Raw genomic sequence first — 69,758 nt, forward strand, 5'->3', positions numbered from 1 at the left:
TGCCACCGATGAGGAAGAGGACAGCGAGCCGGGCTGCTCAGGCTCTTGTCCCTCGCTGTCCCCGCGGAAAGGGCCGGGAGCTGCTGGCACTTGGCAGCCCGGAGCAGGTTTAATGGTGGAAGTGCTCGGGTATCCTCTCCGACCCTGATCCTGCACATGTGTTCAACTCCCATTTGCTCCCCAAGTGCTTGGGGGGGGGGGGGGGCGTGTGTGCTTTGGGTTTTATCCCAAAGTGGGGCTTTACCTGGCAAGCCGGGAAACGTGGGGGGCTCCCAGTGGGTGCCCACTGCCCTCGCTGGAGGGACGGGCACATCCTTGCGCACCCACCCCAGCCCCGCCAGGCTCTATGAGGGCTTTTTCCCACCCCCCAACACGGTGCTGAGCTGAACCCCCAGCTGCAAACTCCCATTTTCAAAGCAGTTCAGCCTCTGCCCGCCTTCCCCCCCCCCACCTCAGCGCAGCCCTCGGTGTCCCTGGGTGCCAGGGCAGGGAGCTGGCGCCTGCCCCGGCGCCGCTCGGTTTATTCCTGCCTTTGCTGGAAGAGGATATTTTATTTATCTCCTTGGTGACTTTATCTGGACTTAATGTTCTACAGGTGCCACTTTTATGCCTTCTCCCCCCTTTTCCCTTAACCTTCTTTGTGTAATCACTGTGCCCAAATTAAATATTTACTGTTTTCTCTGTACTGGTGAGCCTCCCAGTTCCCTTCTGCTTTCAATTAAAGATTTACTAGGTGGGCATCAGCACTTCTGCAAGGCCGACGAACCAGCTCCCCCCCCTCCCCCCCCCCGTCAGGTTTTTAAGTAAGTGCTTCGTTATCGCAGTTCAGCAGAGCACACCCTAAATTAGAGCTAAAAACCACAGCAGCAGGCACACACTTACCCTGCAACGCCCGGCTTGGGCTGCGCGAGGCCGAGCCCAAAGGCAGGACGGGAGAATCCCTGTCTCCGGAGGGGTCTTTGGCTTCCCCCAGAGTGCTGGGGGGACTGCGGGGGGGGACACTGGGGACAAGCCCATGGCAGGGACACGGCGATGCTGGGCCGGGCACCGCTCCCACCGCAGCTCTACTGAGACAGACGACAATGTTCTGCCAGGCAGAGCCGATGCCCATCCTCAGGCCACATCAAGAGAGGGCAGTTTCCTGCAAAATAGGCAGAAACGGGGTCCTTTCTCATCACCCTGCTGTAATATTTATAATTAACCAACTTTTTAGATCAATATTTTATTGGGAAGGTTGCTGGGGTAATTCACGCTTCGAGCATCTTCCCTCCACGCGAGTGAAGCCCGGGCTATTAGGAATAATGAACTTTTTGCTGGTTACCTTTAGCGAACTAATAAATCTTTAATGCTGGCTGGAAATTTAATAACGGAAATTTAGTCCGTGACCTCAAAACTTACAGAAAAAGGTGAGGGAAGTGGACGGGGAACAGAGTGGCAGGCGGGAGCTCGGTGGCACAGCGGGTGAACGAAGCCGAACCCGGGTGGCTTTGGCTGGAGGGATGCTGGAGGGATGCTGGAGGGATGCTGGAGGGATGCTGGAGGGATGCTGGGAAAGGAGCCGGAGAACCCACAGCCCCCCACACGCCCCGTGCTCAGCACCACCACTGTCACTGAATTAATTCAGCAAAGAGCGAGAAAACAGCAGGGTCTCCAGGCGAGCTGCTGAGCCCGGGGTCAAGAGACACCGTCAGCTCCTGCCCCTTCCTCAGCGGCCACAGTACACGCTGCTTTTTATTTCCAGGTAGGAGAGAAAGCGCTTTTACCCCCTAATTCCGCCCCCCACACCACCCCGGGCTTTTTGGGAAGGCCCAGGGGCTCAGCATCACCAGGCTCCCCCCCCCAAATCAGCCAGTTCCCCCCCCCCCCGCCCCAAGCAGCTGTCGGGGACCTGCATTATTTATCTGCTCAGTAACATTTACTGGGATCTAGTGTTTAATAACTGTCACTCCAATATATCTTCTCTTAATCCCCTCAGATCTGTCGCTGTGGCAATTTTAAATATTTATCAGCGCAGTTTGTGTGTTCACCGTTAAGGTTGCAATTTTCTTGTAATTAAAGATTTACAAGACACTGCTCGAGACTTAGGGAGGATTGGCAGAGATCAAAGCGGTTTGGCATTCGCACTAGAAATCCCCAGCTCGCCGGAGGATTTCCCCAGGACCCCCAGACGCGGGCAATGGTGCCGAACCCCCCCCTTTATATTTAGTTATTTTTGCTGTTGCTTTTAAGCATTTTTTTCTGGCTCTTGTTGCAGAGGTGGGATTTTTTTTTTTTCCCCGCTCCGCGTCTCCCCGTATCTGCTGAGTCCCCGCCAAAACCTTGTATTCCTCAGGGCCTCATCCAGCCTGGGCAGAGCTCCCGGCCACAAGTTGCCTCGAGAAGGTCCCTGCTCGCCCCACAACAGCCCCACGGGTCCCTGCACTCGCTGCCCGCCCCCACGGAGCTGGGCTCTGGCTTGTTATTCCCTATTAATATTCACTCCCCATCAGCGCCAGCCCTGCCTGCCTTTCCCTTCTCCCAGCTCTCTTCCCATTTAGCCACATGCAAATCCAAAAAGCAATTCCTCCCCTTCCCCCCCAACCCCGGCTAATTAAGATTGAATCCGGCTGCAGGATGACGCGGGGGCAGTGAGGGTACCAGGGGGGTGGATGCCGGGATGGGAGCAGGGGGCTCTGTCCCTCTCCCTGGGGTGGCCACAGCCTCCCGTGCCCTCGCTCACTGTGGGGTCGGACCCCAAACATGCTAAAATGGCACCCAGGAGGACACCAGTTGCTTAATGAATGATTTAAGCCTGTCTGGCATCGGCAGCATGAGCAGAGCCGGTGGCCAGCAGCGAGCACCCGTCTCTCACCGGGACCTGCAGCACCCATTGGCAGCACCAACGTCTCCTGTGACGCTCCTCCGGAGACCCCCTGCACCACGGGGCAAATCCAAGCCACGGCCTCATCCGCGACAGCATCCCCTGCAGATGGCTCGGCCATTCGGGAGAGGAGCCAGCCCTGGGAAGGGTCCTGGGTTTCCCAAAATACTGCCCAAGGGAGCGGGAGAGCCGGGAGGAGGCAGCCAGGGCCGGGAAAGCAGCTAATCGCAAAGCAGCCCCTGGCGAGGCCGGTGCTTTTCAAGCCTCAGCCAGCTCCAACCTGACCTCCTGCCACCTCTCCTGCCCCGCTGCTTTCCATCAGCCTGATTTTAGCCTCAATTGCCTACTTGAAGGCAGCTGAAGCCATTTACTCGGGCCGGCCGGGCTGCTCTAGCAGGGGGCAGGAGCTGCTTCAGCTCTGAAAGGCTGGGAAAGGCGACGGGAAATCAATGAGCTGCAATCATTCCTCCTGCCGTCGCCTCTTCTTCCTTTCCTGGGCGACTTCTGGATGGAAGGGCCAAAGCACTGCTTGTCTCCTGACCCCAGCGTGTGCTCAGAGGGGGAAAAGGGACCGAGGACCATAAGTCACTAAGCCTCTCCCTGCCTCAGTTTCCCCACTGTGTGAGAGCGCAGAAGCGTTGGGAAGGAGAGCTGGGTGCCGTGGAGACTGACAGGTAGATTTTCCTAAAGGCTTTGAAAGCTGCACCTGCTTCATCATAATGGCATCATGCATATGGATAACAGCGCTGACATTTCCCGGGGAGGTCGGGTGATTTAATTTAAATCATTTTTGAGGAAGTGCTGGAGAGAGGCGGAGAGGCCTGCTTTGATTCTCTAACGAACTAATAAATACGTGCCCGTCACAGGCGAGCCTGGGAGCCTTCGGGGCGGGCGGGGGGCGCAGGCAGCCCTGGGAGCCCGGCGACGGGCGCTGAGAACGGGGCACCTCCACCGCCGGGCCCTCGGCAGGGACAGGGGCTCCGCGCAAGAAGGACACAGCAATGGAGCCGCTCCAAAAATCGGTTTTATTAGGTGCTTAAAATAGAGCCTGGCACGCAGTGTTCTCGGCTGGCTTTGTCGAGAGAAGCTCGGTTGCACGAGAGACCCACGATGCTGTTTGCGCTGAGAAAGAGGAGGAGGAGGAGGGGTGGAGGGCAGAAGAAGCAGAAATGAGGACTTTCACTGCTATCCTCAAAGTGAAGGTAATATATAAAAAAAAAAAAAAAGAGAAATTAAACCTTGAGGAGCAGCTAAGGAGGAGTGTTTTATGGGAGAGAAACCAGTGCCTGGGGGTGACACCTGATGGGACAGGCTGGAGGAGAAGCGTTTCCCAAACAAGCCTGGATGGACAGATGGATGGAAGGAGGAGGAGGAGGAGGACCAGGAGGTGACGGAGGCCACCCCCACTCGCCTCCCTCGCCCTGTTGGGCCCCCGGCACCCCTGGGCTGGGCTGGCAGCGGCCAGGTGGGGTGTCAGGTGTCGGTGACAGTCTCCTGGGCTCGAGAAATCTGGGAGCCTCTTCACTAGAGCATCTCTTGGAGAGCCGCATCCCTGCGGGGGGGCTCGGAAACGGAGCCTGCTGTCCCCTGCTACCCGTAAAACTGCTTCAGTGGTGAACTACTACTGCTGATTGTAAAAAAACAGAGCGACGTCTTGTTTCTGATTTGAGTTGCCCTGGCTCTCGCCGTGCCTTTGGGGGGCAGATTAAAGAGCCCTCTAGCCGAGAGCATCCTGGGTCAGACGCCACTTTCCCCCTTTTCCGAAGCATCTCTTGTTCCTGCCGCATCCTCGCTCTCCGGGCTGGCAGAGGAGCCCCTGCAGAGCGAATCCACCTCGGCGCCCAGGGAGCTGCTCCCTCTTGAAGGCAACTCGAGATGCAATTAGCTTCTGCTGTGCCTAAAAAGCCTCATTCCCCCTGCCTGACACCCCAAAATAACCCTCTTGCGCCTCCCAAAGCCCCCCCAGGTGCAGAATCCAGCCTCCAGGCGGAGGGACGAGCCTTAAGTCCCGATGGCCAGCCCTGTAAAACTTCGCAGCCGCTATAATTCACCCGGCGAGGTTCATTTTTGGCCGGATCCCTCCCGATGAGGAGCGTGAGCATCGCTCCCCTGCGCGGGGGGCTCGGTGCCGTGGGGCTGGAGGCTGCGCGATGAGGGTGAAACATGCTGTGGGGCTGGTACCGAGGTGCTGGGCTCTCCCCCAGCGAGGGCTGGGCTTTAATTCAGCCGCCTGCCTTGGACACGCTCGGTCGTGGCCTCTGTAGGAGAAAGAGTCTTGAGCAGATGGGACCTCGTGCCCCTGGATGACAAGGGACAACGCCGGCGAGGCTCTGCCCACGGCTGCTCCAGCTCCACGTGCCCCATCCAGGCTCGGGCACGGGGGACAGGCACCGGTTTCCGGAGCCTTTCCTCCAGCACCGTGCCGGGGAAAAGCTGGTTGGTGCTTTAAAAATAAATAACAACAATAATAAATAGCGTATGAGGCGCCTACGGTGCTCTCAGCCGATGTCCTCGGAGGAAGGGAGGGGATGGAAGCGGTTCACAGCGAAGCTGCTGGTTTGGGGCATTTTGGGGAGGGGGGTGATTTGCCCCCCCACTCCCCCAACCCCCCCGTGGGGAGCCTGGGCTGGCTGAGTGTCACCCACCCGGGGACACTCGGGGCCAGGGACCCGCTGGGCAACGAGTCCTTCAGCGGCGGGTGCCCCGCTAGATGCACGGCATCGAGCTCCCTGGGTTGCTCCGGTTTCCAAGGAAATCAAATCCATTGCAGGTATCCTGCATTTCAATCCCTGGCTTGCAGGCATCGCTTTTAGAGGAGAGCCCACGACTCAGGCAGCAGCTGAACCTTCCCCTCCCGGCCCAGCGTGGCGGCGGCAGCCGCGATAACCCTGATCGAAGAGGCTTTTTTCCTCTTACACCTACAAAATTACAGCCTTTAAGGGGCTCGGCCCTTGCTTTGCGCGGGAACCGATAGTATTTTTGGCAGGGAGCGGGACGGCGGAGGGGACGGGAGGCGCCGGCGCTCAGCCCCTGCGTCGCGGGGACGAGCAGGATTAAATCAGGGACGCGTTTACACCGGGGAAATTCCTCAGCAACTATTTCCAACGTGTTCCAGCACCAATTTCGCTGAACCACAGGGAATACATTCCGCGTTTAAGTGTCCCCCGCTGGACAAAAGGCTGTTTCAGGCCCTGAGTCTGCAAACTGTGATGGTCGCACACCTGAGCAGAGCTGAATATTCAAAGGGCATCCCGACTCTCATTCAGCAAAGTATTAAAGCCTCAGGGACCCCCCCGGGGACCTCGCTGAGTCCTGAACACATGCTGAAGCGCTTTGGTGAGCGGAACGGGGAGCGGGGAGAGCCGTTACCCTCCGAAATAATTCCCCCGGCGAAGTCGCGGGAGCCGTTTTCGCGTGCCTGGCTGAGCGGAGCTTATCCAGGGGGGGAACCATCTCGCCTTGGCCGGAAGATGGATGAGAAGTTCAAACGGCTTTTTACCGCGTCAAGGTTTTCCTGGCCCCTTCAAAGCCGTGACTGCGCTGGCACAACCCGCTGCGCCCGAGGGGGCACCGCATGCACAGGGAGATGCGACCTCCCGGGGGTACCCGCACCCCCTCGGCCCCCCAGCTCTGGCTGGGATGTGTTTTCTTGGTCTTTCCCATGGAAGGACCCTCTAAGGGTGGCGTCGGCCGGGCTCTGGATGCACCCATGCCCGCAGCACGGGCTGCGCCGGGCTCTCCTGGGGCCGCGCGCGTGTTGGTAAAGGCGATTTCATTTAGGATTGCAGATAACCCGACCCCAGAGCCCTCCCCCCTGACGAGCTGGCGTTGGGTTCAGGCCCAAGCAAAGGGGTGGCGTGTTCCCGTTACCTGGGGAGGGGAACATCACCTGCAGCATCAGCGTCCATCGAGCAGGAGGGGAACGGCTCCAAGGTCCCTTGGTTTGGCACAATATGGTGGGGGGGGGGGCGGGGAGGGGGGGCTGGTGCTGCCCACCGCTCCTGTTCATTTGCAATTTTAATTGCTGATCAGAGAAAGAAGCATCAGCTGCCCCAGAAGAGCAGGTTTTGTGTCCCTGACCTCCCACACACACTCAGGGACTGTCCTGCAGAGCCCCCCCAGATCCGCCCCCCAGCATCTGTAGCAAGGGGTTCCTACCACGAAGCCCTCCAGCTGCGCACCAGTATACAAAGAACTTCCTTTTTTTTTTTTTCCTCCTTTTTCTTTTTTTTTTTCCATACAAAACCAGTAAAGCAAGAACTTCCACCCCATCCCCCACACCCCTTTTCTTCCCGTTTTTTCCTTTTTTTTTTTTTTTAACATTATCCACAAAAGTTTACAAAATAGCCTTGAGATTACGCTTGCGGGATACAGGATCCGACCGCCTGCGGCAGAAGCCGGCCAGCCCCGCAGGGATGCCAATTAAGAGATGTGTCACCATCACCATTCCTGTTCCTTTTGCCCAAAGTCCCCTCCTTTTCCCTTTGCTTCCCTCCGGCCGACGGCCGCGAGCAAACGACAGGGCAGCGGGAAGGCGCTGGGGGCGTGTTTGTGGCTGATTATCTGAGTGCTCAAAAAAAAATAAAAATAAAAATAATGAAAAAAGAAAGAAAGAAACAAACAAAAAGAACATGTATCCCAAAGGTAAAGGCCTTTTTTCTGTATTTCCAAAACAGAGACTGTCCAGCCAAGGAGCTGACACCACTGGGGTGTTGCGTGGTACCAGGGGGAGTGGGGAAGGGGGTGATCTGCTGATCATCCGTATGGCTCTTCGACCGCTCGGGGCATCAGCCCCCTCGGGCTCGGGCCCCTCTGAGCCCTCCCGGAAGCCCAGCGGGTGCTTTGGGGAGCCACGCACAGATCCAGACCGCCCCAGTCTGGGTGGTCGAGACCCTGCCAGGACCACGAGAGAGACTCTACAAGCCCCATGGCCAGCTCTGCTCCTCTCCATCCGCCACACCGCTTCGATTCGTGGTCAAGTCCATGATGAAACTCCATTTTTTTTTTTTTGTTCAGTTTTGTAGTTGGGTTCTTTTTTTTTTTTTTTTTTGGTTAAAAAAAAAAAAAGTTTCTCCCACCTCCCACCCCAAACCACCCCACCCCACGGTCAGCCCCACCAGCATATCAACCTTCAGCAGTCCAGGGGGGCTGCCTGCACCTCCACAGCCAGCAGCTGCCCCCCGCGCTGCCCCCGAGCCCAGGGCTGGCCGAGGCGGGGGTAGACCACCCGCACGGCCGTGGCACCCCGCAGCAGCTCCCTGGCCTTCCTGGGCTCTGCCCCAACGCCATAGCGAGCCACGAGGCTGGCGGCAAGCAGCAGGAGACAGAGGACCAGCACCGTCAGGAGGCTCTGCCGGCCCTCCAGGAGCCGGTAGCGGTGGGCAGCCTCTTTAGTCCTGGCGTTCACACAAGCCACCTTGGCCTGCAAGTCTACAAAGGCCACGTGGAGGCAAGCCCAGTACTCCGTGTCCTGGTGGAGCCGGGTGATGTTGTACGTGTGGGTTCCCATGGGGATCCGGGCCACATTGGTCATGTCCAAGTTGGAGCTAAGCAAGAAGCTGGACCAGGTGAGGTTGGAGGAGACGGTGTTGAGATGCGGCTTCCAGGCAACCAGGATGTGGTAGGCCTGGACATCCGCCACCACCAGCTCCAGACTGTCCTCACTGAGTGGGAAGGAGTGGTTGACCATCATGCTAATGCTCTTAGTGTCTGCCCCAAGGAGGTTGTGAGCCACACAGGTGTAGAGCCCAGCCTCCTGAGCTGAGATCCCATGAATCTCCAGCGTCCCTTCGGGGTGCACCTTGTACCGCCCATCTTCTGCGTAGGGGATCAACTTCACCCCCGAAGGAGTCACCCAGTAGATCTCCGGGTCCGGCTCTGCCAGGGCTCGGCAATGCAAGGAGACATTGTCACCATCTGCCACCTCTAAGTGGGAGGGGAAGCTCTTGGTGGAGATGAGAGGCAGGCACCTGTCTGTCATCTCCCGGAAGGGGACATCCCGAATGTGTCTCCTCTTGAGGTCAGGGGGCTCGGCGCACAGCGTGGACTGGGGTTCAATGAAGCGGATGTGGTTCTCTGTGCTGTTGACCCAGCGGATGACGCAGTCACAGCGGATGGGGTTGCTGTGGATGCTGATCTCCTGCAGGTTGGGCAGGGACCTGACCGTCTGCTTATGCAAGGCACTTAGAGCATTGTTGTTGAGCATGAGGGTTTCCAGTTGGGGAAGGTGGTGGAATGCATTGGGGTGGATAAAGGACAGCTTGGGGTTGTTGGTCACATCCAGCTTGGTCAGCTCAGGGAGGTTGATCAAGGCAAACTGGTCTATGGACACCAGCTCCTCCATGTTGTTGAGCCCCAGCTCTTTGAGGTGCAGCATGTTCGTGAAGTCGCTTTGCTTGACCCTCTGCAATGGGTTTTTGTTCAGATCTAGGAACTTCAGGCCAGGAACTTGCTGCAGCGCCCGTTTGGGGACATTCACGAGCTTGTTGTCATAGAAAGAGAGACTCTCCAGGCTCCGCAGCCCTTCTAGAGCATAGTCTGAGATCTCCCTCAGGTTCATCCCAGCCAAAACCAAACTCCGCAGGTTCGACAAGGGCCTGAAATTCATATCCAAGATCGCATCCACCCTGTTGCCTCCGATCATGAGGATCTCCAGGCTGGGGAGCATCTGGAACCAGCGGCTGTCCACCATCCTCAGCAGGTTGGAGTTGAGGTGGAGGCGCAGCAGGCTGCCGAGGCCGGAGAAGGCACGGGGAGCGATCCTGCGGAGCTGGTTGTGGTTCAGGTAGAGCTCCTGCAGGTTGCCCAGCCCAGGGAAGCTGCCATCGGGCAGCTCAGAAAGCTGGTTCTCCTCCAGGTGCAGGCTGAGCAGCTGGGGCATGCTCTTCAGGCCAAAATCCCAGACATCGGAGAAGCTGTTCTGTGACAGGTCCAGCTCCGAGAGGTTTCTGAGATAGTCCAGCTCGCTCTGCTCCAGCCTGGCGATATTGTTGCTTTGCAACAGCAGGGTTTGGGTCCCCTCTGGCAGGTCTTCAGGCACGGTGGAGATGAACAAGTCATTGCAGTCCACCGTGGCAGCCTCCCGGTACACCGAGCGGGGGGTGTACCACGGCCTGATCTGGCAGACACACTGCAGGGGGCATTTGACCTTCCAGGGCACGATGGGGATGGCAGTGGCGGCCACCACGCAGAGCAGGAGCAAGCTGGTTTGGAAGCGTCTCATTTTCGGCTGGTGGGACCAGCTTCCTCCCAGGCAGGAAAGGCTCACGGGGCGTATCCGGAGCGGGGCACGGGGTGACAGCCAGGTGGGGACAGCATCCGTGGGAGAAGATGCTCCATGAGAGCCCCTGGCACCGATCAGCCCCTGCTGCCGGCTGCCCTGCCTGGTCCCCCCTGGCGAGAGCACATAAGACCCAGGACCGGGGCTGGTGCCTTCAGTCAGAGCTTCGCCTTTTCTTCCTCCCCAAAAGATTCATTTTTGCACTCGGCTGCATCTTTCGGGTCCTTCCTCGAGGTCATTCCTGAAAGAGGCCAGACAACAAGTTGTGTTAGAGACACCTCCTGCACATGGCAAACAAGAGAACAAACAGGCTGGAGAGGCAAAGCCCCATGTACAGGACACCCGAAACCTCACCCAGACTCAAGATAGACCAATGTGTCCACTTAATCTATTTTATATCCATAGCATTAACTGCGCCCTCCTATCCCAAGAGGTTTTAAGTATAATTAGCCCATCGATGCTCTGCTCAGGGCCACCAGCAGCCCATGCACCAGAGGCTTTCCCCTGAGCAGAGCCAGAGCTGCAGACACTGGGAAGAGAATACCTCCATGGGGACAACTTTCCTCCGGGCTCTCAGGACTCTGCTTTCTGCCCATTACCCTCCCCAGCACCAAGTGTCCTCATCCAGAAGCTCCCAGCCCTACTTGCAGGCCCCTAATGTGTTTTTCCTTGATGGGCTTATGGAGGAAACATGTCCCCAAGCACAGACCTGTTTCTTGGCGTCTCTAGCAGAAGCCCCATAGCAGCACACGGGCCCATGGCAGCACGTGGACCATGGGCTCAGAGCTCACTTTGCTTTGCGCAGGGACAGACTATCCCAGACCCACCTCACCCCTTTTATTTCTACACTAGCAAAGCAGTAAGGACACCTACCTCGGCACAAACTTGGGCCACAAGGCTTAAATTAGCTGATATTGGGGGGAAGCTGGTGGCCCAGAGGGCTGGTGCTCAGCAGAAAGCCAAGCTTTTTTAGGAAAGAGCAGTACAAAGCCAGCACAGCCCCTGCATGACGGGGCTGCAGCATCCAGAACAGCCACACAGACCCCTGTACGAGGAGGATTAAAGGACAAAGTCCCCCCCCACCCCAGCTCCTTTTAAAGCACTGGCCCAGGGTGGGGGCAATTTTCTGGGAGCAGAAAACCCTGATTGGGCTCATTAGAAGCTGCTGGGGGAATGCAGAAGCCCTTTAACCCCCTCCATGCTGGACCTCCACGCAAGGTTCTCCATGAGGGACCTTGTCCTCAGCCCCTTGCCGTGCACCGTGTCTGGGGAAGAGGGGTCAGGGTTTCTCGGTGGGGTGTTCGGTGAGGGGCTGGGGTGGGCATGAGCCCCCCGGTACCTCCCTGCCCCTCTCCCGGTCCATCCATGGGGTTTGGAGGAGCCGGAGCTGGCCATCACTCCACTTTTGATTTTTCGGATTTGCTACAGCTCCCCTGACCCCCGCTGACACAAATCAAACCCAGCCCCAAAGCTTCTCCCTGTCTTAAAAGACTCTCACGCAGCAGGGAAAAAAAACCAAAACCAAACATTAAAAAGCAGCCAGAGTGGGAAAAAGAAGGTTTCTCTCCGAGCAGCTCTATTTTATCACCCCCTTGTTCTCCCTGTAAAGGGCTTCCAACCAAAGTTTATTCAGCATTGACTCGGCCAAGCCTTGCGCCAGAATTGATCCCGCACGCTTCCCTTCTTGCCTGCTGCGAGGGCATTGGCTTTTAAACCATCTCCCGGAGAAACAGCATTAAAGAAGAGGAAGGTTGTATTGATTTCTGCATCCTTCTGATGGACCCTCATCTTTCTTTTTAAGTGCATAGACATTTCTGTGACTATAAATCTCTCCGGCCATTAAAATATTATAGCATCTTCTCTCCTTAAGAACATAATACGGAGGACCTGTGTTTTTTTGTTTTTGGTTTTTTTTTTCGTTTCCTTAAGGCTGCGAAGAAGAGCCCAGAAAAAGCACCTTGTTTCAAACCCCGTTTTACAGGGGAGACTCCCCGGCTCTGCTGTTGGGCGATATCTCTGTGGGGTTTGTGTCTCTAACCAGGTTTTATCGCTTTTCCCCGGCACAGGACAGCGTTGCAGCACTGATGGCCACGGAAAGCCTTGGATACAGGATGACGCCATAACGGTCCAGGTGTTTGTATAAGTAACGGGATCAGAGCTTGCAGAAAAATGTCATTTTTTGGAAAGTCTAGCTAATAAACCACATACTTCATGGTTTCAAATGCCGCGGAGCAAACGGAGCAGGGAGAGCATCGGCAGCGTGTCGTCCCCGCGGCGGGGTACGAACCCCGGGGAGGACAGTCCTGGCAGGGGACGGAGCTGCCCCCCCCCACCCCTGCCGTGACAGCCCAGCTCCCTGGTGACGGCAGTGACACCCTGGGGACCTGCACCCCAAATTCCCGCAGCCCAGCCGTGGGGCGGTGAGGAGACGGGGAAGGAGAGAGCAGGAGCCCGCTGGCTGGCTTTTGTCCATTACCCAGTGAAGTCGGGCTCATTATTTCTTAATTAGGCACCGAAGCAGCCCGCAGGTAGCACACAAACTCCTTCGGCCTTTTATTGCGCTGCACCAGAGAGGGATGGTGGGACGCACCGGGCAGTCCCGCAGCTCCCACGGCCACCGTTTTAGTTCTGTGGGTTTCCCGTTCGGGTTCGAAAGCCTCCCCCTGCGGAGCTGCACCCCCCGGCCTGGGGGAGGCGGTTGGGGATTGGGGTCCCGGGACCCGCGGGCCCTCGAGGGGCTCCCATGGGGTCGATTCCCCATGTGCATCTTTGCTGTGATTCACGTACGCACGCACGTAACCCAAACTCCCACCCACCCCATCCATCCGCCGCAGCACCAAAGCGCTGCCCGTGCCCCAAAAGCCCTTGTTTTCCCCCCAAACAGACTCAGGGCACAGAATAAGACAGAAAAAGCGGAGGGACGCGGGGTTTGAAGCTAACAAATAGAGAGATCAGGCTGGAGACGTGGCTGAGGTTGCGAGGCTAAGTGGTGTGTCCCAGGGAGCCCAGATTTCATCTCCGCTCCGAGACAGCCTGATTTCTGCCTTCGCAGATGGTGGGAAGACGCTGCTCGGGATAACGGGAGCCTTGGTAAAACCCGAGAGAGGAAAGGGGACAGCCAGGAGGAGCAGGGAGGTGGGTGCTGGAGGGTCTGCTGGGGACCAGGACCCCCCCGCAGCCAGGCTGGGCTCCGGCGATGCCACGAGCCCCCCGCTCTGTTTCAGCCCCCGGCTGCTATTTCAGGCTCTTCCTCGGCGTGGGCTGCGGCACGGCGAGAGTGACAGCAGGGAGCCGGGTGACGTTTATTTTTTTCCAAAAATGTAGAGCCAAGGGGGCTGAAACATTTGGTGCAGTGCCCCGGCACACTGGGAAATGGAAAATACCCCCAGTTTCCTTTTTTCCCCCCAGCAGGACTCAAGCCCGGTCCCCACACCGGGGATGCTCCTTGCCTCTTCCATGGTTTCCCAGCATTTACCCAATTCCTTTGTCTCCCTAAGGCATTTCTGTGACTTTCTGGATTTACCCCAGGTGCAAATGTCCATCTCCCCTTCCTCACGATTGCAGAGAAGCTGGAGCCCCAGTATGCCTCTGGTAAGGATTTTATCCGGAGGCGGTCACCGAGGAAATGAGACACAAAGTGCCAGGGGCAGGCGGGGGGTCTGTGGCACTGCTCCACATGGTACCAGCCTGAATTTGCCACAAGCCCATGACATCGTCTGCGGTGTCACTGATGGGGGAATCGGTTCCCATCCCAGCCAGGCATGCTCAGGGCTGGAGAGGGGGATATGGTGGAGAAATACGGAAAGAGAAGGGATAAGGGGGGATGAAAGCGCCACAAGGAGATAAAGAAGGAAAACGAGAGGTGAAAAGGAGAAGGAAAGGGACAAAGAGACCATCAGAGAATGAGGCCGGGAGAGGGAGAGGAGCCGGGGAGCGCAGGAGAGCCGGGGTACGCAGCGCTGGGGAGGGGGGAACGTGGCTGCATGAACAGGCGGCAGAAGCCCAAGGAAAGGGTAAAAAAAAAAAAAAAAAAAGGAAAGCAAAGAAAGAAAAAAAAAAAAGAAAAGCAACGAGAATGAGAATTGATGAGGCACAGAGAAGGGAAGAATCTTTTCATCAGCAAGTTTGCTGGATGAAGCCAGGAGATAAATCACCCGGTAGAAGGAGCCTTGGTCTCGGTGCTTGCACCGGCTGCCTCTCTCCCTCTGTCATCTGTCTAATAGCCCGGCTTCGGGAGATAAATGGCTGCAGCTGAGCCCGGGGCTCTCCTGCCCGGCCCTCTCCCTCACCGCCATCAGCAGCCCAACGCTTCCCCCATCGTGCTGCCGGGCGGGAGGCGACGGACACCCCCTGCACCCTGGGGGGGACGGGGAGAACCCCGACACCTCCCGGGGTCCCTTGGCTGGAGGAAGCCGGGAGCGGGCCCGTGCTCAGCCCCTCTGTGCGGGGGCAGCTCTCCCGCAGCCGCGTCCCCAAGGGGTCGCAGACGCCCCAGCCCGTGCTGGGTCTCGCCGGGGACGGTGAGCTCCTGCCAAGCCCCTGTCTTTTCTGGGTGACGGCTTTAAGCAAGCAGAGCACACAGCAGCCTGCGACACGGCCAGCGCTCTCGAAGCTTTCCAGCCCTGCCGCATTTCGGCGGCTGCTGAGCCTTCACGTCCCTGTCACCGGCCCCGCCAGCTCCCGGCGGAGGCAGATGAGAAGTGGCAGTCGGATGCTGTGGGAAAATCCTTTCCCCTCGCCCGTCCTCGACGCCTTTTGCCTCTTTTCGATTCAAATCCGCAGCCAGCCCCGGGGAGAGGAGGCGGTGGCGGGGAGGATGGGGATGGGTTTGCTGCCGGAGACACGCACACGCTGCCGGTCCAGCCTGGTCCAGCCTCTCTGCACACTCAGACAACACCAAACCAAGCTGCGCAGCCCCACCGTACCCCCAGAAAAGGGATATTTTGGGGGACATATCACCTCGCCTGGCTGCTCTGGGCTCAGGGCTTTCCGCAGTGACACCCAGCAAAGTTTGTCCCCTCAGGCTGGGGTCACATCTCTCCTCTTTAAATCTCGGTGTAATAGCTTCATTCTTACTTGTGATAAAACCAACAAGAATTAAATAGGGTTCTGTATCAATTACTTGTAAAAGTTAGAAATAGGGTACCCTGCTGTTATCCGAAACGCTCTTATATCACTTTTTCTATCTGGAAGGAGATGCTGTATTAAATCCTGCAGGGCTTTAATGGCCAGTTTTAGGAGGTTGGCTCTGGGGTTCTTGCTGTCTCCAGGGCTGTCACCATCCCTTGCCCTGGAGCAGCCGGCACAGTCCCCCCTGAACCACCACCCTCCCCGGGTAAAAACTCCTTGGGAATTCCTATTTTCAGCAGTGCTGAGCACCCACATCGTGCCTGGCATCCGGAGGCAATCCAGGCTGGGAGGAGAGGGGAGAGGGATCGCATGGACTCCAGGGTCCCCAGCCCTGCCCCTGCTGCCATCGCGATGCCAGCTGAGAGCGTGACTTATTTATGATGCGTTTACAGCAGTAAAAGCCTCAGTGCAAATGCAAAACAAGCCCCTTCCCCGCCCCCCCCGGGTAACTCGTGCCTTCTGGAGAGGATGCACAAACGCTGCCAGCGAGGGCACTTTGTGGCTCCATCCACCCTGGGCCAGGGGTTGGCGCTGGGGCAGCTCTGCCCGGGGAGCTCAGATGCCACCCGGGGTCCCCATCGCTGCCTGTCCCCACCGCGGAGCGCAGGATCAGGCCAGCCTGAGTCCGGATCTAAAAGCACAGTTCCAGCATGGCAAATCCATCCCAAGGGATCATGAAATGGCATGCATTCTGGATTAGCCACTTATACAACTGTCATACTAATGGTATCTATTAGATAGCTGTTAATCTTGAATAAATGTTTTTAATGATCCCCTGTTTAACATACAATAACTGACGTATTAAATCTCAGTTAAGCTGCGGAGGTCAACTCATTATCTGGGGCTAATGGTGGCAGGGATGATGCGGAGACGTAACTCTGGATATCAGGAAAAGGAAATATATCCTTCAAGTGTTACAGAGGCTCTCGAAAGGTTTTTCTGGTGTAGGGACCAGCCGGTGCCCCCGGGCACTACCGGGGATGGAGCAGCGATGGGGTGGCTGCGGGAAGTGGGATGAGCCCTGGGCTGAGCGTCCCCCTGTGCCTGGGGGCAGAGGGAGCCCCACAAACCCCATCCCCGTGGAGTCTCAGCCCTGCTGCTCATGGGTTTTTAGGGATTTTCTCCATTTGCACCACCAAGGGGGGGAAACGGTGGGTGAGAACCAGCCAGGCAGACAGAGGGATGCCTCTGCAGGCGTCCTGGGTTTGCTGCAGCTGATACAGGGATAGAAAATGGCAGAAATTGCTGTGTGAGATACCTGACGCTCAAGCAAGGAATCCTGTTCAAGCACCGTGGCCCAGAGTCCACCCAAAGCTCCCCTTTGTCAGAGGAAGCACAAGTTTCTCCAACTCAGCCGGCCTTGGCTGGCAGGTCTCCTCGCCTCTCCCACAACCAACAAGCCCAAAGCCCCCAGCCAGGTTTGATTTTCCTTCCCGGACCTCCAGCATGTCCCAGCAGTTGTACCATCTGGCACTGGTAAGATGCTCAAGTGTAAGAAGGAAAACTTCACACCCGGGGAACGGAGCAGCCGGGGGTTCGATGCAGCTGGAGACCTCGGTGGAGCCTCGGCTGAGCTCAACTCTCCCCTGTCCTGGGCTGAAATTCGCTCCTGGTGCTGGTGGGAAATTCCATCATGCAAAGACGTGTTCAGGGTCAGCCCCCGGCGCCGGAGGCCAGGATTTCTGGGCTCAGTTCCCATCTCAGACCCGTGTTGGGACTGTGGCAAAATAGTTATAGAATCACAGAATGGTTCGGGTTAGAAGGGACCTTAAAGGCCACCCAGTTCCAGACCCCTGGGTCACGGGGGTGACACCTCCCACCAGCCCAGGTTGCTCCAAGCCCCGTCCAACCTGGCCTTGAACCCCTCCAGGGATGGGGCAGCCACAGCTTCTCTGGGCAACCTGGGCCAGGGGCTCACCGCCCTCACAGCAAACAATTTCTTCCCCAGATCTCATCTAAATCCCCCCTCTTTCAGTGTAAAACCCTTCCCCCTCGTCCCATGGCTCCCCTCCCTGATCCCGAGTCCCTCCCCAGGTTTCCTGGAGCCCCTTTAGGGGCTGGAAGGGGCTGGAAGGTCTCCCCGGAGCCTTCTCTTCTCCAGGCTGAACCCCCCCAGCTCTCTCAGCCTGTCCACACAGCAGAGGGGCTCCAGCCCTCCCAGCATCTCCGGGGCCCTCAGGCTTCCCAAGCCCTGTGTCCTTACAAACCCGGCATGCAAGGCAATGGCAAAGCGGGGGGCTGGGATGTTCCAGCAATGCTGCCGGGGAGCTCATGTCTCTGCACAAGCATCTTCAAAGCCCTGGGGTGGAAAAGCAGCTGCTCTGTTCGGAGCAAAGATCCCGACACAAACCTTGGCAGGGAGTTTACCGCCGCGTCAGAAAACAAACAAATAAATAAAGAAAAGACACCGAATCTCCCCCCACCACCCCCCCTGTAACGTGGCAACCGCTCCCCCCGCATCCACGGCAGCCTCCCTCATCTGTATGCTCCGTCACAGCCCCGCACCATCCGCCGGGTGAGCACCATGGCAACACCGTGGTCTTTAAACACAGGAGTTTGTGCTGCGATGGCAAACAGCATTAGGCAATTTAATTAAGCAGCTGGCAAAAGGAAAAACTTTGCCTGTTTGAGGCGTTTTATTAAATTCCGGCGTATTATGCAGCTCTGCGTTGCCGCTGTCTGGTTCGAGGGATGGGAGGATGCTCCCACCCCGGCTTTTCTGCAGCTTCACCCCTGGCTGAAGCAAACAAATCAACGCAGGGCTGTGGGGGGCACGGGGAGCCCCGTAGTGGTCCCTGCATCCTGCACTGGTCCCTGAATCCCGCACCGGTCCCTGCATCCCACCTTGCGTGCTCTCTGCGCCAACGCACGGGGCCACAGTAGCAAAGCCGTGCTCCAGCCTCGAGCGGTGATTTTAGCTCTTTAGCCCCTGAAAATCATTAACACGAGACAGGGAACAGACCCCTCCAAAACCATCAGCTCCGGGCTGCTGCTCTGCCGGCTTTTCTGGCGGTTTCTTGCCTCGGTTAAGTCTTGCTGTGTGCGGAGAGACCCAGGGATGCTCTTTGTGGCCCTTCTCCTGCATCTCTCCTGGCAGGGAGGGCGATAGCGTTATTTCTGCTTGTCTGGGAGATAAAAAGCTGCCAGGAGCGTGCAAAGCAAACCGCTCGGCTGCCTGCACCTCACTATCGCACCCATCCGCCAGGAGCCGGCAGGCAGGAGCCGTCCCCGCTTCTTATCTGGATGCTTCTCTGCCTCCACTTGGGATGTTTTTTAATGAGGAGGGCTGGGAAATAAGCCTGTTGTTCTTCTTCTTTTGCTTTCAGGCTCTGGAAGGGTTGCGGTGGCTCTGCCTGCCTCCAGAACGCTCTCACAGGTCCCAGTGGCTTCCCGGAGATGCTGCTGGCAGCTTCAGGCGCAGCCTCCAGCCTGAAGCGTTGCAGGATTTGGCCCTGCTCAGCCACAAACTGCCCACGCAGCACTGAGCGCATCCCAGAGCTGCTTTTGGTCCCACACTCGTTGCCTGGGGATAAACACGGTCCCATCCCGCCGGGATGCTGAGAGATCGGGTACCGCAGTGGCCGGGGAGATGCTCAGGGAGGAGCTGGGGTCCCTGGGCTGTGCCGGGGGTCCCTGCAGAGCAGCTTCTCCAAAACGTGTCTCAGCGGCGTTCAGGCTTTCGGAAGGTTTATTCTTCTTGGAAACAATCACCAGGGCCCTTCCCTGCCCCTCGTCTCCCTCGTTCTCCTGGATTGCAAAAGTTGAGACCATGAGACCTTGTTGGGGAGCAGTCCTGGGGCCGGGCGGCCACGCACAGTGGTGGGGACGGATGCTGAGATGGCACCTGTGTCACCCAGAGCCACGGCCGGGCTCCTCAGCGGGGCCAGGAGTTCCATCCATCTGCTCTGCTGGGAAAGCAGCTTTGGAGGTGCTGAGCTGGTGGCACCAGCTCTAAAGGCAGCAGTTCTTCTCCCGTGTCCCGCATGCCGCATGCTCGCGCCTCTGGAAAGCCTCAAATCCATTCCTTTTTGGCTGGGCAGCCCTGGGGGCATCTCATTTTATCCCCGAGAATTGCAGGGCTGGTCTCCAGGCTGCGGGGTTAACTGGTGCATTTGTAAACGTCTCGCAGAAGCCAACTGGAAAAGCTGGCTGATCCCCGCTCCGGATTGCCTGAAGAAATAAGAGGCTGGGAAGATGGAGTCTCAGTCCCAGCTCGTAGCTGAATTGTCCTTTGCTCTGTAAAATTGGCGTCGTTTGACAAAACCCGCGCTGCATCGGGCTGCAGCTCGCTGCATTTTTGGAAGCGTCTCTAACGACTGGCACCGTCTCCGGGCTGCAGCAGGAGCTGAACGCTGATCCCACACCACCCCCGCACCCCCCGACACCCCTTTCAAGTGTCAAAGTCAAGAACATCCCGGGCAGAAACGGGATGGAGAAGGTGGGGAGGTGCCGGCGAGCTTGGTGAAAGCAGGAGAGCTGCCGTGCTTGGTTTTGGAGGCACCTACTGCACCCCCCGCCACCGGCTCTTTTGCAATCTGCCTGGTCCGTTTTGCTTTTCACGTGGGACCCATTTCACAGCTCCAACCCTTGCCATTTCCCCACCCAGACCCTTCCCGTCCGGGCAGGAGAGCCCGCAGGCGCTGCTCAGATGGCAGGAGCATCACTGGTTTTGCTCTGCCGCTTTATTTATTCCCTAATCCCTCGCCTGCCATTTGCCCTTTCCGACTCTTGCTGCACTGTTTGACTGTTTCCAGAGCTATCTCCGCGATCTTCTTCCTGAGTGGCAATAGCTAATTTAGAGCCCTTCAGCTTGTAAAAGCCATTGCTGAGCTGCTGAGAGCCTAGCGCAGGGTTTCAAATGGTGTTTGCCTCCTTAATCACCCCGAAGCTTTAGAAAATGTTATCTGTGATCAGCAAAGCTCCTGGTTCCCTGGAGAGCTGCATGTCCCAACCCCAGCACCCTCAGAGAGCACCCAGCGTGCCAGGATGCCCCGAGCATCCCGAGCCCATTTAAAACCCTCATCCTTCCCCTCTGCTGTGCTCAATTCCCACTTTCCACCCTCGCGGTGACCTCCAGTTTGCTCCAGCACCTTCCCGGCAAGGCACAGCTCCAGCCTGCCCGGGTCGGAGGCAGATAGTGCCGGTCCCTTCCCCAAACTGGTGTGACTGGTGTTGGCCAGCGGTGCCCGGCAGCAGGGAGCCGTGCCGCAGGCTCAGCCTGTCCTCGCCACTGCCGTGCCATGGCTGAGAAACAAACAGCTCCAGCCCGGTAATGAGCTCCCCCAGTTCCTCCTCCCCGCCGTGCTGTGGAGCAGCGTGTTAAATAATTCAGGCGAAGCTCCTGAACTGCCTGGAAAACACCTCCAGGTCTTTCCTAATGAGCTCGCTACGGACCCACCGTCCAAGGCTAGAGAGGAGCAGGGAGGGCCAGTCCCTCCACCAGCGCAAAGACACCAAGCCAGCACGGGCGACTGCGCTGTCCCCAAACGCGGTGGCAGGGCTGGCTGCCGGGTCCCCAGATTCCCGAGCCATGCAGGCAGCACCACAAGCATCTCGTGGAAGGAGGGAGGTGGCTGGGCCATGTCCCGGCTGGTGCAAAGCCGACCAGGAACCGCATCGGTGGCCACAAAGGGCCACGAAGCAGAAGCGGCAGTGCCAAAGCCAGGCAGATTCAAACCAGGCAGAAATGGGGGACGCAGCAGAGAACAAAACCTGGAGCAAAGTCCCCCACGGGGAAATGGGCTCTGCTTGCGGGTGCTTTCAAAGCCAAATCCTTTCAGTATGGTCCAAGCCCGGCTACTGGGGCGTTGCATGGAGCTTACTGGTGGAGCAGGGCACAGCCTCCCTCCATCCCCAAAGCCTCGCTCCATAGACGAGGGTGGCCGGGGAGAACCACGCCGCACCCCACAAGCAGCAACGGCTCCGGAGCAGAGCTGGAAAGCCCCGGATCAAGCCCTACACCGCTGACATTTCCCTGTGTCCCCTCGTTTTTCCCCTCCAGCATCCCCGTTCCCTTCTGCCGAGCCCCGCGGTGCCCTAGGCAGAGTCTGGACGCGTCCCCCAGCCCGGCGGGGGGGCAGGAGCGGGGCACTGCGGAGGGAACACACAATAATGTCACTCATGCCATTAGCAGGGCCCTTGTCCTCCTGTTGCCTGTCATTGTCTGGTTCTTGGTGGCAGCTCCGATGACAGACACGGCTGCTGTGACGCGACTCCCCGGGGGTCTTGGGAGCACCGGGGACAGGAGGAGGAGGCGGAGGAAGGGGGAGCAGGGTGGGTGGTGGGGCCACGGGCCAACACATGCATCTTGCTGGGAGGGAGCATGTCCAGGAGGGAGGATTCGGTCCCACCGAGGCCGGCTACAAATCCAAGGTTTAATGTTCGCTTGGCAACCTCCTGCAAGCAGGTTAAGGCTGCGGAAGCGGAGCCTGCTGCCTGTCAACGGCGTTTTGTGCTGCTGCTTTGAGGCTACGGGAGTGACAGTCGCTGAAAATGCACATGGGAAGAAAGTGGTGGGAAAAAGAGGGAGATGGAGACGATGGAGAGATCCCCTGTGGGCTATGGACCGCGCGGGGCTGCTCTCACTGCCCAAATTCCCACCCAACTCTCATCTCAGGGGGAAATTTGCCCTGGCTTCTGAGCTCCTCTGCCCTCTGTGGACAGTCCCCATAGTCCGAAGGGGCTCTAGGAAAACCGGATTAATCCCTGAAGGCAGGAAAATCCGGGGGATCCGCAACTCCAGAGGCAGCAGCCCCAGCTCTGCTCTGGCAGACCGTTCTGCCCGCGTCGCTCTTGCCCTCCTCCCAGCAGGACCTCAGGGGTGGGTGCACCCATGGGCGACACCGTGGCTTGTCCCACTCGTGGTTTCTGGGTGGAGGAGAGCACCTGCGAGCCGAGCCCCAGCCCTTCGCCCGCCGCAAGCCAGAAACCGAGCAAGGCCAACATGGGCTTGTCTGGAGAGTCCTGGCCTTGAGAGCGGAGCAGACGCGAGTCCCAGAAGGCCCCACCAATTCCAGCTAATAAAAAGGATATTTCACACATCAGGCACTTCGCAGACACGTTAATGAGAGCAAACAAAGGCTCCGCGATGCAAATTAAGGGATGCAGGAAAGCATCTCCCAGGATGGGCACCGCCGGTGGCAGCCAGCCCAGCTTTGCCATCCTCCTCCTGGGGGACACCCCCGGGACCACCCCCGGGACCACGGCCGGACTCTGCCCTCCGGCAGCGCCACGAGGCTGAAAGGCTGCTTTGGAGGGCAGCACCGTGGGGCTGGGGGGCAGAACCGGGTAGGCTGAAGCTCCCCAAAGTCACCCCCAGGCCTGGGGAAGGGACCAGCGTGGTGCTGCGGCCGCTCCCCCGAGAGCGAGAGGAGGCAGGATGCCAAGGAGCCGTATTTTTCATGCAGCCGAGCACCTCATAAATACAAGGGGAGGCCAAGGGGGAGCTTAAATCACTGCCCCCACTCCTGCCATATATTTCAAGCACAGAGGAGGGGCCAGCGGGTGGCTTGCCGCCCGGGATGCTCGCTGCTGGCCGAGGGGATAAGGCCCGTGGCTGTCCCACTGGCGGGCAGCAGGTACGGCCACAAGCCCGGTGGGATGCAGCAACTCCCGACATCGCCCTGATGGAGCAAACGGCATCACTGGAACAGTGTGTCCTCATCCTCCCAACGGGCGGGGGGTAGATGGGTGCTGTGCACCCTGAGGGGCTGCACCCACGTTGGACACCCATGAAATCCAGTGTCAGCTCTCATTGGGACAGTCCTACCAAAAGCGGATTACGATCCAGGATCTTGCTTCAGCTCCGGTGACAGTAGGAGCTTTAAACTACCCAAATGCTACGTTAGAGTCTGATTTCTGCTACTCGCCATGCGGAGTATCCAGAAATGGAAGCATCACTAGAAGGGTTAATCCCACCCCCACCCCCCCCGGCTTTTCCTTTCCTAAAGGAGAGATTTCATGCCATGCTGAATAAATAAAATAATGTGATATTACAAAAGACTGCAGCTCAGTATATTAGATACCACAGCACTGTTGCAGGGCGTCTGTCAGCACCAATCACGATGACTGATGACTTATCAAGAATGGACCTGACATTTCCAAATGAGCTGTTTTGATAGAGTTGTCACTCAAAGGGGAGCTAAAATAAAATAATAATAATAATAAAAAACCCAGATAGGAACAGGAAGAGAAATGGAAAACATTTGCCGCCTCTGTCCCACCTATTTAAGGGTTCCCAGCTTGGCAGCAGGACGATTTGGTGTAGAGCATCGGTGGGTTGGGAGGGACGCGCACGGAGACTTTGCTGAGGCTGCGGCTACAGCCCAAACGTCCCTTCCAGACCCGACCCACAGCCAGGGTGCGGAGGGATGGGCGGCCCCAGCGCCCTGGTCCACTCAGCGGGGCAGGATGCGGCCGCCCCGGCCGCTGCCCAACTTGCTAATGGAGGGGGGTCAGGCAGCCAGCGCACGGGGGCACGCGCGCCCGTGTCCTTTCCTTCAAATGGCTTTTAAACTCTCCAATTTCAAAGATAAGGAGGCAGCTACGAGTTTTGTGAAAATATGCGGCCCGGGAAGGCTTCAGTGGGTGTTTAAGCTCACCAGGCAGCAGCACTGATCACAGCCGGCTCCATCGGGGTGTCAGAGCTGCTCAGCATCCCGACGCGCATCCGTGGGACAACCGGTTGCAGCGTCTCCGATGCTCAAGGCATGGTGTTGTCCACTGGAACACCGCGTTGCCACTTAGGGCTACGAAGATGCTGAGGGGACTAGAACATCTCTCTAATGAAGAAAGGCTGAGGGATTTGGGTCCTTTCAGTCTGGAAAAAAGACAACTGAGGGGGGATCTTATCAACGCTTATAAATACTTCAAGGGGGGGTGTCAGGAGGATGGGGCCAGGCTCTTCTCAGTGGTGCCCAGGGACAGGACAAGGCGTAACGGGCACAAACTTGACCGTGGGAAGTTCCATCTCAACACGAGGAGGAACTTCTTTGCTGTGAGGGTGGCAGAGCCCTGGCACAGGCTGCCCAGAGAGGTGGGGGAGTCTCCGTCTCTGGAGACATCCCAACCCCGCCTGGACGCGTTCCTGTGCCACCTGCTGTGGGTGACCCTGCTCTGGCAGGGGGCTGGAGGGGATGATCTCCAGAGGGCCCTTCTGACCCCGTCATTCTGTGATTAACGCTGGAGATCTCCATGCAGATATTATACATCAGACCGGTGCGGTCTGTGCCCGGGTCTGTGCCCGGGTCTGTGCCGCCGCTGCCGCGCTGGAGCAGCTCCCGGGGCAGAGCTGGCAGCAGAGGGGCAACACACAGGCAGAGCCTTTGGGGAGCGTATTGCTGTGTCTCCTTGCCTTTTCCTCCAGGCACTGTGCATCCACTCGAATTACTTAAATAAAGTAATATCGCAGTGTATTATTTCTCTTCTGGAGAGGGAAATTTGCAGAAGATACAGAGTCCCTCTATTATTTCTCTTCTGGAAAGGAAAATTTGCAAAGGATATGGAGTCCTTCTTGAAAACCCAGGGCTGTGTCACACTGCAGGCAGCAATATTAAGCTTTGGAACAGGTTATTAACCATTGGAACAGGTTATTAAGCATTGGAAGAGGCTGCCCAGGGAAGTGGTTGTGGCACCATCCCTGGAGGAATTTAAAAGACGGGTAGACACAGCGCTTAGAGATACGGTTTAGTGATGGTTTTTGTCAGAGTTTGGTTAATGGTTGGACTCGATGACCTGAAAGGTCCCTTCCAGCCCAGGCCATTCTATGATCCCAATATCACCCTGGCCCTGGTGGCTGGGAGCCAATGAAGCCCTGGCAGGGCTGGATGCGGCGCCTTGCCATGGGGAGAGCCTTCCCGCAGGCGATGGGGCAGCTCCCAGCCCCGGCACGGAGAGAATGGGTATGCAGCATCCCCCATGCCAGAGGTGGCTAGCACGGTGCAGGGCTGCAAGCCCGCTCCCAGCCAGCCCCTTCCCCTTGCAGCCAGCAGGATTGTGGCTGCAGGACCCCCAGGAACACGTATGCAGATGATGGGTGCCTCCCCCGGATGGGTGCTGCTGCAGCCAGAGCACCCATGAGGCGGGCAGGGAATCACATCGGGGCAGAGAGACAGCCCACCATCGACTTGTCTTCGGAGGAACCGACAAAATATGGTTTTCAAAAAAACCACCGAAGCTACTCTCCGCGTGACTGAGCTCTGAGCAGATCTTCATCCATTCGTGGTGCAGGAGGAGGGAGAGGGGCTGGTTTGGGGGGAACTTTCAGATGTGTCGTTGCAGGTTTGAAAGGACTGGAAAAAAAAGATGAACCTGACGTGGGATGTCGGCATGTGGGTGTGTGTGTATGCGTATTAAGAGCAAAGAGAAATTCAAGAGCCATTTTCAAGCAGAAACCTACAGTGGCAGTGACATGCTAAGTTTTTCTTCTACATAATGCAGAACAAACTACAGGACTTTACCTTTCCAGTGCCTCCTCTGCAGCCGCCTCCAGGGTATTTACACCAGCCATGGCAGGGGGAAGAAAGAAAAGCTCAAACACACCATCGAGGGGCCAAATTTTGGGGCAGGCTTCTCCAAAGGTGCGCAGGGTGCAGATTGGCATCCCTAAGCCCCTCGGAAATCAAACCACGGCAAGGAAGTGCTCTAGGAATAGCACAGGAAAGGCAGATTGCACATCACCGAGATCCTCCCGCTGGCTGTGAAATAGCTGTGATGAGCCCCTTAAGATCAGGGGTTAACGAGCACCGAGTCCAACCTCTGCGTCCCCAACCCCCCCAGCAAAGCAGCACCACTCAGCATCCCGTGCCCAATTAAATAGGATGCTCTAACGGGGTCCTCCTGGCCCTGACGAGGCCCCATCATTATGTGATTGCTGCCAACCCCAGCTGGAGGCTCCAGCAACTGTCACCATCCCGGTGACAGTGGCAGCCGCGATGGTGACGCCGAGATGGCTGCGGCAGGGCTGGGTGGGCATCGCTGCAAGGCTGCTTTGGCCAGCTTAGGGGAAACCTGGTGGTCCCTGACTCTGGGCTGGTCCGACCAGGCATGCAAAGAGGCTGGATCCTGCTGGATGCTGGGGGCTGAGCGGGTGAGGAGGGACGCTGGGCTGCAGGCAGCCAGGTGCGTGCTTAGGGCTTTCCAGGAGTGATTTTAATTGTTTTTAGCTTCAGACAAGATGAGCTTTGACCTCAGTTGCACTAACAGCTAACCGAATCAGCCGTCACTGAGCCCCAGATGTCTGCGGGGCACGTTAATCGTAACTCCGGGCGAGGGCTGTGGAGGGAGTCGGGGGCACGGCTGGGGCAGAATCGCCCCCGGATCCTCCCCAGGCAGCACAAAAAAACGGGGAGGCACATTGAGCCCATGGCGATGGCGGGCAGGGTCTGCCAGGCTGCCCTGCGAGCCCACGAGGCGCCCAGGGTGCCCGCGGGATGCTGCTGCCGGCGGCACGTTGGGCTGCAGAAAGGGGGTGAGCAGGGAAGGATTTCACTTACTTTAACCGGCCTCGAAAAACATTTCACCTTAAAGAACTTAACCACTCGCCAAAACTGAAGTTTTGCTATTACCACCTATAAACAGTAAAACTTCTATTTCAACTTGCCATGTTTTGAGGTTTTTTTTTCCTTGAAATTAGAAAACCTTGGAGTAGAGGAGATTCATTTTCACCTATGAATTCGGTAATTTTTTTTTCTTTAGGTTCATGACACTTTTCGGAAAGGAGGAAGGAAGGTCACTAGTGGCGGGTCAGGACCCTCTCTAGGTGTTACAACAGTCTCGCGGCTCAGTGTAAGGGGTGTGTAGGACTGGGATGAAACAGAAATCAAGAAGCCAGTTTCAGCGACTAGCATTTGAAGACCCCGCTGCACAGCGCGACTCCCACGCTCCTGTTCAAGCGAGGGATGCATTATACAGGCCTTTCAATTAATACCCCTTCTTCTCCCGAGTTCGATGCAACCCCTGCCCCGACCTGGAGATGACATTTTTCCCTGCGAGATCAGCTTATGTAGCTGCCATTTGATCTTCGTCTTGCTGATATACCTATTTCTCCTCTTCCCTTCGCCCTGCCCCTTCTCACGACTCGTTGCCTGCTGCTTTTAATGGGGCACAGCGGGCGGCCGCGTCCCAGCGTGGGGCTGGAGGGCACGCTGAGACTCAACCTCGCAGGCTTCGGAGAAGCTCTGAAACCAGGTTTCTGTTCATCCAAGGGTCACAGAAAATATGTTTTCCCTTTAAAGCAAAGCTATTAAAGCTCAGGCTCAAGCCATATTCCAGTCCGGGTGATTACTGCCTGCCAACGCCTCATTCCCTCTGCAGTTTTAATTGGTGCTATTAAAGAGCTGCAATGCTTCACCCCAGAAGAGGCTCGGTCTCTCTCGCAGGACGAAGGAGCCCTTTCCTTAGTGGTCGGGTTAAAATTACGGCGCTCGGGGCTGGGGAGGAGGGAAAGCGGGTGGCAAAGTGCCTGCTCGCTGGCTCGGCAGCGTCCTGCTGTCGCTTTGCCCTGCGTTAGAGGATGCGCAGAAGTTGCAGAACGGGAGGGGGGCGAGGTCGGACTTCTCGGAGGTGGGTGATGTGATGTGCGAACAGAGCAGAGAATCGCAGAATCATAGAGTTGTCTAGGTTTGAAGGGATCTTTCAGATCATCGAGTCCAACCCAACGCTGCCAAGTTCACCACTAACTCGTGTCCCTCAGCGCCATGTCTACTTGTCTTTTAAATACCTCCAGAGATGGTGATTTCACTGCCCTGGGCAGCCTGTTCCAATGCTTGATAACCCTTTCTGTGAAGAAATGTTTCCTAATATCCAGTCTAAACCTCCCCTGGCGCAACTTGAGGCCATTTCCTCTTGTCCTACCACCTGTTCCTTGGGAGAAGAGACCAACCCCCAGCTGTCTCCAGCCTCCTGTCAGGGATTCATAGAGAGCGAGAAGGTCTCCCCACAGCCGCCTTTTCTCCAGGCTGAACATCCCCAGCTCCATCAGCTGCTCCTCACAAGTTCTCCAGACCGTTTTCCTTGTTCTCCAGACCCCTCATCAGCTCAGTTGCCTTTCTCCGGAGCCGCTCCAGCCCCTCAATGTCTTTCTTGTAGCAAGGGACCCAAAACTGGACACAGAACTCGAGGTAGGACCTCACCAGTGCCCAGTACAGGGGGGCCATCACTTCCCTGGTCCTGCTGGCCACACTATTGCTGACACAGGCCAGGATGCTGTTGGCCTTCTTGGCCACCTGGGCACACTGTTGGCTCATAGTCAGCCGGTCGTCAACCAACAGCCCCAGCTCCAGCGCCTCGGGCTGCCATATCCCCATGACAGCTCATGTGGCTGCTTCAGGCTGAGGAGGGAGGAGAAAGGAGGCTGCCAGGCTCAGAAAGCGGCGAGGTGTTGCCACAAAGTTCACCAAACTCAGACGGCTCTGCTCATCCCGACCCCACCGGGCATCACGCAGCTTCCAGCCAAAGCTACGGCACGGAGTGACTTGGTATTCGAGACCCAGCAACCACCTTCTTCAATCTAAATTAAGTGTTAAAGTGAAAGGCAATTCAGCAGGACCGTGAATTCATTAGAAAACAGCTAGATCCAAAAGGTGTTGCTGATGATAACGTGCCGGGGAGGTGGGGATGGGGCGAGGGGAGCAGGGTGCAGACAGAGACATAGAAGCAGCAGCCAGTTAAAATCAGAAAGGCGGGGAGGGGGGGAAATCAGTGCATTATTGTAGATGAAGATTAAATGACAGCCCTGGCTTCAAAGGGCAAGCGTGAGAGGCTAACAGGCTGTGACAAACCAGAATGCATGGACACAGGCAGCCAATTCCCTTAAATAAAACTTTTATTGGCCATGATATCTGAAAACAAGCAGCTCGCAATGGGGATTAATGGTTTTCCCCAGCCGCTCCCAGCACTCTCCGTCCTGGCGAGGGCCACCGTGGCTGCGGGCCGGGCGCTGCCTCCCCCGGTGGCCCCCGCTGCAGCCGGGGATGCCGAAGGGCCGTGGGGCCAGGGGAGGAGGAGCGAGACGGAATCACTTAGCCTTCATTAGGCCAAATTAAAATCAGAAGTGAGATGACAATTACAATTTGTGACCGGCTAATTGTTCTCCTCAGAAGCTGATCGTTGTGCAGATTGGGAAAATTAATTGTTCGCAGTCCCAGGTGGGTTGGCTTTGAACCCTGCCGAAGAAGAGGAGCTCCTGCCCGCGATGTCTCCTGCTCTCCTGCCAGCCCCGGGGATGACGGCCTGCAGGGGGTCTCCAGCAGAGCGCCGGCGGGGCCTGCAGACCCCCAAAGCCCCTCGCTCCTCCAGCATTAGCGCCTGGAGCGGAGCGGAGCACCCCGTGCTGTATGGGATGGCAGGGCTGGGACCTGCCACCTCCACAATGGGAGCGCCCATCTTCCTCCCCCCTCAAGGAGACTTGCCTGCAGACCCCCCTCCCAGCCCACCCAGCCGGGGGGGGAGCTCCCTTCGCGCTGGGGCTCATCACCGCTGCTCCCTCACCCATCCGGCGCTGAGCGCGGAGCGTCAAGCCCAGCTCCCATCAATCAAGCCTCCCCCTTCAGAGCATCCTCCTTGATTTTTATCCCCAGGGTGCTCGGGAAAGGGTGTTGCGAGCGCTCGGATATAATTATAGCTTCTAACGGGGCTGCCAGAGAGGGGGAAGGTGCCAGATTTCAGCGGAAACGGAGACCTCCAGCTCCTGCCTTCGCTCCGGCTCTCCCACCTCCTGGGTTTCTGGCAGGCTCCCCGGCCACGACGCTGGCTGCGTGGGAGCCGGCTCTGCCGGGGGCTGCGGAGCCCGGGCTCGCATCAGCCCCGCGTCCAGGGGGATGCAGACTGGGGCTCTCCCATGGGAAGCCACCCCTCTCCATCAGGCAGTGCCCTGGCGGAGGGACCTTTTCCCTTCTCGTCTCTCCAGGCTGCTAATTAGCTGTGAGGGAGAGCTCAGCCTGATTTCCTCCCCCCCGCCCCCCGCCATGCTGCCACCGCACTCTCTCAGCAGCGAGGCAGGCTGGCGGCTCAGTGACACCCCGGCAATTCGAGTCTAAAGCATCTCCCACAGTCTGCAGCTCCTCTCCCTGCAGGGAGGCTCCGCGCTGGGTCCCTGCGAGCCATGTAGGGGAGGGGGGTCCTTTTTCCACCCCCCCCGCAGCTCTGAGACACAACGGTCTCCCGCAGCCCCGGGGAGGCTGTCGGCAGGGAGCGAGGAGCGGGGTGGCTGCCAGGGGCTGCCAGCAGCCGGGCGCTGGGATGTGATGGCTCCCGTGGCGGTAGGCGCCTGTTGAGCTGCGACGACACGACAGCAGTGGTAGCTCATAATCCGCACAAGTGCGTGTTTGTGCCTCGCAGCAGTTTGTGTGCTGGAGAGACAGGTGCACGCCAGGAAATTATGATATGTATGTCCGCGACATACCGTTTCCCTCCCTTGTACGTTGCAGATCCAGGGAAAGACCCCACAGATCGTTAGGGTGGGAGGAAAGGCCGCCAGCCGGCGGGGAAGAACGGCTCCCCGTTAACCATTTGGGACAAGATTTTCAAAGGGCTCATCTCCCACGCGCCCATCTGAATGATGCAGACAGCTCTGAAGCTCTGGACACTGAGTCCTTTTGAAAAATCAAGCCAGTGCTGCGTAGGAGCCGGGAGTGAAGAGGGATGCTCATATCTCTTTCATTTATTTCTTCATCTCTCTAATCAAATAAACAAGTAGCATGCCCAGAGCTGCAGCGGGCAGGCAGAGGCTGTTTGAACCTTCCTCTCCGGAGATGTTGAAGCCCAGAGGAAAGCGTCCATCTCTCTGTGTTGCTCTTGGCTGCTTGGACCCAGTCCCCATCCCACCCAGCACAAAAGCTTGGTCCCCAGTCCAGCCCAGGGGCATCTCGGGCCCTAAAACCATCAGACCGATGGCCAAGGTACCCGCTGTCCTGGCAGCACGACTGCAGGCGCTGCCGGCGCTGCATCAGCCCGAGTGACCTTCCCCAGCAGATCAGCACGCCAACAGGAGCGATCGATCCCCCTCGGCACAGCCCGGGGGCCGGGGGGGTGCCCATTAAGGTTGGCTCATTTGCAGAGCAGCCCCCCCAAACCTCCCCCCTTCCTCTACCCGCACCAAGGCCAAGGGCAGCATCCTTTGGAGAGGGGATGCTCCGGGCAATGTCAAAGGCTGTTGAGCTCTGCTACCCACGTGGCTCTCCACGAACTGGCCACGAAGCCAATCTGAGCTACAGGCTCCGGAGGGGACAGAGACCCGGGATGTCAGTTGGGGAGGGCACGTCTGTGTCCATCTGTTGGACCAAAAAAAACAGGTCACTGGAATAAAGTATCGACAGGCTGCTGCTGCCTGTCCCCCTGGGGATATTTTAGGAAGAAACATTCTGCCAGCGCAGTGTTCTGATGTCGGTCCCTTCAGAGGGATAAATCGAGGCTCTTTAAACTTTCTTTGGCAGGGGAGGGGCGGGTGGGGAGGAAGAGGTTATTAAACAAAGCTTAAAAAAAGGAAAGAATCCCTGAGCGTAATTAAAATCTAAACCGTGATGGGATCTCTCCTGTTATTTCTCTAGAGGAGTCTGTTGTTGGAAACAATATTTCTCCAGCGAAGCAGCCTTGCTGCAGGCGGGGAACGCTGAGCAGACGGTGCCAAGAGAAGAGGCGAGGGGCAGGGGACGGGGGACCTCGCTCAGCCCTCGTTGTACTGGGGGCTCAGCTGGTCCCTTACCATCTCCAGCTTATTTGCCTCTTCATTCATGGATCGAACTGCTCTTCCAGGGGTGAATGGAGCCAGGAGCTCACCGGGTTGCTGGCCACCGTGGTGGCTGGCTGGGGAAGGGGACGGGCAGGGACACAGGCAGGGTTCAGGGCCAGCAAACGGGCTGTGTGACGGGCAGGGGACTCCGGCATCGGTGGCCGGGCAGCGGAATGGGGTCACATCACACACGCAAAGTGGGGCGAGAGCAGCCACGGCTGCAGCCCAGCCCCGCTCCCTTTGATCTTCAGCAGAAGAAAGGTCAGGACGGGCAACGCGGCTGCATGTAAGTGCCGTGAAATCAGGCTAATTTCTAATTACGGGGAAGTCTCTCCCTCTTATCTTGCTGGCACATTCTGGCCTCCTTGGGCCGCGTGGCTGCGATAAAGGGCTGGAGTTACAAAGCACCTCCTGAGGGCTTGATGACCCCATGGAGTGACACAAAAGAGCATCTCAGCAGCGTCTGCAGGGATGCGGGATGCTCTTGGAGGGAGGGCTGAGCCTGCCCTTTGGAGGCCTGGACTCCCCCGCTGCTTCTCTGTACAAGAGGGACATTGAGGCGCTGGAGCGTGTCCAGAGGAGAGCGACCAGGCTGGTGAGGGCTCTGGAGACCAGGGCATATGAGGAGAGGCCGGGGGAGCTGGGCATGTTCAGCTTGGAGAAGAGGAGGCTGAGGGGAGACCTCATTGCCCTCTACAGCTCCCTGAAAGGAGGGTGCAGAGAGGTGGCTGTTGGCCTCTTCTTCCAGGGGAATAATGACAGGACCAGAGGAAATGGGCTGAAGCTGCGGCAGGGGAGGTTCAGATTAGAGATTAGGAAGAATTACTTTACTGAAAGAGTGGCCAGGCACTGGAACAGCCTGCCCAGGGAGGGGGTTGAGTCACCATCCCTAGAGGTATTTAAGAAACATCTAGATTTGGCACTTCAGGGCATGCACTAGTGGCAGAGATTGTAGGCGTTTATTTTTTGGGGGGGGGGTTGTTTGGTTTTTGGTTTTTTTTTGTGTATGTATGGTTGGACTCGATGATCTCAAAGGTCCTTTCCAACCATGAAGATTCTATGATTCTATGATTCCCACCACAGACCACATCCCGATGAGCTGCTGCTCTATTGCCCCTGCAGATGCCCTGGGGACATGAGGTCCTACCAAACCTACTGGTGCATGGAGGTGGCAGAGGCTCAGCCAGCAGCGAGAGGGATCTTGGCTCTCCCTTCCCGCGCCAGCAGCGGCCCCCCTTGCATTCAACACCTGGGCTCAAAGGTTGCAGGACAGAGCAAAGAGGAGGGAAGCTCCAGCAATAAAAAAGCAAGGACAAGAGCAGATCCGGACTGGTGAGGACCCGTCAAACGAGGGGAACAATCCCCTGCCCCTGCGCTGCAGCAGCTTGTCACTGACCCTAAAATCCCCCAGGTATTCCCATGGTTTTATCCGAGGGTTGAACATTTCAGGGTTAAACTTTTCAGCCAGTAATTGCAAACCCGATGTTTCAGCAGCTTCTTAGGACGTGACAGCCAGAAAGAGCACATCAGTGACATTAAAGGGTTGGAGGTGAAGCTGTTCCTGGCCATGCTGGTGACTTTGTCCCCTTGGTCTCTGCTTGCCCCCCACGCTGTTTCCCATGTAGAACAAACAGAGCAGTGAAAAACCCAAGACTTGATGGTTTGTGCCTCTGAAGGAACCAGGCAGAAAAGCTGAGTGCCACACACTCACCTGCTGAGAACCCCGCACTGCTCGCAGGGCCCAAGCACAGGTTCGGCAGCCAGAAAATGGCCCCCAGGTGAGGGCAAAAAGACTCTCCGAATCTCTGAAAAAGCCTCCCAACGCTTGCAAAGCCAGCCCTGGCCATGCCCGGGTCCAAGCCCTTGCTTTCAGCCCGAGGGAGCCGGGCAGCCCTGCCTGGAGCATTGCTCCAGCCTCGCGAGCTGCTGGGTGATGCTCATGAGCAGCTAAGAAGTATCTAATCCATCCGAATAAATCTGGGTGAGGCATTACTTTTGGTATTAAGCACAGATTTTAAAAAGAGTGCATTTGATTTTCTCTCTGTGCTGAATTTCACCAAGGAAAAGCTCAGGCGTCCTACCAGCATGGGTGGAAACAAGACACTGAAGTCACATCTTGGACCCCATCAAACCCTGCATCAGTTTGGGGGTCTGCACAGTCTGGGACCCCTCTTCCTTCTCCCGGGGCTGTTGCTTTCCACTCCGTCTGGCTCCTGCCTGGTGAGAGCCATTCCTCTCCAAACCCCGTGGTCCTCCAAACCTTCTCTCAGCCTCACTGGGGGAAAAACAAGCCGTGATTTAGCACCTGCCTCTTGCAAAGTGCTGGCCACTGGCTCCTGTCTCCCTGGGAAGCACCGAGGATGCTGCGCCCGGTGTGGGGGGCAGCACCGGGGCAGCCCCCCCAGCCCAACCTGGGCTCCGGCACCGCACGGGATGCGCCTGCTCTTAGAGACTGAGGGGAGACGAGTCAACCTCCGGCAGCCAAAAAAGCCGTAGATTGGTGCAAATGCCAATAAGTCATTAGGAATCATAAGAAAAATGTACGGTTGCCATAGCAACTGGCAGGCACAGCCGTGGGGCTGCTTCACCCCCTCCTCAGGCGCGGAGCAGCTCCAGGTGGGGATGGAGCCAAAGCCCTGTGCCGTGCCCTGAGAAGCCACCGCCACCGGGGAGGGCTCGGCAAGGCGGGGGCAGCTTCACCAGCATCGCCCTGACGGGCTTTGGGGGTGCTGAGTCCCTCCATGGGGAGCAGCAGGGCTTTGTCGCCAGCAGAGACCCCCAAGATGCTTTCTAATGGGATGGGGACCACTCAGTCCTTTGCCAACCATGGGGCTGACTCTGCCATTATGAGCCATGGGGGCTGCACGTCCCCCCCTGCACCCACCCGCTGGGGAGGAACCCACACCCAGCCCTCAAATCTCCACCTTTTCTGTACCAAGGTCCGTGTCCCGCCCCCCCCCCCCCACGTGCTGGTCCCTGCCCATGGCCAAATCGCGGGGCATTGGGAGGCTGATAAAAGTCCCTCCCCAAACTGAAGGGGATGGAAGAAGCCTTCAGGGGTGAGGAACTGTGCTTATTCTTGGCAAAATGCATTCCCAGTTTATTTTAAATCATCGATCTGACTGCTGGGAGCCTGGGGGCGGAGGAGGGGAGAAGGGTATTGCTAGCAGAGAGGGAATTAGCCCGTAGGAGCCTGCGATGAGCCGGGACAACCGGGCCACTGGCATTGCTGAGTTTGGAGGATGCTGGGCTGGAGCCGGAGGCTTTGAGCCGAGAAGTGACCCTGAAGTCACTTCTCCTGGAGGGGCTGCGGGAAGGACGAGCGTTAAGGATCAAAGGTGCATCCCAGCTGCTCCTTCGCTCATCCCTCTCGTGCTAATTGCAAAGCCCCCAGTTTCCAGGGCCGCCATGCAACAGGGAAACTTTGTTCCTGCCCTGGGTCGCGCCGAGCCGAGGGCTGGCTGTCACCCGATGGAACGAGGCTCCACCGCACCGCCCGGTGCCCGTCCGCCCAGCGCGGGCAGAGCGTGAGAAGTTGCCACTTCTCCCATCGTCTCCGGGAATTACAGCCCCACGTGCGTCCCCCCCCTCCCCGCGCCGCAGCTGCACAGGGCTGGCGGAAATGTCACCCACTTTGTCTTTAATTCACAAACATCGTTTCCCCCCCAAGGAATCTTTTTTCGTTTGGGTTTTTGTTTTTTGTTTTTTTTTTTCCCCCTCGATTTATTCACAGAATGAGATCTCTTCCGAGTTTCCGTGAGTGGCTCATCACCTCTTAGTCATCCCGAGCTGCCGCGGGGATCAGGGCGCTGCGCCGCGGGGCGATCCCGCAGGGGGCACGTGGGGGGCAATGCCTGGTTGCAGGCAGCCCCGAGGGCAGGAGGGGGACAAAGGGTCCCCAGCACAGTGGGGTGACCCCCTGACTCCCCCCCCCCCCGCAGTCAATGCGAAGGAAGGATTCAGCCCTGCGGAGCCAGGAGCCACATCAACGCCCCCCCCCCCGTTGCCTCTGGCTGCAAACGTCCCCCCCCCGCCATGGTTTTTAAACCCACTCGTCTCTGCAACTCAATTATTTACAGGCGCTGCCCAAGGAGACTGTCTGCACCAAGGACACCGGGAAAAACAAGATGGCACCAAGCCCTGCGCAGGGAGGATGGAGCTGGCACCCACCTCTGCCCCACAGCAGACCTATCGGAGTGGGGCTGGGGTCCGCCCCCCCCGGGCTGAGCGGGATGCCGTGGTGCATCGCCCTTTACTCTTCCGAGCGCACCCGCAATTTCCTAGGAGAACGACAACTTTGGCAGCCTGCTCCTCTCTTCCCTCCGTCCCCGCTTCCTTCCAGCCCCTTAAAAACAGAAACCCCGAGCAAAATGCAACGTCGGGGCTGCCCGGTGAAGCCCCCCGGCTCCCTGCGGCCACCGCGCTGCAGAGCTGCAGCAGTCCTGCCGCTGCCAGCGCAGAGACGTCGGCACGGTAAGCGATGGCTTTCAGATGTAAACAGCCCCCTTCATTTAACTTCCCTTAAAACCTGAGCAAAACAGGGGAAAAAAACATGCCAAGCCACGGGGGGGAACAAGCATGGCCAAGGAAAGGGGGCCAAAGGGGTACGTCTGCGGCTTGCCAGGAAGGTTTAAGCAGCGAAGAGGGAGTCAACAAAATATTAAAAAAGCCATAAAGCTAGCTGGAGAGTGTCACTGAAATGCCTTTTGTCTTATTTAACAATGGCTATCTTCACAAAAAGGAAAGAAGGGGCGATTTCAGCACGGAGCGGGACTCGGACGCAGGCAACGGACGGGGGGTTGGGGCAGCCCCCAGACCCAGCAGCATCACGGCGGAGCCAGCCCCGGCCCTGCTCCTTGGTCCTTAAAAACGCTCCGGATGCAGGGACGAATCCTGCTGCGTGTCGAGGAACTAGAGGACCCACCGACTGCATGAGCCGCGTTTTGCTGCCGGAGGGTCGGAGCATCGCTGAGCCCCATCTTTGGGACAACCTGCCCGGCTTTGAGCAGCGGTGGCAGCACGTAGGAGTTAGGAAAAGTGACTCAGAAATAGGACTCGGCAGAATTTTCCATGGAAATAAAGGCCTTGTGCTGGGGGAAAAAAAAAAAAACCAAACAGCAGCTCCCGATCAACTGCAGCAATTTGCAAATTGGGATCAAGCGCCGCAGACCCTTTTTTGGGCCAACGTGTCCAAAGTCCAAATGGGCTTTTGAAGTCAAGCGCGCGGCTTTGATTGCGCGTTGCCAAACAGTGGTTTGAACAACCAAAGCACTGAATTCAATTTAATAATCACACTCCGAAGGAGTGTCAGACACCCAATTGCAATGCTTATTCCAGCACAAACCGAAGTCGTTCATTTTCTGACGTTTCACAAATAGGAAAAAAAAACCAACATTTTTTTCCTTTTCAGGTAACCAGATGCTTGTGGTTTTGGTTTTTTTTCCCCTCTATTTTTCCAGGCTGTTGATCTCTATCCGTACGGTCCTGATGGGACACAGGACAGAGCAGAGAAGCTTCCCTGGGCTCTGGGGCAAAGATGCTTTCTTCCCCCGAAACCTGGAGTCAGCTCATCTCTGCCTTTGGGAAAAGCTGGTTAAAATGCAACCCCCTCCTTTTATACTGTTTACAAATTCCTCGCTGATGAAGGCTTTTAAATTCAAAGCAAGCGTTATTAAGTCTCACAGAAGCACAGCGGCCTGTCTTCATGCAAAAAACCAATTTTTTCAGCTTGAACCTGAAAACAGAACTCTGCGTTGGTCAACAGGAAGGACAAAGCCGGTCACGCTCCGACCTCGCACGCCAAGTTTAATCTCGGAGTGATTTTTTTTTTTATGTCTGGTTATAAACGCCACAAAATATGGTTTTATAATAGCGCCTGGGATGGGCTTTTAAAGCCGATGGGTTGCTCTGGAGCCTGGATAGGGTCAGGAGATATCAGAGCATTTATAAGCTGCTGGAGGGGGAAGCTGGCATTAATTCTGAGCAGAGTTGGTGAATAATTTATCACAAGTAATTTATTGACTAAGTTTGTCTCTTTTCCCTGTCTGGGTGAAAAGCACCCCAGTGCCGAGAGCCAGCACAAGACTTAGGCACCACTTAAGTCCCAATTAAGCCCTTTGTGAATTGTCTGGGAACGGATCCCAATTTTCCCATATTTATTTGTTATTCAGAATTACACGCCAAACAGAGCCGGCACATAATTCCTGCTCTGCAGCGTGTTTGCAAACACTTCCCGGGGAGCACCCACTGCGAGGACTCCAGTCGTTTTGGGGGGGATGGGGGTGCCCCATCCCTCCCCGACAGGGATGGTGTCATTTGGGGGACCCCATTTTCCACATCGAGGAGCCCCAGGCACTCGCCACCACCAGGGGGGAAGGCAAAAGGTGCTGGGGCCGCCATCCCCCTGCTCCGAGCTCCAACCGGAGCGATTTTCTCGCCCATTTATCGCCTCCCTAAAACCCACCCATTGGAACAGCCTTTTACAAAAACCTGCTATAAATATACTTATCACAAAATGCTCTCTGCCATCAACAACGGCTAAACCTGCACATATATTTCACCACCTATGAGCTGGCTGATGTCCTGGAACAGTGTCGGGCATTTCGGCGGCTGCCCAGTTCCAGCGCGGGAGGGATGCCGGGAGGGACGCGCGTGGGGACCGGTGTGCCGGAGTCCAGGGCACGGCCGTGGGCAGGCACAGGAGGGCAACGAGGGGATGCCCTGGGCTCCACGAGGAGCTCACGACCCAAGAGCATCAACGACCAAACCCTAAACTCAAACCCAACGTCCCAGTGCAGAGCCTTCTCCGCAGAGACTTCTTAAGGAGAAGTTTTAAACTCGTCTAATTTTACTGTTTTTCCTGGCGCGCTCCCAGCGAGCAGCAGACAGCGCTCTGCGCTCGGCAGCAGCCCTAATTCTCCTGCTCCTGGCTTTCCCCGAGCAGAGCTGCAGCTCTCGGTGGAAAGCACAGGAGAGGGCATTTCCCCCCCACTCCAGGAACAACAATTTCGTTTCCAGGAGGAGAACCAAAGCCACGGGTACCTCCCACGCGTGCTGAGCAGAGGAAGAGCCACTATCGCACCTCACCTTCGGCAGAAGGCAGCGAAACAGCCCCTCGGTGTGTTTCCTGGCTAAAAGGATGCAAGAGGAAGAAGGGAAGGTGGTGGCGAGTTTCTGTGTGAGAGGAGGGGATCCCACGGGCCCCGGGCTGGCAATTCTGCTCTTTAGGAAATCAGCCACGTGCCAGCTGGAATGCTATCCATCCCATGGATGGCTTTTAGGACAGAAGGGAAGAGGCAGTAGTGACCAGGGTCTGCCCTGAAGGTGATTTAGGAGATACATCGTCTGCTGGTTATAAAGACAGGGAGAAAGCCCTGTTTTTTAGGACTTCCCTGCATTTGGAGCGGTGCTGGTAGCGTGGTGAAGTTCCCAACCTTTCAGACGCCCACCTGGGACCTAGCTCTGGACCTTCCTAGCATCCTCCATCCCTGTCCTAGCCGGGAAATTTAGGATCACATCCCTAAATGGCAGTGATCAGCTACAGCGAGGAGTGGGGACAAACCCTCTGCTGCCGTGAGCCGGCATGGCACTTGGAGGCAGGAGGAGCCGCGTCTGGTTGGAGCAGCAGAAGCTCGGCTCCGCGTTGGGAATCGCAGCCTCCGCCGCATCTCCTTTGAAGCGCTGAGCAGAGGGGCTGCCCCGGCCCCTCCGGGGGAGTCAATTATGCAGCTTAATATCCAGTGCTTTCCTGATGCTCCGACATCCCGAGGGAGGTGGGATGGGTTTGGTTGGGGTCCTGCCTAACTCACCACCCCCTTCCCCTGCGCCTGAGGGATTTTCCAGGCTCTGCGATGGGTGTTGGCACAGTTCAGCCCCGGCAGCTGATACCGAGCTCTTTGTTTTACGTTGCAGAAGATAAAAAAAAAAAGATCCCACCCAAAGGAAGGGGTTTGAAATGGCTGAGGAGCAGAGACTCGTCCCCAGATTTGGCCCTCAGCCCTGCCCTGCACAGCCACTGATGCCAATGCCAACTGGGTGCCAAAGCAGCCCCCCCTGCCCACAGAGAGGACCCAGGGTGCTGGGGTGGCAGCGCTCAGATGTCAGGGAAAGGAGAGGCGGGAGCACCAGGAACAGCTGTGTCCCCAGCACAGATGCTGGGCCAGCAGGACCAGTGTCCTCTGCCCCGGGGAGCCAGGACGGGAGCCGGATGATGGTGCCCCATGTCCCAGGCGTGAGCCCCAGGACCGATGGACACCCCCGAGAGGAGAAGCCCCATGGCAGGGAGCAATCAGCGCTCCGGGAAACTTGCACCCAGCCACATCCCGTCATCCCGCGGCCGCACCGCGCTCAGGCTTTGAGAGACGGAAACGAGATGTTCCCTTCCCAGCCTTCCTGTGAGCAATGCCTGCGTCCGGGCTGCGGGATCAGGGCTGCTCATCCTCAAAGCAACAGCAGGGGCTGGGTCCTGGCTCAGCACCGGCACAGCAGGGGGTGACAGGCAGCATCCCTGCGTAGCTTCTGAGCCCTCAGCCCTGGTAGATCATGGCTTGAGGAACCAGATTCTCATGGCCAGAGGTGATGGCAGCACCTACCTGCAACTTCCAGCAAAAGCCTCCCTGGGAACACTACTCCCAGGGTCCTTTTCCCACCCCACAGTGCCCAGCCTGGAGCATCCCCTCCTCCCCTCCGGGGTCCCACTGTCAGGCTGGGACAAGCCCTGGGGAGCACAGGGCTTCACCCCCTCCTCCCCCATGGGAGAGAAGGGCATTGCTGAGATCTCTCCAATCCCTTTTTTTTCAGGCTCCGGCAGGGAGCAGGAGGAGGTTGGGAGGGTCCGGCGCCTGCCTGAGCATCGGGGAGAGGCGAGGACAGCCTATGCCTCAGCCACACACGGAGCCATTGGGGTCCCTCCCCACCCCGAGCACCCTTCCCAGACCGGGTCAGCGCAGGCAGGTGCTGGGGTCCCTGCGGCAGGTCCCTCCCTTTACACAGACCCCCGGGAGCCTGGGTCCCCATCGCTCCCCAGGCTGGCAGGGCACGGCCACGCATCCCACGCTGCGGGAGGGGACGGATGCTTTGCACGGGGGTACAAGCACGGAGACTGCGGGTGGGGGCATGTCCTGTGTAGCTGCGTCGGGGAGATGCATGCATAGAGTTAGGAAGGATTGAGGCAAACGCAAAACCAGCACAGAAATCATTAAAATGACATCATGGACCCAGGGTGGCTGCTCCCTCGGTCTGCTTTGCCATCACCTTTTGCCTGCCACCCCCGGGGCAGCCTGTTGTCTCCTTTGGGTGGCACCAGCAGGTGAAGGAGGGTTGGGAAGGAGGGAGGGAGAGCAAAGGACCAGGCTGGTTTATTCGGCACGGCTTCTTTTCTACGCCTAACTTCACTGCTTTAACGTTTTCTGCGGAGCTCAGGCACAGAGGGGTTAAGGCGTTGGAAGCGCTGCTCCCGGCTGGATCGCATCCTGCCAGCGTCCCTGGGCAAGGCTGGATTTCAGTCTCAGCAGCATCAACCCCCGCGCATCGCCACGGGGTTGGCCACGGTCACCCCACGTTCCCCTCGGTGCCTGGGTGACGACCGACTCCATCCCAGAGGAATTTCCAGCACTGGGAATCCAGCTCCCTCCATCAGTGCCAAGGGAAACCTCTTTTCCCTCGGCTGCCTCACGCACCCCTTGCCCGCTCCTGGACCACGCACCGTCGAGGCGCCGATGCTGTGAGCCTTTCCTATTTTCACCTGCTTTTTTTGCTTTTATTTTCAAATACTCCATTTATCCTCCGTGCCAGAGACCAGCGAAAGCAAAGCTCTGGAAGGAAGGGGAAAAAAACCCAACCCCAAACAAACAAACTGCCGAGCAGCCGGCACTGTGTTGCAGAGCCCCCAGGCACATAAGCCCCCCCAAAAGTCACAACCGACAGACAATACAGTTAATGGGGCTGGAGCCCAACTTACCCTTGGACTCTCCTCCTGTCTCCCAGCGTCGCTGTCATCCGCCTGCCCGTTCCCCGCCACAGCTGCCCGCACATCTGGCTCGGGCAGAGCCCCTGCCGGCAGACAAAGGGCCGGGGTTGCGTTGGACCAGCCAAAGCTGGGGGGTCCGTCCTTGTCCCTTTGGGGATGGGGGGACAGGGACAGCAGGCCACCCCCCTGCCAGGCTGCCCCCACGCTTGCCCTCAGCGCCCGGTCTGGAGGCAGCGGGGAGAGACCATCATCCTTCCCTCGCACGCTCGCCGCTCCCCGCTGCCTGCAAAGGCTCCCCCCTCCTCCTCTTTTCTCCCCTCCCTTTCCCAGTCCTCCTCCTCCTCCTCCTCCTCCTCCTCCTCCTCCTCACTCCAGTCTTGTCGCCACGGACGTGCCACCCACCTGAATCAGCTCCTGCCGGCTGCTCGCTTAACTCCTGCGGCTCTGGCGAGCGGCCGGGGGGGCAGCCCCGGCACCCCCAGCCCCTTGGGGTGATGCTCCCCAGGACCGGAGAGAAAAAGCTCCTGCAAAGGCTGTGCTGGCTGCTCCACATCCTGCTCCCGCTGCAGCGGAGCCCGCTGCAGCACCGGGGTCCCCTCCCCACAGGCTGGGACACTGGGGTCACCCAGCCCGGGGGCGGGCGGTTCTCCCACATGGCCCCACATTAGGAGGGAAGCAGGAGATTCGATAGGGTGGACTTGTGGCCCAAATCCCCTCCTGTCCGCCAGCACCCAAAGGGCTTTTGTTTGCGTTTGGAAAGATCTGTCTGGATGTGGTCCTTGGGGCCACCTACCCCATCCCGGTGTGCCCAGGGTGACACCCATGGGGTTTTGCAGCACCTTCCCCTGCCCCTCTGGCTCTGGCTGAGTCCCCAGGCACGACACGCTGCCAGTAGCTCATCTCCTCTGGAAGGGGATGCTCAGAAACTCTTAACCTTGAAAAACATTGGGGAAAAGCTGCCTTCTGCTTTGCTGTGTCTCAAACGGAGAGGTCTGGGGTCCCAGATGCCTGTCACCCATCTTAAGAGGTGAGGGACAGAGACCCCATCCCCCTTCGCACCCCAGTGTGACACAGGGAGAAGTGTCTCAGAGCCAGGCACAGCCCTGGCTCTGACAAAGGCAGGCTTTGGGGCGGGTGCAGCAGAGCAGCCCCAGCTTTTGTTTGCTTTCCAGCCGTCTCTCCCCAGAAATGCTTTCCCCATCTCCATCCAGCGGCTGTCAGAGCCCTGCGGATGCCACACGCCCCCCGGGGAAGTGACAGTGGCCATTGAATCCCCATTTCACGCTCAGTGAGCTGAGCTGGGGGTCTGGCTCGTTCCCAGAGCATTTGCCTGGGGCGGTGGGCTGGACCGCAGGGACGGAGAACAGACGCGCGCACAGGCGAGAGAGCCAGAGAGGCAGAAGAGGAGAGATTGGAGTGACCTGATTTAATTGGCAGGACTTCAATAACATAAAATCCCTGCCCATGTGCCCAAACCAAATGGGTGATGTTCTGGCATGTTGGCCCCCATTCAGCCAAGCGTTTATGCGGATACTTAATGGGAACACATGCTTAATGTTAGCCTCGCGTAAACGCTTTGCAGCATAAACTGAGAGTCAAAGAGGGGTCTCAGCTGGAAGGTCCCCTCACAGCTTTTAAAACGGCAAGAGGTGAAATGTGAGGCTTTATCCAAATACTGGGGCATGCAGGGTGATGCCGCTTCATTTTGCAAAAACCCCATAAGCATCCTATGAAAGCTGCTTCTCTCGTGAGAGGATGGAGCTCCCCGTCGGTCGGAGAAGCCCTTCCAGATGGTCTTTGTGCCGGTGCCCACCTCCTGCTGCTGCTGCCAGGACCACGGGGGCTTAGAGGGAAGAGGGGCTGGGATTGCTTCTGGTTTGCACCCCCCCCTGTCCTGTGGGGCTGGCAGGGCAAGCGCCTTGCGCCCTCCCCTCCCACTCAACATCGGGGCAGAGGGGCTGAGCAGGTGGCTGGCCACACCAGCCCACTGCAAACCACCCAGTGCCCACCCCCAGTGAGGCATCCAGCACCCACAGATCACAGAAACAGAATCACGGAACAGTTTATGTTGGAAGGGCCCATCCAGTTCCAACCCCCCTGCCAGGGGCAGGGACACCTCCCACTAGACCAGGTCGCAGTGAGCAAGGGGGAAGAGCTGCCTTGTACTTCCCATGGTGCAGGAGGCATCTCAAGCCCACCCCAGGTTGCTGCACGGAGGGCTGGCTTCAGCTCAGGGAGGAACAGGGAAAGCTTTGCCACAGCCATGTGGCCATGGGTGGATGCTCCTGCCCTCGGCTGGGTCCCTCTGCAACATCGTATAGCTCCTGGGGACCGTTTTCAGGGCACCCTGACCTAAACACGGGCCTGGGGGAGGTGGGGTGGCAGTAGCTCCCTCCCCAGCTGCCAGAGCACCATCGATCGGAGCAGCCGGCGCTGCAGAGACCTTGCTCGGGGCTGGACCGACAAGCAAACTCCATAGAAACAGCTGAACCCAGATGAACTGCACAGGGCTTTCATCCAAGCCTTGGTACAAGCTTGTACAGCACCGTTAAGCCCAGGTCATTTAATCACTTCTCATTGCAAGTAACGGGGGGTTCAAAGGTGCTTGTTTGGTCTTAAGACTAATTGAGTTTCTCCTCCTCTGCCGCAGACTCCCTGCGCGAACTCCGGCAGGTCCCTCACTCAGTGACCCCCTTCCCATTTGCCGGATGGGGACACTAGTGTCACCTCCTGGTGACATGGGACATTTACTGCCTCGCAGAGGGAGAGATGCTGGCCCATGGTTGCCAGCGTTCCCCCACGTGCTTTAGCTGCAGGAGGAGAAGCATTTCTGTAACCTCCGCTGCAGGTGAGGGAAGGAGATGGAGCAAGGCTTTTCCCCCTGCTCCAGACACGTTGCCGGGCGGGGAGAAGCCGGCCCCGGGTGGCCAGGAGCCTTCTCTGTCTGACACCTTGCTCGTAACGGGGCTCCTCCGAGCGCTCAGCCAGCCTGCTGCGGATGATGACTAATGCACGTCACTCTGGAGATGCTATCTTCAGGCAGATGAGTACAGCCTGATCCAGGTTTTAATTGTGTGGGATTTTAGCCGAGATGGCACTAATTTATTTTCCCTGCTGCTTCAGCAGTTCTCATGCCTCTGCTGCACTTGAAGGCACCTGGAGCATATTCCCCTGGTGCAAGGGGTTAAAAACTTTTCTTGCTGGAGAAGCAGCTTGCAGTCTCAGGATGATTTTTTACCTACAGCCAGTTACACGTGTAGCGTTGTAAGGAGCTTCCCATTCCCCTTCTTATCCCTTAAGACACCACATTAGCTCCTTGGGGAGCAGCTCTAAGCAGTCTTATGGAGAAGCAGTAGATTTGGAGGGCTAAGCTTGGGCAAGCCGTACTCAGCCAAGCCTTAGCTCCAACAGACCTGGATGAACATGGGTCCTGGTGCCTCTGCCAGGTTTCCCATCCGCAGCATCTCCCCAGGCCAAAGGCAGGATTCCAGCCTCTCCAGGCTGTGCCAAGGTCAGGCAGGTCCTACACCCACTTGCGAACACTTGGGAGGCAAGAAGTGACGCCCCCAGTCCCTGGTGCATGATGGCAGGGCTGCTTTGGATCCGTTCCCAACAGCAGTTTGCTCCTCTTCCTCCTCCCAGGCATCGGCTGAGCCAAGCCTGGCATCGCTACCTCCCAGTGGGGACGGGAGCTGCTGGGTAAGAAGTACCCACACCTCCTGGAGACTCATTATTCATATATGGCAATTGGTTTTGGTGTCGCGGTTCTTATTATTCTTTAATGATTTAAGGACATAACGGCAGCTCCCTCAGGCAGCGTGATGGAGCCATAAACCCCGGGAGGTGTTCGGAAAAGCTGCCCGCGGCCCTTTCCCTGGAGCCAAAGAGGAGCCACCCCTTCCCCTCCCGCATCTCCCTCGTGCAGAATAAACCAAATCACATCCCCGCAGCTGGCAGTAAGTTATTGCCGGCCTATCGCTGGTGCAGGACAGAGCCGTAACTCAGGCGGGCTCCGGCTGCTCCTGAGTTACGGCATCTCTGCCGCCCGTGGCAGGGCAGCTATACATTACCCTCGGCGCCCGGGGCTCTCCTGTTGTGCATCGCTGGAAGCAGGGATCGATAAGCCTTCTGCCTTTGGCAGCAATGCCAAGAAAAACCAGCTGGGTAAAACACAAACCGGCTAGCACAGCCCGAGCCCTGGAGCTTCCCTGATTTGCCTTAAAAAAAGAGGTTTTCAAGGATCTACTACGTGTTTTCCTCCTACTCCCACTGTGTTTCTCTCTCCGCTGCTGTGCTTCTCCCAGCCCTGATCTGGGACCGCGACTCCTCCCTGGAGCCGGGGGCTGCTCCTGCAAACCCCGGGGGAGGTTTTGGGCAGCGTGGGGCCCTGGAGCTGGCTGCGACACCAGCTTTGCACCTAGGAGGAATGTTTGAATAATTGCTCCTTTGGAGGAGTAACATATATTTGGAGTTTAGGAGGCAGGAGGCTTGGGGAGGCTCGGGGAGGCTCTGTGTCGTCTGGAGCTGCCGTGTACCCACACCAAGCTTTTTCAGGGTTATCAGTAAATCCACACTTCCACCGTAGGTACTATTAACGTGCTATTATGATGATGTTCGTGATCATATTTTTATATATTTTTATAGTGTCTTTTAGTAGTTGTTTTGGAATGGTTTCCAAATCCCTCAAGATCAGCCCGTGCGTGTTAAAACGCTGCCCAGGGAAAACTCCCTGTCCCCTCCCGAAGAAGGGGAGCAGAGGTGCAGCAGGGCGAGGTGACAAGCCCGTGGAAGCCATCGGTGTCAGGGAGCCAGGGGGGGTCCTGGCCCTGGGGGTACGGCAAATTCCGGCACGGCTCAGCCACCGACAGGAGCCCAAACTTGCACCGGAGCCGGGGAAACGAGGCACCGCGAGGCCAAGGGCCAGATCAATAAAGACATTTAAGCATCTCCCTCCAAGCCCCCATTGATTTTGGTATCTAAATACATTTGGAGTGCTGGGTCTATACAGCCGAGCCAAGGTCACAGCGGAGTCTGGAGCAGCGAAGGGAACCGGACTCAGGACTCCTGCCCAAGTCCGAGGCGAGTGTCCGGAATGACGGGGCTGTCCTTCTCCCTGCCCGCAGGTGCTCGTTTCAAGCCGATTAAAGAGCGCTCGTCCCCCAGCCTCACACCACCTTCGAGAGATCAATACCAAACCCCGTCTTTATCATACAGACGGGAGCGGGGAGCCCTGATTAACCCCATTTCGGATCAAAGCAACCTCCCCGACGCGCCATGCTTCGCTTGGCTGCGGTGACAGCGATGGAGGGACACGCTGCATCCCCCCGGCTGCCGCACCGACCGCGATGGGTGGGAACGGGGAAACGTTCTTCTGGTTACTCTATTCCTCTGCTTTGGGGCTGGTTTACAGCTACTATAAAAGCTGATAATAAATCAGGGGCGGTGCTATAAAATGCAGGAACAAGAATAGTTAGAGCCCAAAGGAGACCGGCTCCCTCTGCCAGCCCCAGAAACGCAGGAGGAGCAGCCCAGTTTATCTTCTCCCCTCCCCGTCTTCTTTACAGCCGCCCTGGGAAGCGCGTGAGAGGGGTGAAGCCAGCCTGATGGAGTCCCCCATTACACGAACACGCCGGCAAGGCGTGCCGAATAACGTGGCCTTTTTTTATGGAATGCGCTTTGCATTGCAGGAATTTTATATTGCTCTCTCTTCCTCTCCTTCACACTCTCTCTCTCTCTCTCTCTCTCGCCGTCTTCGCCCCCACCCGCTCTCAAATTTACGGGCAGGAGATTGGTCCGGGGAGAAATAAACTTCCTAAAAAGCCCAACGTTCGCTGATAAAGAAAGGAAAAACCAGCGAAGAAAATGATTACCGTGCCTCCTGTGTTACGTGCTGCTTTAAGAGTCAAATTTGTTTCTTTTATTGCCAGACGAAAATGTAATTAAAAGGCTGCAGCGTCAGCCAATTGCAACTGAAGTTGTTGCTGTTTGCGAGCAGACAGGGCCATTAACACCTTTTGTGTCTGGGTCTTTTAATCTCGGAGGACCAGTTATCTCTTCCCCTGCCTCCCCGCAGATACAGAACCAGGTAGCAGCGACAGGGATGTACCGGGAAAATGGTGCCGCGAAGGCTTCGGGCGCTGCCTTCCTTCCCAGCTTCTGCACCGGAATATTAACCGCGTGCTGTGGTTTCCCAATGCTCTGCAGGGACAGCAAAGCTGGGATCCCGAGAGGGGACCGCCTGCCCCTTCCCCGTCCCCGGGCTCCTGATGCAACCCCCTCGGGGACATCAGCCCGACCTGGCGATCCATCCCACACCGCGGAGAGAAACCCCGCAGAAATTTCAGGGGATGAGAAGAGGAAAGAGCGCAGGGGACAGGCTGGGAGGGAGGATCCAGTTCTGGGCTCCCTGGGTCAAGAGGGGCAGGGAACTGCTGGAGAGGGGACAGAGAAGGGCTACAAAGATGCTGAGGGGGCTGGAGCACCTCTCTAATGAAGAAAGGCTGAGGGATTTGGGTCTTTTCAGTCTGGAAAAAAGACAACTGAGGGGGGATCTTATCAACGCTTATAAATACTTCAAGGGGGGGTGTCAGGAGGATGGGGCCAGGCTCTTCTCAGTGGTGCCCGGCGACAGGACAAGGGGTAACGGGCACAAACTTGCCCATGGGAAGTTCCATCTCAACATGAGGAGGGACTTCTTCACCCTGAGGGTGGCAGAGCCCTGGCACAGGCTGCCCAGAGAGGTGGGGGAGTCTCCGTCTCTGGAGACATCCCAGCCCCGCCTGGACGCGTTCCTGTGCCACCTGCTCTGGGTGACCCTGCTCTGGCAGGGGGTTGGAGGGGATGATCTCCAGAGGGCCCTTCCGACCCCACCATTCTGTGATCCTGTGATTCTGAGGGCTCGTGCGGTGCTGGTGTCTCGGGGTCCCCGCTGGAGCTTGGGGCAATGGGGGGTGCTGCTGAACCCGTGTCCCACTGCCTCCCGCAGGTTGGGGTCCTCCAGCACCCTGCACCCCAGCTTGGCCCGGCAAGAGGGGCGAGAAAGCCACATGGGCATCCAGGCCGGGCAGGGGGCCGCGGGATGTCCCTGCCGTGGTGCCTGGCAGGACCCCACATTCCCTGGGCGCGTTTCGACACTGTTTGCCTCGGAGCTGCCGCTCAAGGAATATCGGTGCGAGGCAGAGCGAGCGGTGGGCGCCGGCAGATTTGTATTTGTCAGTGTTTCCATGGCGATGTGGCAGTGTCCTTGCCCCTTGTGCGTGCACGTGTGCATGCGCAGGCACGGGCTGACACACGGGCGCACACGCATGTACACCCGGACAGCACACGCACACGCACGCACATACACACGCTCAGCTGCACACACGTGGGCTCAGGACTGACACAGGACTAATTTCTCTTTTAATTCTTGGGAAAGCTGCACTTTTAGAAGACTCTAGTGCCTGAAGTTGTGAAAATATTTACTTTACAGCCAGCTCTGGTGTGCAGGTTTCAAGGTCTCAGTGCTTTCGAGCTCCCCAGGTGCGGGGATGAGGAGGAGCGAGACCCGGGCACTTGACCCAAGCTGCCAACAGGTTATTTCATACCATGAACGTCACATTCAATAGAAATTAGAGAGTTTGCTGAGGAGTTCTCTCGCTCTCTCCCTTGATGGCTGGGATCCTGAGAACTCCTCACCCCGGTGCCAAAGCCCTGAGCCCTTCCCTTCCTCCCGAAGCCACAGCGCTCGCAGGGTCCCACACTGGCTGTCCCTGGAGGGAGTGCACGGCTTCTGCTGACGGAATGGGCTGGGGAGAGTCCTTGGATATTTTATATTGGCATCGGGATCAATACTGGTTCTTTAGTGTTATTAATGTTAATTTTCTAGTCTTATTCTATTAAATCTGTTAATATTTCAACCCTTGGGCTTCCTTCTTTTCTCCGATTCTGCATCCTGGATGGGGAGGGCTCATTGGGTGAGAGAATAATGAATTGTCTAAATGACAATAAGTTGTTGTGTGTTCTCCAAACCACAACAGCACATATGCACATGCACGTGCACATGCAGGCACACGCACGCTCACAGGAGTGTGCACACACGCACGCTCACATGCACCCCCATAAGCACACACCCCCCCCGAGCTTTTCTCCCTCTCCCTTTCCCTCCCTGTTCCATCCCGGGCTCCAGCGCTCCGGGCGCTGCTGGCTGCAAACAAGCACTAACAGCAGGCGGCTGCTCGCGCCTGCGCCCGTGGCTGAACACGGAGAACATACAACTTTGGAGGCGAAGGCTGTGGTTACAAGATGTAGCGTTTATTTGTTTCTCTGCTGTAGGGCCATTCGCACACACGCTCTCCGTCGCTGCTGTTCGGGTGCTCGCCGGGGCTGTCACCGCCCCAGGTCACCAGAGAATGGCTCATTACTGGCATTTCATAAAAAAAAAAACAGCCACGCAATCATCCTTTTTTCCCCCAGTGCAGGTTCCAGCAAAGGAGTTAATTACTCAGGGTAGCTCTGGCTAATGTGGTGCCTGGGACTGGTGTCCCACTGGGGCGTGCGGCGTGCGGCAGGAGGTGAATATTTGCCCCCCGGGGAGGCAGGAGGGAGAAGTGGGGCGGTGATGCCGAGCCAAGGGATGCGGGGGGAGCCGGGGGTGCCTCCGAATGACCCAGCATGGTCCAGGGGGTGATGCTGGGCAGGACCCTCAGATGATGCTGAGGAAGATGCTGGGCAGACACGGTGCTGGCACTCGCTGGGCTGCCCCAGCCTGCAGCATGGTGACCCTGCAGCGTTGTCACCTTCACCGAAATAGATCCCTCATTAGCCAACGCCCCGGCCACGGCTCTCCATCCTCCCTAATCCCATCAGCCTCGCTTATCAGAGGCTTGCCAGGAGCCCCACGCAGGGATGCCGTCCCCATCCACACCCCCTCGTCCCAAGAAGAGCCAGGGGCGAGCGCAGGGTTTTCTTCCCGTCTTGTTTTTTTTTTGTTGGGTTTTTTTTTTTTTTTAATTGGAATCTCTGCTGAATCTGCTAATTAAGTTCTTTGCCTGCAACTAATATTGCGCTGCTAATTCCTCCCCAGAATGATCCCTCCAGCAGTCGCAGAGGTTATGTTCGCTGGCATCCTTCCACCGTTCCTTCATAAAAAAAGAAGAGCCCTTTTTAATCACTGCAAATGACTCATCGATGAGCAGCCCTGGTCCTCGGCCCCGGTGTGCCAGGGGGTGAGCCCTGCCTGCCCTGCACCCTGGGGGCTCGGTCCCAGCAGGATGGGGCCACCCAGCACGGTCACGCCAGCGCAGCCGAAAGCCACCACGTTGTCCTCTCTCCTTGCTCAGCCCCTTTGCCGGCTGCAGCCCTGTGCGTGGGGACTCGGGGCGAAGTTTAAGCCTCAGCTGCTTTGCAAAATGCCATGAATTATAGAATCACAGAATGGTTTGGGTTGGAAGGGACCTTAAAGATTGTCCAGTGCCACTCCCTGCCCCGGGCAGGGACACCTCCCACCAGCCCAGGTTGCTCCAAGCCCCGTCCAACCTGGCCTTGAACCCCTCCAGGGATGGGGCAGCCACAGCTTCTCTGGGCAACCTGGGCCAGGGGCTCACCACCCTCACAGCAAACAATTTCTTCCCCAGATCTCATCTAAATCTCCCCTCTTTCAGTTTAAACCCATTCCCCTCGTCCCATGGCTCCCCTCCCTGATCCCGAGTCCCTCCCCAGCTTTCCTGGAGCCCCTTTAGGGACTGGAAGGGGCTGGAAGGTCTCCCTGGAGCCTTCTCTTCTCCAGGCTGAACCCCCCCAGCTCTCTCAGCCTGTCCCCACAGCAGAGGGGCTCCAGCGCTCCCAGCATCTCCGGGGCCTCCTCTGGCCCCGCTCCAACAGCTCCGTGTCCTTGTGCTGAGGACTCCAGAGCTGGATGCGACAACTCCTGCTCAGGAGCCTGGGCTGCTCCATGCGCAGGATTTGGCCCGCAAACCCCCATTATTGCGGTGCCAGTGGAGCACAGCACCACGTCCTCCCGGGGGCACCGGGCTGTGATATGCTCCAAAAGGCTGCCTGCTCACAAACAGCATGAAAATTCAAGAGCTCTTTGATATTTTTCCTCTCCCCCATGTTTTCTCCCACTTTCTATTTTTACAAATAATACCTGGTCTCGAACTGAACAGAATACCAAGCGTGCAATTAAATCCCCGAGTGCTAGCGCTGCCTTTGAGAAGAGCTTCGAAGCATCTTTTCCTGGAGGCGGCGATGCCCCAGCAAAGCCGCAGCTGGCTCAGACCCTCACGCAGGAGCAGCAGCACTTAACAGAGCCTGACCCTGCTTCAGCACAGCCCTGGGTACCCCCACTGGAGACAGGATCGGACCCACACACCACCTCCGAGCTGCACCCCAGCTCCTCCAGGACCAGAGCTCAGCCCCTCCATCCCTGATTTCTGTGATCTCAATTCCCATGAAATGCCAGTGAACTGGGGTGGGAGCAATCGCTCTCCCGGCCTGTTCTGAGCTCGTTTAAGCGCTGAATTGCTGGAAGGCAAAACCCATCAGGATTAAGAGGACGGAGCAGGGAGAATAATGCACATCCTGCATGTGCAAAGGTGGGAGGCGGGGAAGAAAACCTGGGACCTGGGTTTTTTTGGTGCACTAAAACATATTCATGCTGCTTTGACGTATCTGGGGGTGCTGATATCTACCCGAGTCGGGCAGAATGACCCCTTTGCTCCCAGTTCCTGGCAACGGAGGCAACTGGGCTGAGCACGGGGCAGGACGCAGGGTGGTGGTGACAGTCACAGCTGCCTTAGAGCCACCCCAGGGCTGCTCAAGTGCCATCAGGCTCGGGCATGGCACTGCCCAGCGCTAGACAACAGGGACAAAACCCCGTGGCGGTGTGAGCTGGGCACGGAGAGAGGAAAACGGGTGGGATTGCAGCCCTGGAAAGCAGATGGGAGCTGGGGGAAACGCTCCCCGCTGGAGCTCCAGCCAGCTCCCGACGCTGGCAGGCAGCTCAGGAGGAGGAAGGCTGCGGGGTTGCCATGGCAATCAAGCATCTACAAATTCTGGGATTATTTATCTTCGGTTTTGTTTTGGCTGAGTGAAAGTAAGTCTTGCTTCTGGGCTCTTCAGCGGGCTGCGGGCACAAGGGAAAGGAGGGTGGGAGCTCAGCCCAGCGCTCTGTAGCATGGGGGTGCACATCATAGAAGATAAGAGATAAAATTAAAGACATGTCTCAGCTCCAAAAAGGAAGCCTTTACCGAAAACAAGAGTTCACAACTCTGAACTCTAACAAAAAATGTTAAGTTTGGGCTGGTTTATTTGCCGTTTGCCTTTTCAGATACCCTGTAGCCCCAAATCTGCCACAGATCTACAATTATCTGGCACCACGAGGCCACCTTGTTAAATCTGACACGTGCAATATAGGTTTGGGTTTCTTTAATTAGTCAGCTTTGGTGTCCGGATAGGTTTGAACTGGGCCCTAGATTTGTCTGGGGGGCTGTCTGCTGTCAGTTCAGCTGTCTGCTAGCAATGCTCTCCAAAGCAAATTCCCAAATTCGAGAGAGGTGATTGAGTGCCGCTCTGATTGATGGTATGTGAGGCCACCTCCCGCGCTCCACCGCGGCATCGCGTGCGCTGGGAGCCCCGGCCTGCCGCGAATTCCTTCTCAAAGAGTCGGCCCGTGTCCTCCCGCTCGGGGCTCAGCCCGTCACGGCCGCGCTGGTGGCACCGGAGGAGATTAAAGATGCTCGATTGCAGAGCATGGACTCCTTCCAAACGTCTCTCTGTGAAGCTGCTGTCACTCAGGCTGTGGAAAACAAGGGGACCAGGGCGGGGAGGTTTGGAGATGCCGGTCGCTGGGAACTTCTTGTCGAGGTGTAAAACAGAACGAGTGTCACTTCTAGAGCCGGGAGAGCCCCGAGCATTTACCAACCCGTGTCACCTGCTGTCAGCTTCCAGCCTCCTCCTCCTTTGTAGGAGCCATTGCCGTAATTGCTTCTAAGTCTAATAAGCGATTCTTTTTGATGCCTTCAGTGTCACTGCTATGTAAATCCCAGTGCGAGGATGCTGTATATTTTATGGATTGGGTGTTTGCCGACGTCCCCGCGTGTGTGTGCAGCTAAAGGGACACCTTTGATTGTCGGATCAAAGAATCGTGAGAAACGTTAAGGACAATACGAGCAAAGAAAAACTCAAGGAAATCAGGAGCCTGCGGTTAAATTGATTTGATTTTGCCAATAGAGGTCAGTATGAAGTATTAAGGCTCCTGAAATTGTACAAAGAAATCCCATTACTCAAGGAACAGACGAGCTATTTTCAGAGAGGAAATGACGGGAGGGAGCGAGCGAGGGAGAGGTGGCCAGATCCAAGGAGCCCAAGGTGGTTTGGGAGGAGATGTTGTACACAAACGGAAATGGCGACAAACCCCAAGCTGGGTAGAGCAGAGAGCCGGAGCAGTGCTTGGCTCAAAGGGGCCCCGTGTCTCCTGTGAGGAAGCTCGTGATCTCCCTCTGCTGCTGCATGACCCCTTCCCTGGCCTGGAGGATGAGAAGTCAAGAAAGGGCCGTGGCAATGCCTTCCGTCTCCCCAGCCCCAGAGCTTTCCAGGGACAAGGAGGAGAGGAGAGCTGGAGTTTGGATGTAGCTGGTTACTGGAGGAGAAGACCCCTGGGTGCAAACCCCCTTCCTCAGCTCTTGGACACAAGTTCTCCTGCTTTGTCCTCATCTCCAAAGGCCTTCGCTGCCCTTCTTCTATTGCTTCAAGTGGCTTTTGTTTTCCTGGGTATTCCCGGGTGAGCTGTGCTGCTCCAGATGGTGACCTGCTTGGCTATTCCAGGCCATCAGCTTGACTGCCCATGGCTGGGAGCCCGCTGGGGTCACTGCAGCTGCGCTCGGAGCCCCTCTACAAAAGACGCTGGGGTGGGGGTGGCTGGCAGGTGGACACCGGGGTTTATTTTCCACCGGTGCAGCTCTGACAGTGAAGCCTCTGTAAAAGTGCAATGCAGAGGAATAAATTAAGCTGACAGAGCTTCCCCCCAAGCAGCAACCCCATCCCTTATCTGCAGATGCCTCGAGATGGCCAAGGAGCATCTGCAGGCTCTGGGCTGCCAGGTGCTGGGGGATGCACAGGGGCGATGGTCCCAGCTGGAGCTGTGGGAGGAGGAATGAGGACCTTCCCTGGCTAAGGATGGGTATGAGCTGAAGATGCTGAAGGAGCCTTAGATGAGGAACACCTTCACAGAATCACAGAATGGTTTGGGTTGGAAGGGACCTTTAAAGGTCATGTAGTCCAATCCCCCCTGCAGTGAGCAGGGACATCTTCAACTAGACCTTGTCCAAGAGCCGGTGCGTCTGTGTTTCAGAGAAAGCTCAGCTCTCCAAGCTGCCCCACAGCAGTGTCAATGGGCCCACAGCTTAAAAAATACAGAAGTAGTGTGGGATTTGGCTAAACGACTGGAAGATGGAAACAACCTTTAGAAAGCCCTTCTTGGGAGGGGAGGAGGGGAGGGAAGGTTTTCCAAGAAACGCCACCCACCGTGTGGGGAGGACAATGACAAACGAGGTGGATTTGGAGGCTGCGGAGAAAATTTGGCAGAGCGTTGAAAATTTGCTGCCAGGTTTGGGGGAGCTTTAAATGGCATTTAATTAGCGGCATTCAGGTGGTCACAATACTGTTGAGGCACAGTGGCAGCAACAAGACAGTACGGCAGTTCCTGGCATTTGTTAATTAAAGCCACTCCTGACAGAGACTAATGACTTTTTAATGAATCTGTTGTCTTAATGTCTTATTAAGTTTTGACTTTCCCTTTCTATCCCCTTTGAGATCCTCTGCCCAATCTCCCCCCCCAGCTGCCAGCCGTTTTCCTGCGAGTGTTGGCATCCAAACGAAGGGACCGAGGCTTCGCTGGGAGGCGTGAGGACGGCTCTCTCCTCTCTGCGAAGGGGCAGATCCAGCTGAGAGGAGCAGAGGGGATGGCACAGCTCCTGCCTGCAGGTGACAGAGCCCCAGTCACCTGAAAAAAAGGGTACACATGGATTATGGTGGAGAAATGCTGGCTGAGAGGGGATGGATGCTTCCTCCTCATCCCTGCTCCCCCTAGCCCTGTGGGACCCCCTCTGCCTCTTCATCTCCTGCTTTGCTGGTGGAGATGGCAGGGTGAAGGACAATGCTGGAGAAAAGCATCTTTCCCCAACACCTGGCATCAAGAAAGGTGCAGAGCAGAGGAACGAAACCCAAGTGAATCCATTAATCCGTACCACAAAAAGCAGAAAATACCCCCCCCGGAGTGGGTACCTGCCCTTTGGAGATGGGCTACAAGGGCAAAGGCTGGCACAGCCCCTGCTGCAGAGGGACCCAATGCGGGTGCAACAGCTGCTCTTACCAGTGGCTTGAAGGGATGGCCAGTCCCTGGACGGAGGAGCAGGGAGGACAAAGGTGGCCCCAGGGTATCAGAGGTGGGTGCTGGAGATCAGCCCCAGCCTCTGCTGCTGAAGCTCAGTGTGAACGTCTGCTGGGGAGTCGCATTCGGCCACCTCTCATTATACCAGTCCCTTGGGCCAGGATATAGGCAGGTAATTAAGCCCCTAATTCTCCTTAATTTGGCCAAACACGTACACGAAGGCATGGCCCTGCAGAGGGTGAATGACACACACACGTCACATAACCGTATGTCCCAGGAACGCAGCAGCAGCACACCCCGGTGTGCGCACACCCGCACGGGGGAGACGCACCTGACGCACACGCATTGAACACGCGTGTGCAGGGGCAGCAGGCACACAGGAGCACACACGCACACCGATGCGCGCTGCCCCCCTGTGCACGTGTGCACACTCAGTGTCCCTGCGCTTTCGGACCTGGGGCACAACTCAGCTCAGTGCAGCCGAATTTTTAGCGTTAAGATGCTGCTGGGGTGTTGCTAGAGAGCAGAGAAGCCACTAAGCCCAGGTATCTGTCAGCGGGCCAGCAGGTTCGATCCATCGGGCGTCAACCCTTGGCAGAGCTCTGCAGAGCGCTTGGCATTTAATCCTCCTTTCCCGAGCCTCTGCTCAAGGACGAGCGTGCTTGGACATGCTCAGCCCCCCCGCAAAATTGCATGCTCGTGCTGGTCCAGCCACTCTCGCTCGGCAGCGCGCTTGCAGGGGGGTGAAGCGTGCACGTCCCCCAGCACCGGCATCGCCGCAGTGTGACCGGGGGTTGTGTCACCCGCTGTGACATGCACACAGTACCACGTGGACACGCACGGGTCACGCGTGCTGTATAATCTAGATGAGCACAGGGATGCAAACACTGCCGGGGACAAGTCTGGATGCTCAGGGACTCACACACCCACCCTGGACCTCAGGGACCCCAAGGATGCTGCATGTCCCCTAACTCCTGCCCTGTCCCACTCCCTTACACTGAAACGCAGGCAGCGCTTGCTCCTCCGTCCCAACTCTGTCCCCAAATGTGGCCTAATGCCAGAGCATCCACGGCTCAGAGCCGAGCAGGATGGCAGTGTGTCGTGGTTTTGGCCAAATTGGCCAATGGCTGGCGACAGATGCTCCCCCCCAGCCTCTCATGCACGGAGGGGAGGAGGAGAGATAAAGAGATTTACGAGTTTAGAAGAAACTAAACTACTTGAATGAAATATTAATAAGAAAATAAAAAGGAAAATAATGAAATAGATACAATATATACAAAACCGTATCAAGCTCCCAGGATGGTATCACCAGCAGACACTGGGGGAGTCCCAGACTGGACTCAGTGACGGGTGGGAACTGGGTTCCACAGATGGAGCCAGGAGCACACGGATCAGGATCAAAGGCAGATGAACAGCAGGGTCCTCCTCAGACGTCGGCCATTGAAGAAAAAGAGCTGACCCTTTGATCCCTCAGCTTTTATACTGAGCTTTGGGCAGATGGGACGGAATACCCCTGTTGGTCAATTTTGGGTTCCCTCTCCTGTCCGCTCCTCCCTGCAGGTGGGACCCCTCTAGGCTTTTCGGCTTCCGACCCTCCAACGGGGCAAATAACGAAATTAGCTGACCCTGGTTGTTACAGCAATAAGGATAAGCAAGAGCCTCTGTGCACACCATTCCTTGGCACAAACTGTCTTATCACCCTGAACGAACCGTTTCAGACACCACGCGCTGTTAATGTCAGAGAGTTAGCAGAGGCCTAGCTAAGAGGTTAAAATTACTGAACAGAAAGTTGGTTCTGTTTCACCTCAAACCAGGACGCAGGGTAACGCTGCCATCTCTAAGGCGACGAGACGCGGGGAGCCTGGCACCCGCCTCCCCGCCGGCCACGGGAAAAAGCATTCACCGGGGCTTTATCTCTCGGAGCCACCGTCCCCGCTGCCAGCGCTGCCAAGGGATTTAGCTCCGGAAGCCTCCGCTAATCTGGGTGGCTGGAGAGGGGCACGGGTTTCTGCCCTCCCCGGGCTTGTGCTTGGGCTGGAGCAAAAGCATCTTTCTCCGTCGTCGGCGCTGCTGCAAAGCCCCCCGCAAAGCAGGAGTTAACTGTGAAGCGTTTTTAGGAGCGCTGGACCGGAGAAATCTCTGGGCAGGTAATTGAGGACGGAGCCGCTCCACGTGTTTCAGACCCTCTCCGCTCCGTGGCCAGCCGCTCTCCGTGGGTGCCACCACCCTGATTGAGAAGAAAACGTTTAGTGGAGTGGATGGAATGGGAGGAGAGAGGGAGGGAGGGAGAAAATGCAGAGAGGACACAGAATGAAGGTACAGACAGGAGAAAAAAAATGGAGGAGAGCAAAGGCTTCTGCAGCCTAAGGCCCAAGAAACAGATGCAAATGGTTCCTTACGTGGAGGACACCAACTGCCTTGTGGTCGAGGCACTGGGCAGGATTCAGCCGATCTTGACTCAGCTCCGGGCTCTGCCACTGGCTTCCTGACGTGACTTTGGACAAGGCACTGTTGGAACCAGGTATTTACCAGGTTTTCCCCAAAGGCCGAGTGCAAAATGTGGCAGGATCCTAATTGCATCCATTTGTCAGGCATCGCGCTCGCTACACGGATTCCCAGAGGCGCTGGGTAGGAGCCCACGTCCCACCGACTGCGGGGCTGACGCTGCTCTGCCAGTCGCCGGTGTTGACATCCTTCGGAAGAGCAGCAGGCGAGGATCCGTTTCAGAGAGAGCACAAAATCACAAAAATAGATCCCATTTCTACATCTATATTTAACACTCTGTGTTCTCCTTGGAATGGACTCAGGCTACGGCAATTAACTAATGATGAGGATGATTAAGGATTGCTCTTGCGCTTTACATTTATAGCATCTCTCCCACTTCTTTTATGAATAATAATTCTTTTCCTTTGCAATACCGTCAGAGCATCCCCAGGAAACCAAGAGGTAAAAGGCAAGGTAAATTAGAAAGGTGACCCACTAAATGGATCGGGGAAATGAATAAATCTGACGTTTACCTATCCCCAAAGCAGGACGAGAAGGTCAGTCCCGGCCAGGGTTTCCCCCCAGCTCTCAGGTGAGCGCGAGCGGCTCCAGCTCGGGCTGTGCGAGCACAGAAGCGTCTCTGGCTGCTAATGGAGCTCGAATAATAAACAACTGGGACCGCTCATGGGGATGCATTCAGGCTCCAGCCTCAAAAGCGGGGGGCTCTGGGCTGTGCTGGCTTTATGCGGTCTCTTTTCCAGCAGAAAACACCGATTTTCCAGGCGAAGGTGTTTTATTGCTGTAAGGTGGCGTAGAAGAAAGAAGGAGAAAAATAAAAGAAAATCACCAGAATAAAAATAGATGTGAGATAAATAGGAGGAAGGAATCAGGCCGGCTATCGAAGCCACGCTTCTGCTAGCCCGTTGGAAGGGCAGGGGAGTGAGCAGCCGTCGCTCGCGGGGGGGGGGACGGAAAGCAAGCGAGTGACCAGCAGTTCTGTGAGCTGCTATTCTGCTAGACCCCCACCCACCCCAGCCCATTCAGCGTTGCTTTGGCAGTGAGAAATATTGTGCTTCTCCCAGAGAGGGAAAACAAACAGAGCATGAAATAAAAAAAAAAAAATAAAAAAAATCAACTAAAATAATTACAGGTTACAACAAATCAATTGGAACTGTGTAAATAGCCTTCAGGCAGGCGTAAGACACAATGTTCATTGCTTAACGTGCTCAGTGCTCGCTCGCTTCCCCGCACGCCTCGGCAGCCGCCACGGCTCGGTGATGGGGTGGACCGGTGACGAGGGGTCCCTGGGACCGCAAACCACAGAATCACAGAATGGCCGGGGTTGGCAGGGCCCTCTGGAGATCATCCCCTCCAACCCCCTGCCAGAGCAGGGTCACCCACAGCAGGTGGCACAGGAACGCATCCAGGCGGGGTTGGGATGTCTCCAGAGACGGAGACTCCCCCACCTCTCTGGGCAGCCTGTGCCAGGGCTCTGCCACCCTCACAGCAGAGAAGTTCCTCCTCATGTTGAGATGGAACTTCCCATGGGCAAGTTTGTGCCCGTTACCCCTTGTCCTGTCGCCGGGCACCACTGAGAAGAGCCTGGCCCCATCCTCCTGACACCCCCCCTTGAAGTATTTATAAGCGTTGATAAGATCCCCCCTCAGTTGTCTTTTTTCCAGACTGAAAAGACCCAAATCCCTCAGCCTTTCTTCATAAGAAGGAAGTTCTAGTCCCCTCATCAACTTTGTAGCCCTTCTCTGTCCCCTCTCCAGCAGTTCCCTGCCCTTCTTGACCCGGGGAGCCCAGAACTGGACAAAGTACTCCAGATGTGGCCTCCCCAGGGCAGAGCAGAGGGGGAGGATGACCTCCCTCCACCTGCTGGCCATCATTCCCCCAGTGCTCTGTGCCAGGGAGGCGAGCAGGAGCCAGGACAGAAGCACCCAGCGGCTCAACCCTGAGTCATACAGGCTGGAGGACACCTGACCATGGCCAGCCCAGGTTGCCCATGGTGGGTAGCGGTGCAGGATCCCCGCCAGGTTTGCGCCGCTCCTGCTAACGTCCCCATGCAAGTTCTTCCAGAAAGCAAACATTGAAACCTGCCATCGGTAGAAGCCAAGGCTGCAGCTTCAGGTGTCATCACAGGGGAGGTTGGAGGGAAGGGTCTGGTGTTTGCTCCTGTATAATCCTGGGAAGCAGATGAGGGACCCCAGGCGCAGACTTTGGGCAGCAGCCTGGGGCACTGGAAGGATGCCCTGCCGTGCATTCAGAAGCCTCTCATAGCAGAGACTGTCCTTAGGTATTCAGGCAGCTAATTCTTAGAGACACGCTGCTTAAAATGAGAGGGCAAAACCACCGTAGTGGTGAAAATTTTATGGCTTGCAAGCCTCATTACAAAACGTTTTGAGGAAACAAGACAGGAACAATTTTCTAGGGCGCTTCTTTTGCAGCCAGGAACCCCGATGAGCATCAGTGCCGTGCATCAGCTGCCAGCAGCATCCAGGTGTCCCGTCGCCCTGCGGCACTGCCGCAGCCACAGAGGTGGATCTGAGAGGGTTTCTGGTTGGATGTGTGGTGCTCTGGACCCGCCCAGGGCAGGTTTCTGGAGCAGGAATGTGGACAAGGGCACAGCCTGGTCTTCCCCTTGCAGCGACCGCCTCCTGGACTAGTCGCCATGGGTCATCCATGTCTTGGTTCCAGCTAAATGATGGTTCCACCTGGAAGATGACACACATAGGGCTTATCAGGACCACCTCAGGTCCATCTCACTCTGCCTTTCACAGGATTGTCCCACCTCCAGTGGCCCCTGGCTGGGCATCACTGGTGGTAGCTCCTCCTCGAACCCTGTGCTTCTGGTGGGACTGAGCTGCTCAATTCCCCTCAGCCCTCTGGGAGACCAGGGCACACGACTGCTGGGGGCCTGAGAGGTCCCACCAGCGTTGGGACCCCCTGCCATGGTCCTGCATGTGCCCCTGTGGAGGGGCAGCCGAACGCCGCCCCATGGATGGATGCTGCAGTGGTGGGACCTCCCCGCTCACCCGGTGTCCCCAACACTCCGCAGCTGATCTACGGCCACTGGAGACTCATTCCCGTTGATCGATCTCCTGCGGCTCCTGTGCATGCTTAGCCAGATGCTAATTTAATGCTGTGGTCAACTGGCAGTGTATGAGGATTAATGTGAGCTAATTCTGCAGAGCACTACCTGCGAGGAGACAACCCCGCGCCTGCAATGCTGCTCCGGCATGTCCGGGAAGCTCTGGACTCATGGACGGGGCCCACGAGGCTGCCCACCTTCCCTCCGCGCCTCTCCACGCAGGAGGTTCAGGGAGGTGCTCCAGTTCAGTCACAAACCATAAGTGTAAGATGGTTATTAGTGTAAAATGCAGGAATTTCATGGCTGGAGCACAGGCCGAGTGACTGCAGCAGCCTCTTCGGTCTGGAGCATCATGGGCACCGTATCGGATTTGTTAGGGCAAGGCTAGAACTGAGTAAATGCCTCCCAGAAAATAATTTTCTGGACAAATCTTGGCTTGAAACTCGCTTGTGAGCAGCTTATGAGTTTCCTGGCCAGATCTTCTTTAAAAATCAATCGTGGAATAACTTCTGCACCAGCTGCTCAAACGGCGGCTAACGCACAAGCAGCAGACAGGAGATTTGCAGTATGAACTGCCTCGGTGAGCTCCGGATCAGTTATTCCTCCTGTGCCTCTGCTCCCCTGTGGGATGGCTCTTTGAATGCTTGCAGTAGCGAGCTCTGAATGCACTTTCTGGAAATATCTCTAAAAGTTGCTTTGGATTTGGCTGTTTGCTCAAACACACGTGCCAAGAAATTCATTAGTAAACTATTAATGGAAAAGAACACAAAGTCTGAGTGCTCATCAGCAAGCTCACAAAGGAGACACTTGGCAGTTGGCTGCTTTCATCAAGATTGATGTCCAACACCTGAAAAGTGTTGGAAATTCAAGACACTGAGCACCTGTGTAAGAGCTGCTCTGCAAATAAAGTTGCGGAAGGGGAGGGGGCTGCTTCCACTGGGTGCTGCTGCTGGACCTGGGGTGCCTGGATGTGGCACTGGTGGTGTGTTGGGGTGGCATGTCCCTTCTCCTGAGTGTGCTATGGGACAGGCTTGGTGCTGGCTGAGGTGGCCATGGCTGCTGGGACATATGGCTGCAACCAGAAGCTCTTGGTGTTACTTGCTCCTGCAGAAGACTGAGGATGGGAGGTGTGATCCTGAGCTGCCCCGTGGGCACGGGTGATAAGGTAAGGAAGGAAACCTTCTGGGTTTGGAAGGGGTGCGGTGCCATTGTTTGTACACAGGCAGGAGCTCCTGGGGAGGAGCAGCTCCCAAAGGGTTTATCTCACTAGTGAACAGGTTGTGGGGGCTGGTTGGATTTGGGGGCTGGTTGGATTTGGGAGCCCACAGCAGTCCCAGGTGCTGCTGGAATGGTTTAACCTGCTGAACCTTCCCTGAAATGGAAGGTGCTGCCTGGCAGAGTTTGGTGTCTTCAGGTCTGGCTTTGAGAGACTCCTAAGGAAAGTGCAGCTATGAGAGGATTATCATCCTGGTGGTTAAAACCAGCCGGTTTTTAATGGCCTGCCTGGCAGTCCACCAGTGCAGCTGGGTTTGTGGTGTGTCTCTGTAGTAGGTAGCCCCGGCTTCCTCAGCTCTCTCCGATCACTCGGTTAGAGCTGGTGGCTGACTGCGTGGGATGTCCTCGGTGGAGAAATACTGTACAGTCAGTTCTAGCTGAGAAATGTCACAGGCAAACCCCTCCGTGCCTGGAGATGTATATTCCTCCTTTCCTGGAAGGAATAATGCAGAGGAGAGAGGGAGGCACTGAAGGGATGACACTCAAGTGTTACTGAAGAACTTGTAAATAATATTCCATGCTTGAATCCCTTTGCAGTGCGAGGTGTTGGCTCTGTTGTCTGCATTCATGCTATATAAATATTTATGGCTCTTAATGCAGAGGCTTGTCACATGCAATGATGTGAAGCTAACGTGATGTTGTCTATAGGTGACACGCTGCACCAAAGGAAAGCAGCTCATGTCCTCCTCGGCTCCTGGCGAAAGTGCAATGGCAATGCCTTACATGTAGCTAGAGGACAAGGGAACTGGGTGTGGAAGAGTCATTTCCTCCCTGACATGATACTTAAAGATAAGGGAGGGGAAGCTCAGAAAATTAGTTTAGCCTTTCGGATGGGTCTAAGATGAGAGTTGATGTGAAATCTTCCCCATGAGCACCCCTTGCTGCAGGACCAGGGTGGCGGTGGTGAGCATGCCTGTCCTGTGAGATGGGGGAAAACCCCCCTGGCACTGCTCCGAGGTGATCCAGGATTGTGTTGTGTCTCCCCCCCCAGCAGCTCTGGGCCACTGCTGCCTGGGTGGGAGCAGAAAGGTCTCCTGTCCCAGCCCGTGGAGGTACGGGGGGAGCCAGGGCTGCTGCACCCTGCTCCATGCTGGCATCTCAGAGGTGGGGGGAAGGCAAGAGGGGCCCAGGTGGCCCTCCAGCTCTCCTCCTGCGTGTCCCCTGCCACTAGTGCTTGCAAGCCTGACTCAGGGGTGAGGGGGCACCTCCGGACAGTGACACCCTCCATGGAAGGCACTGGGCTGCTGGTGCCCCTCTGCAATGAGGCTGAACCCCGGGACCACCCTGTGCCACGCAATGGGGTGCAGCCCCCCTCACACACACCGCTTGTAACCTGCTAATAATACCCCTCTACCTACTCCTCAACCACACAAATATTCCCCCCCCCCCTTCTATTGTTCTGTGTATTTCAGCTGCTGGAGGCTCTGAAGCTGTCTCCCAGCCTCTCTGATAGCATCACCATTGTTCTCCTCACCTACCGCCACTCCTCTGAGTCATCCTGCTCTCTTGCAGGGCGAGCACAAAGGTCTGGGAGATATCAGATGCAGCTCAGCCAATATCTGGCTGTTTGTTGGTTTTTTTGGGTTGTTTTTTTTTTTTTTTGCATCTGCGATTCATCTGGAGAGAAGTTAAGGGGCTGGGGGAAGGGAGGCAGACTAATAGGATTAATCCTCTGAATTCATTATGCAAAAACTTGGCGCCCTGCCAGCCTTTCTCTTGAACAAATGGTCAATGCTTTTCTTTAATAGCATTAAGCAAAATTACAAATCACTGTGTTGGTTAATCAATCTCAATAGGTTTTGCTGTATGAAGTTTTTTTTAAACCGTCTCCTGGAAAAGACTGTAGTAGCGGATGCTTTTTTGTCTCCCAGTCGTGGGAATTAGTTGGAATTGCTAGAGAGGTCCTGGTTATTTTTGTCTTTTTCTGAAGTCCTGGGCTGGATGGCCGGAGGCCTGAATACAAACTAAAAAGAAATAAATAAAAGGACTCTCGTGTGTGCATCTGAGCACCAAGCCTCGTGCAAGCAGTGAGAAGCAGGGCTTGGTTCAGCCCTGCCTGAGCCCTGGAGCTGGGAAAGGCTGAGCACCAAACCAGTCCCGCTGCCCTTGGGCCACGGCGGGCAACGGGCATTGCGGGGACTCGGGGTTGCTGCCCAAGTAAATATAAAATTTTATAAGTAAATATACATTTTAAATGCAGGCAGGCATTTTTTTTTATGCTAGGCAACAGTTTGGAGCCAAATCAAGGCGTGCTTTGGTCTTGTTTTTATTTCAGTATTGCTTTCTTATGTGAGCATATGTATATATGTATTAATAGTCAGTGATGGTTTGCACGCAGTGTATGGATATGTAACAAAAATGCTAACACATGACTATATATACGCATGTATTGTATGTACAGCTATATACTGCCACTGTTTGATGCAGACCTGTATGGCCCGAGCCAGAAACGTCACAGGAGCAGGCGGGGAAGAAGGCAGAAAACCCAAAAGAGCAAAGGAAGCCCTGCGAACCCGGCCTCTGAGAAAGATTTCCTGGGTGAGCCCTTGGTTGGAATAAGAGATGTGGGAATCCGGGCTCTGAAGCTGCCTGGCATTGTTTGCTTCCTGCAGTCCTGGAGGGAAGGACTGGAGTAATAAGCAGCCTTGCTTCACAGAAATGCCCATTTACCACCTACTTCACATTTTCATGTGAGAGCAAGCGAAATATACCTCTTAGGTCCAAAGTACTAATTACGTTTAAGGTCACTTCTAGCTTATTTATGGGGTTTTTCTGGCTAAGGCGTGAACATTCCCATCAATATGTGTAGATGAGTGTGCTGAGCTGGGGCATGGCTGTCCCCAGGCCTGGGTTGTTAACGATGTTTTTGACACCTTTGTAATATACCAAGAGGAAATCATCTCGGTGATGTATGCAGTGCTGGAAGGGAGAGGGCAAACCAGCCCCCCTGGGTTAGAGACCTACCCTGGGATGTGAGAAACCGCACCATCTGCTTTCCTCCTCTGACTGTACACGAAGCTGGGAAGAGGGCTGGTGGTGGGCTGGAGGAGAGGGATTCCACCAGCAGGGTCTCAGCTGGTGTTCTCGTCGCTTGGAGGGCTTACGGATGGCTAATGGACTTGCGTGTGGTTGGTCCGGTGCAGGGATGCCTGAAGCCTGGCAACCCCACCGGGGAGCCTAGTGCGTGGCAAGGGAACGGCTGGCTGCGAAGGACCTGGCAGAGCCATTTCCATTAGGGAAGATGAGATGAGATCTCTAACACTGAGCTTCCCTTGGCGCACCAGCTTCCTCCTCACCTAATCTAAAATTAACTTCACTGTTCAGCTGCATTTAAGCAAAACCAGTTGCCATGGCCACGCCAGGGGCTCCTAGATATAGCAAACGAGGTAATCAGTTAAAATGAATAGCCACAGAGCTGATGCTTGCTGTAGGTTACATGTGAAGTTCATTCACTTGTTAAACCTAATGGACTGTATTGCCTATGAATTGGAAATGTAAATTCTCACTTTTGGTGGCTGGAGTTTGAGTCAGGCTGGGAAAGCTGGAGGAAAATGTCAAATTAAAAGAGCTGGTGCTGTGGATAATGTGAGCCCATAACGGATCAGAGGGGATTTCTGTGTAGGTTCAAGCCTTAGGTTTGCTGCGAGGCATATAACTGAAAGCTGAGCCCCCCTCGCTGCTTCTGAGAGGGACACCGGTATTTATAGTACCTTATTAATGCTTGCCTTGCTGGTGCTTATTAGCTCTGCTACCCTGAATAAAACAAGCTATCCGGTCCTGTTGGTGGTTCGCATGGCTTCAGAAGAGGCAGGGAAAGAGCTCTGTTTCCAAGGCGTAGCCTGCGCCCCATCCAGAATCACAAGACACAATGGGATGTGATAAATCAGCTGTAACAGGCACCTGTCTGTTCATCACCTCCATGCGGTCGGACCCGGGGCGGGCACAAATGCTGCGCCAGGATCGAGAGGGGCTGGGGACCGATGCGGGGCCGAGCCCACCGCGGGGATGCCAGGGGGGTGCTGGGCATGGGGAAAAGGCTGCCAGGGAAGTAGGCGGGCTGTTACTATTTCCAGAAGCTCACTCCTGTAGGAAGATCAATCCTGGGGAACGGTCCACACGTCCATTTCGCGTCTCAGGTGAAATTTGGCGAGTGTCCCGCTCCAGAAGGTGCGAGCCCGGCCCTGGCTCTGTAAGGGTGCAGGGAGCAGGGTCCCTGCCGTGGCTTTCTGCAGCCTCGGCACAGCCTTTGGGGGCGACAGCCCCATGTTGAGCCTAGAGCAAGGGACAGCATGACCGCAGAGGTCCTCCTGCTTGTGCTGCTGCCCAGGACAGTCACTGGCCAGGGACAGGTGCCTCAGGGGCTGCCTTTTTGGATAAAACAAGAAGTCCTTGGGCTTGAGATTAAAATTCCTGCCATACAAAGCTGTCAGTGACCCAAACCGGTGATGCCCTGCTGCCCTGATGGATGGGAAGCTGCTGTCGGATGGGTGGGGGATAACCAGGTCTGAGTGTGTGGCTGAGCCCTGTGGGAGCATCACAGCTGGCTTTGGATGGGATCCCTGAGTAGATCAAGCCCAGCACAGATCCTTTGCTAATCTGCACAGCACAGACAGAAGTGTGCTGCACCTATCTTGCTCTCTGTGCTTAGAATTTCCTGTAAACCTGTCTTGAACCTTCTCCATATGGTCCAAGCGCTGGGATTTCTGGAGGTTTGCACTTGAATCGGTGTGTGTGCTCGTTCTCAGCATCCTGTGCTCCCCAGGATTCCCTCGGAGGAGGCTGCGAACGCGCAGGTAGGCACAACATCCTCTGCTTGCTCATGCTGCGTCTCTACTGAAGTATGGAGGAGGCTGAGTCATCTCCTGCCATCCTCCCCGTCCCACCTCCTGCAGATGGATGGCTTGCAGCACTGGTGAAAAGCTGGTCCAGGCGCTGGGGTGGCTTTTGGGAGGTCTGGATTCAGGTCTTGTGCTCTGTAGTGCATTTCCCCTGCAGTAAAGTCACTCTTTGCAATGTCTGTTCTAACCTTAAACTAAGGCGTCTGCATCCGCCATCAGTATATGACATTTCCAGTGTTGGAATGTTGTATTTTATTAAGTTAATCTCTCTCGCTAATTCAGCTTCAACCAACCTACAAAACAAAATGGACATTATTTTGTCTACTTAGGGCCTGTAGCAATTGGAAAATTTTACTTTTCTACTAGCCTGGGACTTTTGATGGGCATATAACACACCATTAGCCTTTTTTTATGATCTTGAATCATAACTGCAACAGGCACAGTAGTGGTTTGGTGCAGAATGTCCATATGGATAATTATAGACCCATATGGACATTATGGACTAGTTCATCACCTGGCATAAATCAGAGCTGCCCCGTTCTCTAACATAGTTACGCTGATTTACATGAAACCAGAATCCACTTCTAAATAAGCTTGTGACATTGAGTAATAAGCCTCATTGCAAATCTAGGAGAAATTAGCTTTGCTGTGACATATGGCACAACCTTCAGGTCCTAATTGTGCTGGCTCATGCATTCATAATACTACCAATTATTTATATGATGAGGCAAGATAGTGTGTTTATCAGCAATTCTCCTTCACCGACAGTTTATGATGGGCCAAGTAGCACCCATTGGAATACTCCAGGCAATTAGCCACTCTGATGTGTGTGGTGTCATCAGATGTGTCGCATAATAAACAAAAAGAAAGATTTTTATGTGTTCAAAGGGGGCCCTGCTAGAGCTGCCAGGTCAAAAATACATCCTACATGTTGCGACCATAATTGCAGGCGGGTGTGCAATTTGTCATTTCTATGCCTTTGTCTGGGCCGTCCTTGCACACAGATAGGGAAGCACATTAACTACAGCCACGAAACTCTCCAGCCCGAGAGTCTCGCATTTGTCTTGTGCTCCCCAGGTTTAGGATTTGCTGCGGCAGCCAAAGCCATGGATCAGGCAAGCTCCGTATCTCCCCGCAGCACGAATGAATCGGTCAACTCATGGCACGCAGGCACTACGTCTTACCCGCTCTGAGGAGGCCTTCATCCAGCGTCGTATGCGCCAGGTCTACGGGGCACAGGCAGAGGTGCCCCCTTGGCTTTCGGGGGTGCCAGCAGGTCCACTGCACCCAGCGTGTAAAATCCAGTTGCTCTTCCCATGTGTGGTGGGTCTGACCCAGGGCCTCGGGGCTCCCGGGGGTGCCTGGAGATGGGCGATCACCTCTGCTGTAGCTGGGGGTCTCACCCAGCTGCCTCCCAGGGAGTTTAAAGAGCTGTTATTTATAGACTCCCCTGTCTCCTGTAATTTGTGGAGAAGAAAGCGCTGCTGACTGACGCTGCTTCTTCCACCGAATCTTATGTGTTCATCTGTCAGGATAAATATGTATCTGCAGGTTCTGATGAACGTGCCGATGTTCCCGTGCGAGGGTGTCCGCGCTCACATCCATGCTACCTAGGCAGGGCGAGCACCGTGAAACGCAGACCCGTGTTATCTTGGTGTACCCAGGGTCCTTGCTTATCTCTTGTGTTCCTTGTAATTTCTCTGGCGAGGTGTCAGCGCTCTCCTGTTAGTGCTAATCAGC

At 56.4% G+C, this 69,758-nt stretch overlaps 1 protein-coding gene across 6 annotated transcripts; it reads right to left on the minus strand.

The window, feature by feature from the left end:
- Window positions 1-2,777: 2,777 nt before the first annotated feature.
- Window positions 2,778-42,905, minus strand: LRRN2 (leucine rich repeat neuronal 2). Of its 6 annotated transcripts, XM_074564386.1 has the most exons (3): window positions 42,365-42,905; window positions 41,954-42,045; window positions 2,778-10,380 (listed from the first exon to the last, which is right to left on the minus strand). In XM_074564386.1, the coding sequence occupies exon 3, from the start codon at window positions 10,080-10,082 to the stop codon at window positions 7,992-7,994; it is 2,091 nt and encodes a 696-aa protein (XP_074420487.1). In that variant the 5' UTR covers window positions 10,083-10,380; window positions 41,954-42,045; window positions 42,365-42,905; the 3' UTR covers window positions 2,778-7,991. The 6 variants fall into 6 exon arrangements, with proteins under 6 accessions (XP_074420487.1, XP_074420488.1, XP_074420489.1 ...); XM_074564387.1 differs by lacking the exon at window positions 41,954-42,045 and having other exon boundaries at window positions 42,365-42,532; XM_074564388.1 differs by lacking the exons at window positions 41,954-42,045; window positions 42,365-42,905 and adding an exon at window positions 23,870-24,087.
- Between the last annotated feature and the right edge of the window lie 26,853 nt (window positions 42,906-69,758).

The sequence above is a fragment of the Larus michahellis genome, chromosome 21 (genome assembly GCF_964199755.1).
Source record: "Larus michahellis chromosome 21, bLarMic1.1, whole genome shotgun sequence".
NCBI lineage: Eukaryota > Metazoa > Chordata > Aves > Charadriiformes > Laridae > Larus > Larus michahellis.

Excerpts from the sequence above, each read along its gene's own strand:
- LRRN2 (XM_074564386.1), bottom strand. The coding sequence starts at position 10,082 with ATGAGACGCTTCCAAACCAGCTTGCTCCTGCTCTGCGTGGTGGCCGCC.